Raw genomic sequence first — 67,532 nt, 5'->3', positions numbered from 1 at the left:
AGGTGTGTGACCAGAACAGTGTTCTTGATCAATAACTAAATAAGGGAACAAAAAAGTATAAACAATTAAATGCTAAGTAAATAAACCATTTCTGTCCCATACACGGTTAATATCGAATTCCGATGCTATGCCCAGTAATCTACCAGCCTAGTTTAGGAGTTAGTACAAGTGGTCGGGTAGAAAAAATGCTAATGGTACCAGCTGTTAGCGGAGTCTATGGAGGTAATTTCCAGGATGGATGTAGCTTTGAAAGTGGTGCATTTTTTTACAGACGCGTTTCCATGGTTACCAACAAACATTACCACTAATTACTCATAACCTTTTTTTTATTTTAGAAGCTAGAATCACAATTCTGGTAGTGCATGAAAGGTCTGACCATCATCGAAATATTAATATCCGTTATTCTTAGTTTTGAGATAATATTATGACATCACAACAAAATTATATTTTCCCAAACGTATGTTTATATTTCATCATTCATCCATCAACTGGCTTTGTACCTATTTGTCATTATAGGCTCCTGCACAGGAGTTAAAATGTTTAGAAAATATGTTTAGAAATAATGTTAGTAGTACATAATGTTTGATGCAAGCACGATGGTTACATATCTAGTAGGATCTTCCTCTTCAAAATATATTGTTTATGGTTCATACATGGTCAATGTCAGAATTCGTATGTGGCATGTGTTAGCATCTAGGTGGGAAGGTGGATATAAAAGACCCCTTGCTGCTAATAAAAACATGTAACTGGTAAATGATTAATCATTCAATCATGCTTGGCTATGCATTCAGTATAATCATCTTTGACACAAGTCAAAAGACTATAACGAAATTGAATTTATCAAGCCATAACCTGATCTATTGTGGCATAAGCACTGCTAATTGTTATTTATATCTAAAACGAACTTGAAGGTTTTGCAGTCGCCTGTCGAAGATTACCTCGATAATCATTTTACTGTAAAACATAGTTGTTGTTCTGTGGCTTAAAACTTTGCCAAAAAGAAAAAAGAAGGAAAGGGGTCTTTAATCGAGATAGAAATCTTAAATTTGTAAAGTCCCTTGAGAGAATAGTCACAAAGAAAAAATAGTGGTAACTTCACTAAGCAGCTTGCATTAGACACAAGGTACAAAAGAGCTTGTCACTATAAATATACCAAGTCAACAAGGCAACTGTAAGCAATCGGTTCAGTATATGACAATACACACAGAGAACTTGTTTCTTACATAGAACCTGAACTTGCAAAGGGCAAAGCGTTTGATATGAACTGTTTGATCAATCGTTGTCATTAGCTGCCAAAACAATGATGAAGCTGACTTCATGCGCCAGTGCCCTAAGTATGTTAGTGACAAGGTAGATTGTCATCTTACCAATTCAAAATGTTGGGCACCAAACGAAACCAGACGTCCACCGAAATACAGGATCTAATCAATAAAATAGTAAAAATGAAAGAAATGTCAACTGTTACAAAGGTTGAATGAGATAACCAAGTCAATCGTGGAGACGACTTTACCTTTCGAAGAATGTGGATCCTCCATGATGCATTAATAATACGTATAGCTCTGAAGTCAAAGGGTGGAATATACCACCAGCCTCCTATTGCTGAGATGAAAACGCACAGAAGCTGTTAGATGATGAAGTGGATACATCTCTGTATATTGGATCCTTTCAGTATTCAGAGTTGGAAATCACAATGACATGGTAAACTATTGTCAGTTTCTATCGATCGCAGCTCCGCATAATTTTAAAGGCATTTGTCGCAACAGGATAAAACACCGAGAGAGAGAAATGAATACACTTTCTTTCATTTCTGCCAATTTATTGATTTGAACCTGTATTTCGATGGACTTTACTAACATCTGGTTTCTTTTGGTGCTCAATATTTTCAATGTATAAGATGTCGTTGCATCTTGTCTCTTAATATAAATGCTTAAGACCCAGGCGCATTTACAGTCCAGCTTCTTCCTGTGGCGTTCATACTTTAGGCAGTTCATGATTGAGAAAGATTGTGCAAATATTTTGTAGCAAGTTCACATTCTCTGTAAGAAACAATGTCATCGAATGCATCATCATTTGCTGAACTGATTGCTAAAGGCTGCCGTGCTACTTTGAGAACCTTTATGGAATCACGCCTATAATGCATTTAGGCTTAGTGAAGTTACCATCAATCGTTTTAATTAGGTATCATTTCTCTCTTTTGTATTTTTCTCATGGGTCTTTCTAAATTAGAAAATTCATACCTTCCTATTTTTCTAGTCAATTTTTAAGCACAAAATAAGCACACTATTTTAAAGTCAAATGAATATCGAGGTAATCTTTGGCATGTCAATGCCAGTGTTGCTTCAACAGGTGATTGCCAAATAATTATTATTTAAAAATAATTAGTTTATTAATATGGTCGTGTCAGGGTTCGGAATCCAGATATCATTACTTTACAATCGTGCTATAAGCTAATAAAACATACTATGAATACATATGGTACATTACAACAGAAATAATCATGGATACATAAAAAATCATTATTTAATACATTAATTATTTACTAGAATTATTAATTTAAATAATATTTGACCCTTATATAGGAGTTTATATTTCCACAGTCAGTTGTTCGAAGTTAAAACATTTGTTTTGTTTAACAACACCACTGAAACACATTGATTAATTAATCATCGGCTATTGGATGTCAAACATTTGGTAATTCTCCTAGTCATCAGTGGAAACCCGCTACATTTTTTCTAATGCAGCGAGAGATCTTTTATATGCACTTTCCCACAGACAAGAAAACACATACCGCGGCCTTTATCCAGTTGGTTGGAACGAGAAAAAACAATCAGATGAATGGATCCACCGAGGTGGTTCGATCCTGCGACCCAAGCACCTCAAGCGAGCACTCAACCCATTGACCTAAATCCTACCTGTTGTGATGTCCTAATGATATGCAAATTAGCCAAATGACAATTAGGACTTATAATTGTTTAATCACAAAACTCTTGTTGAATGCAATACTTGTGGTCATAGCATATTAACAATAGTTATATAAATTTGAACAATGGAAGGCACATGTAACTGCTCTGCTACCAAACTAGATATTAACATTACCATGAAAACTAAGGCTTAATCCACATTTTCCAGACTCTACATCCCATAAAATATACATTTTGTTTTTGTCAACAGATATATATGCCACTAAATGGCAGTACTGTGAGCTGGAACGTGCACAAGAAATGCAGGGACAATGTATAAAACGAGAACACGTTTGTTCTTGTTTGTGATGTAATAATTATGCAAATTAGCTCCACTGTCACGGGGATCCTATAATACCCGTAACTGAATGAAACACGATTATCCAAATATCTCTCCTAACTGTATATCTATTAGATCTCTCTGTATCGGGCAGTATATACCCGCGTGGCTCGTCTCTAGGTATGAACAGAGATAAGATCTTATATAAAGTATATATAATATAGCACGTTTAGTTCACTAGAAAACACAACAAAAACACGATACACTTTGGAATCTGTATTAATCTACGCTGAAAAATGTACTGCCGCAGTAGTTAATTAACAACAACAAATAGTAACAACCCAGAACTGATCACTTAATTAGTTAATCACTAGGTGTCTAGTTTATACAATATTCTAATCACTTCACCATGAAACAACACCCACACGTGTGATAATTGAGAAACGCTTCCAGGGGAACTTAATTAATTAAGGAATTACAACTCTATTCCTAACTGGTTACTTTTTAATTAACCCTTATCTACTCATTCAGTAACCTTGTAATACAGAATTAATACTGGTACCTATCACAATAAAGACAATAACCTACAGTTTACCTAGGTCCTCTAGGATGACTGGTTAAGCTTTATATATATTAGAACAGTGAGCCTACAGTTTACTGCGTCAGATTACCGGCAGCACCGTCTAAATAATATTGGTATAATACAGTATTAAAATATTTAAAGTCACATCAATCACATCAAGGTTATACAACAGAGAAGAAATAATATATTTACCAGTCCGGACGGACAACGTTTCCCCTGCAAGCCTTCCTATGTTTCTCCCTGATCTCTCTAAAACCCTAGCTATTTATTATAAAAGCCCAGTATCGCCTGGGGGTACATCGCGGCACCGAATACCTACAAGTGATATTTCCACAGCGACCAAGACGACAATTTTCCTTAGATGGCCAGACTTGCTGACGCCTAGTCGCCAAAATCACGTTCGTAAAAACCGCACTCGCGGAGGTATTACGTAACTACTGGCCACATGGCCTCCGCATCTGGTCTGGGTGTGTATTGGAAAGAGCACGACCACCGTCGCGCAGAGGTATTACGTACCAAAGTGCCCACCTGGGCTTAAGTGCATATTGGAACTGCACACGGCCCTCTAAAACAATTAATATCGCCACAGGCGAAAACAAAATTAAGAGCATGTTCCGGCACATCCACAATAACAATAATGAATATTAATATTTAGAGAATGATCAAACCTATCATTCATCACCAGCATTGTGTGCTGAATTTGTTAACCTGAATTCAGAAGTTAGAGAGCTCTCACCCTATAAACAAAAAGTAAATGCAGCTTGTCTTGGGTGATCCCATTCCCGTTTAAAAGCAGAATTCGCAAGATGGTTTTTCAATCTGTATTTCTTGTTCTTTTTTCTGACTTTTATGGTTTGCTTTTTGGTTTTATTATTGGATGGTTCTAAAAGTAATCGGCTGGTTTTCAGTTCATTTGTTTTTTTTGCAAAACTAACTTCAGACATTAGAAACAGTGTTCCTAGGAATACAAAACATTTTATTTCGTCGAAATATTTCTACTTTGACTACAAAAGCCCTGTTAAGTATAACGCACGTACAACCACCACACCACACAGTACAACACACAATACAACACAACACAATATAATTCAATACAATAAAAAGAAATACTATCTTTATTAGGTAAATGTTGGCAGGAAAAACAAAAACATACAGAAACTAGTTATACCTACAACAGATAAAATATACAATGTAAATGCATTATATTCAATTTGACAAAGTACACTCAGACACCACACATACGTGTGTATGTATATATATATATATATATATAATATATATATATATATATATATATATATATACACATGTATAATATATATATATATATATAGAGAGAGAGAGAGAGAGAGAGAGAGAGAGAGAGAGAGAGAGAGAGAGAGAGAGAGAGAGAGAGAGAGAGAGAGATGATTCGTCACGAGTGTTTTTAAATCTGTAAAATATCAACCGAGTCTGTGTTAATCGGTATTTGTCGAGGCTCTGCCAAGAAAAATACCGATTAACTAGACGAGATTGCAATTTTACATAGTAAAAACACAAGTAACGAATTCTATTTATCCTGTAACACTTCTAAGATAACATTTCAATCCATTTTTTAAGTAAATCACAGTACTGAAGTCGCCGCCATCGGTAATATGACGTCATCACGATTAATACAAATAAGTTTGACGTCACGCATTTTAACTAAACCTTTAAAAACGTAGAAAAGAGGTACTCAGGTCTTGTTGGCTTGTAAGCAAATGACCCATCCACAGCAACACACTGCCTAGAGACCTTACAAGTTTGCATACAATTATTAACTGGGTTAATACACTAAATTTTATTTATTTATTTATTTATTTATTTATATTTATATTTATGCAACAATAATTATATAGTGAATAATATTAGTAGATAAACTCCAGCTGTTTAGATGATCTGTTGGTGGCTGGGTTTTTTATCTATATATTATTCATTCATATGATGCATTTTGATAAGGGCAAGTATATTAACATTAGGTAATTTTGACATATAGTCATAGAGAGAAAATCTGCTACATTTTTCTATTAGTAGCAAGTATTTTTTATATGTACCATCCCACAGATAGGATAGCACATACCATGGCCTTTGGTATACCAGTTGTGGTGCACTATTTAATCTTCGATTTTGTCAGTAATAAATAATTGATTAATATTAAATATTTACTTCGTTAAAAAATTAAATACACATTTAAAAAAAATCCGAAATACCTCTTTATTAGTTTGTGTAGACTGCCTCAGAGAATCAAAGTACTAAGTTTCAGAACTATCCGATCAAAACTTTAGGTAAAGATAGACTTTTCACAAATTAAAAATCAACATTATAAAAGCTCCACTGATGAACGACATATCAAAGCTAACATTACTGTTTGTTTTATATGCATGCAATAAGATAAGCTACAGTAGTTTTTTCTACCCTTCTGTGGGTCCATTTGGTTATTTCTCGTTCCAGCTAGTGCACCACGGCTGGTATATCAAAAGCCGTGGTATATTATATCCTGTCTATGGGATAATGCATATAAACGATCCCTTGCTACTAATAAAAATGTAGCGGGTTTCCTCTCTAAGGCTATATGTCAAAATTACCAAATGTTTGACATCCAATAGCTGATGATTAATAAATCAATGTGCTCTAGTGGTGTCGTTGAACAAAAAAGTTTATTTCTACTCATCTAATAACTAAGAACATTATTTCACTTAGACTGCCATGACACTGTGTCAGGGTATCAACTTGCATATTCTTTGCAGAAGGGAACTGGCTTGAATATTGTTTATATTAAGTGACCAGCAGTGGTGAACTCCCTGAACATTTTAAGTGTCTTTAAAGTTACATTATCTGGTTACCATGTTATAACATCATGTACAAATGTGAAATACAAGCTCAAATGCATTTTAAAAAAAAGTCGTTTGTGTTCGCTATGAACGGATATCGTCAAATGTATACGCTTGATTCGTCGCCTGTGCCGCCATAGCTCAGCAAAGCACAAACGACAGCCTGTTGTCAGTTTCAGTTAACACGTGCGTTTGCCGATTTCAAATTGTAGGGTTCGTCTCAAAAAATTAAAAGAGAAATCTTGCGCTGTACGAAGAACGTTCGGTTGAGCATACGGTACTAGAGTCTTTTGTTAAAACCGGTTTGATCTTGACAACGTATTATCGACAGTCGTACCTTCCTATTTCAGAATTGATATTTTATAAAGTGTAAGTAGAATTTTCAAAGTTTAGTTTGTATACCAGTAACACATTAATCATGTATATATTTTTTAAATAAAATATACTAAAGTAGACAATGAACTTCTTAATTTTACGTGTTAAAATCGACAAATTCAAATACATATTATTTCGTTTGGAAGGGGTAAAGTTAGGGGGGGGGGGGGGGGGGGGGGGGTTAACGACATCAAAGATAAGCATATTGATTTAATAATCATCCGACCCCATACAACCGTAAATAAAATGTGTTAAGTGCGTCGTTAAATAAAACATATCCTATCCTTCCTTCCATCTGCTGTTGGATGTCTAACATTTGGTAATTTTGAGATATAATCTTAGAGAGGAATCGAGTGCATGTGCAGTGGGAGGGGGGGGGGGGGGGGGGGTATTGGAGGTCGAAACCCTTACTTGCCCAAGCTTAAAACAAATTGAAATGTATTTTGTGGGGGAGCATGGCCCCATATAAACTTCGCTCAACACGGTCTATAACCCCAACCCCGCTGAAATCCCTGCACACGCGCCTTGGAAACCCGCTACATTTGTTTTAGCAAGGGATCGTTTATATGTACCATCCCACAGACAGGATATCACATACCATGGTCTTTTATATACCCGCCGATGGGGATCGATCCTAGACTGACCGCGCATTAAAAAAAAATACCTTTTTTGGTCTAAGTAATGAATAAAAATAACATATAGTCTTGAAAAATGTTACGTAAATTGAAAACAGTACTCTCTTCTTCTACCCCTAGAGCGTTACGTAATTAGTAACACCCCCTTACATGTAACGCGTATGCCAACATCTGGCCACTGTCAAAATTTCAAGGCAAATCCCCCACCCACCGACCCCTGTAAAGGCGTTGTACTATACCTCTATGGATACAAATATGTTTTGGAGATATGAGACGACCTCTCAATCAAGACAGTTAAATTCGTTCAAAAATTGGGAAATCTCACGTGATCTCTTGTTGGTGAATTCTATACTTGTGATAAGCCAATGAAAACCGAGATCGGTAGGAGCCCGTCAAAAGTATCTCACTTTCAAAATACTGGCTTTGTTTTTCACCTGGATAAGCCAGCGTAGTGAAACCAATGCGGAGTGCGGCGTCATAAATGCACCAAACGTAATTGGATTTTCTGTTCTATATGCTTAAATAATAAAAATATTCCGGATACTGCCGCTTTAAGTCTTTAAGAACCCTTTTGCTCGAAAACCCCCAACATAGTTTAAAATGTGCTGACGTCTCGCTAAACGTATTTATCCAGGCAATATATAGCGAAACTCCAGCTGTATTCAACTCTGTATGTAAAAACGTTCAAAAATGTAGAACAATATAATCAGTGGTTCTATTTTAAATTCATCGTTGGAAATATGCTAGTCAAAATAAATTAGAGAGAACACTAACATGTTAATTTAATGTCTCTGTATTCAGTTGCTAACTTAATTAAACAAGATCTCGAACAGCTGTCCGACATTTCAGAAGTTCCAATATTAATGTGGATATAAAATGTTTGGACAAAGAGCCACACAATAACACGTATCATCCCCGACAACCAGTGTTACATCTTTATGATGTATAACATTGAAGTTTGTAGGTAAAAATATATACTTAACCAAAAACCTTTAGCAAATTTAGGTTTATGATTAGAACATCACAATTACTTGCCAGTATGTTGGTTGCATACTACCGATCGCTGTGTGTAATGAAAAGAACGTAATTTGTCATATTGCACACCTCAGCGCGTACTGCACGTGCAACGCTTTGTGTTCGTGATAGCGCAGATGCGTGCGCATTACCGATGGATTGAAACCTCATTTCCATGCAGTGGACTAACAGTATCCAAAAACTATACAAAGAATTTCTCATTTTAACACGGGTCGCAGTTCAGACAACGCATACACGAAGTTGCACTACGTTCATGTTCATGTCGTCATTACAGACTTGCTGACCAAGAGGAATCAAGTCCCGAACCTGACTTTAAAACTTTGGGTTGTCGTTCAAAATGTTATGTTTATTTTTATTGTAAACAGTCCGACACACTTTACTTTGGTAGCCCGCCCAAATTGCTCAGATCAAGTTAAAACCATTTCGGCCGAGCATTCTAATTTATGTTTGGAATTTTTGTTTTAATGTTTTTTGGCCAGACATAAGGAGAATCGAGTCAGCTTATTTTGGTCTTAGGTCTCAGATGTGACTTCTAAATTTGTATTGCCAATTCCGCCGACCTCAAACTTATGCCTGGACTTAGTCACTGGCGATGTCAGAGGCTAAGTCCGTGACAGGCTTGTGCGAAACCTTCGTGGTACATGCGCACGTTAAACATTATTCGCTCCGCTCCATTTTGTAATAAGTACCCATTTTGTAATAAAAAACCGTCCCATTTTGTAATAAAAAAAATAGGTGTCCATTTTTTATAAAAAAATTACCTACTCTGTAATAAATACTTTAAAACGTTGGAATATGACCCATGTATTAAATATATATTTACAAATTTAAATAAATTTAAACATTCGGTGACAAAATGTCTACCTAAATAGATCTTACGTAGACCAATTGACATTCTCTGTTTCATCCAGAGCTCCACTACTGATATGTCAAACACTAGGCATGTACCGTGGTTACGGCTAATGCGGATGTGGCAAATATCTTCAGTAGTCTTTATATGAAAAGTATCGAAGCATCTGATTAAAAATATGTAACCTTTATAATTCGGCAATTATCGTAAATACAACGTTTTCGTTCTAATTACTTAATCTTCTTCTGATTCCATGCACGATGCCAGTTCGGCTGTTTCAGTGTTTCTGAAGGCTGTGGAAAACGTATGTATGTATGTGTGTGTGTGTGTGTGTGTGTAGTATGTATGTATGTATGTATGTATATATCCTGGGATTTCCTGTATTTTTAAATACGTTGCCAGTTCGGCTAACAACTTTAATTTTTGACAAGGCTATGGAGACATTGTTTTTAATTTTAAAATGAATAAATAAGTCCGTTGTGATTTAAAGCTTCTTTCTTTAAATTATTAATCAAGGTTTAAGACACCATTATGTAATGGTTGAAATAGCTCGTACCATTCGTATAAAAAATAACGAATGGTTCACAAGTAATTAACACGATATACCCTCCACACTTGGCGAAACTCTATGATATGTCGTCAACATTATAAAAACAAAATAGACCTATTTTTAGAGGGACTTCCTCCTGTATAAATTTAGTGCAATATTTTTGTCAAATACGTCTGTGTGTTTAACATATTTTCGTGATTATATTCAAATAAGGTTCAAGCACGCTGTTTTGGGCACACACCTCAGCTAACTAGAGTGCCTGCCCAGGACAGTGGTTAGTTGTTAGTAAGAATGTTAGTGAGAGAAAATAGGGTGTAGTGGCCTTACACCTACCCACTGAGCCCTTAAAAATTCACTCTGCGTTGGAGCCGGTACAGAGATGTACCTACCAGCCTTATGCCCGGTGACTTAGCCACTGCGCCACCGAGGCTGGTGTCAAATATAGGGTGCATTACATCAAATAAATCCCATAGACGACACTAAAGTAGTGTCGGAAATAGAATAAAACAGATTTTCGTCGATGATTTCTTTCATATTAAACTGACAAGTAAATATTTTGTAAATATCCATTTAACGATACTTTACCTAATTTAGCATGTACTTATATATATTTGCAATAGCTGTCATTACGCAACTTGGAGATAGCACCTTTAATATCGGTATAATAGATGACACATTCAGAATGGCTTTTTGACAGTTTTGCTCAAAAGTTACTTAGAAATGTCTACAAATATTTTGTTTTGTTTCAGAGACGGTCCCTCACATATTGCAACATGTCGATCAAAATTTGTTATAGTCTGTTCCAGTAAAGTACAAAAATCACCTGTTTACTGACATATTTATTTTAATTTCAAGAGTAAACACCACCTTGTACATCAGTGAGCGCCCAAACAAGTAAATGCTAAATTAGGTAGAGTATCATTAAAGGCATAATGTCACGGAGTTAAGGACCTTATTTCTCTAAAAATGGATAATAAATAAAAATTGCATTAATTGGTGCAAACCAAATCTAACTATCGCATCACCTTAACCATGATGGAGTGAAATCCATGTCAACGCTCTCAGCAATTTTAGTTTTTTAATTATGGACCATTGCCATAATTCAGTTATTTTTTACAAAATATCATTAATAAATGGAGTATGGTAGTTATGAAGATTGTTGAATAAAGTACATTTATTGACAAATCAAATTTTTTTTTTTGTTCAGGTAATACTTTGTTAGACCATTAAATAGGTCAGTGGTCTGTGACAATATGTCTTTAAATAGATACCTACAAAATATTTACCTGTTAGTTTAATATGAAAGACATAATCGACGAAAATTATTTTTATTCTATTTCCGACACTACTTTAGTAACTTATATCGCTAAAGATGCTATAAGCTACCTTTCAATCAACATATACACCATGTATATGAATACTTGAAATATAACTGCAAGCAACTAGTTTTGGCTATAACAGTCGCCAGCTTTGACCACCCTAGTTGCGCACCAACATTTCCATCCTAATTTTAGCGGCACCCTGGACATATTTTAAGCATAATTGTACCCAGTACACTGATATTAGTTAAACCAAAAAAAAATTACATGAAGTTACTGGTCATATAAAACAACACCATGTGACACCAAGTCCTGTCATGTATAGTACCAATGGCAGGCGTGGCAGTATTTAGTGCTCTACTAAAAAAAACTTGCGTGCACTTCGAACTTTGACCCGGTGAAATGCCATTTGTTGGATTGCTACCTATAGTTCCTTATTTGAGATATTAGTATGTGCACATCCATGTTCGCATTTAGACGTCCAATTACTTAAGGTAGCTGTAGAAAAAGGTAAAAGCTATTGTAAGTGACATTTCTCCTATATGCTGTGGAAATAATAGATCACGATGAAGTCCAGCACTGCTATTGCTATATACAATGCACTGTATAATGATTCATTGTTGTAAACCGTCTAAACTCTATCGTAACTTCTTTTTAACTCTGTTGTGCAGAGATATGACATTGAATAGCTTGTCACATAATACAGAGAATATCACACAACCTTAATTTTTTATATATTGCCTAGGTATTTTAATTTTCTGAGAAAAAGACCTAAGTCGGAAGTCCCTTTCAGCAGATATTGAAATAAAGACGTAGTAATTACGACCGGCCTTGGTGGCGTCGTGGTTAGACCATCGGTCTACAGATTGGTAGGTACTGGATTCGGATCCCAGTCGAGGCATGGGCTTTTTAATCCAGATACCGAACCCTGTGTGAGTGCTCTGCAAGGCTCAGTGGGTAGGTGCAAACCACTTGCATCGACCAGTGATCCATAACTGGTTTAACAAAGGCCATGGTTTGTGCTATCCTGCCTGTGTGAAACGCAAGTAAAAGATCCCTTGGTTCCTGTCGTAAAAGAGTAGCCTATGTGGCGACAGCGGGTTTCCTCTAAAAAAACAGTGTCAGAATGACCATATGTTTGACGTCCAATAGCCGATGATTAAGATAAAAAAAAATCAATGTGCTCTAGTGGCGTCGTTAAATAAAACAAACTTACGATAATTGCCGAAATATAAAAGTCACATATTTTTAGTCAGATGCTTCGATAATTTTCATACAAAGACTACAGAAGATATTTGCCATATCCACATTGGCCAAATGCATACTTAGTTTTTGATTTATCAGTAGTGGAGCACTGGATGAAACAGAGAATGTCAATTGGTCTACGTAAGATCTACTTAGTGGGACCAACCTTAGACGTCTCGCTCCACAGGAAGACGCACTCTCACCGAATGTTTAACATTATTTAAATGTGTAAAAATATATTTAATACCTAGGTCATATCCCAACGTTTTAAAGTATTTATTACAGAATAGGTAGTTTTTTATTTCAAAATGGGCACCTATTTTGTATTACAGATTGGGTCGTTTTTATTACAAAATGGGTTGTTATTACAAAATGGGTCGTTTGTCATTACAAAATAGGTACATATTACAAACTGGTTTGTTTATTACAAAATGGGCCCGACGTAGTCAAGTTCGCTATACCATTTTTCTGATTACTTTTAAAGGCAAATCGTTGTATTATGATGTGTACGTTGACTTAAACGTTTACCATTACCGTCTATGGAATTTGATTTCTTTACACATTCTCTATTTCTCAATAAACCAGTGCATTTCTCTGTCACAATATTGGTAAAATGAAGGTGTTCTCATTCAGAAAATGATGACTTGTAATATAATTTACCGCATATGAAAAGTGTAAATCTATTGGGTTTTAACATCATCAAAATACGCTTCACTGGATACTTTGTTGAACATTACTATCCTCCCGTGTGTTTTAATACATATGAAATATCCGTTACTCATACAAAATTATGTAATAAACTGGCAAAATAATAGTACATTTGTTATAAAACCTGTTAAGAAGTCGGAGTGAATATACTAGAACACAGTTCTAATGTATAGAATGAATGTGTGTGAGATGTCCTCTGTGGCTGTTGCTTTCTAGTGAAGATGAAGGTACAGGACATGTTGTAAAAGTTGATCATTAAAGAAATACCATTACATTCTAATTTGTGAAACAAAAATAATCAGTAATATGGAATACTACTTCTAATCTCTGGACAACATGATTATAACTGAACGCAATTTCAATAGTGTTGGTGATGTATAGACATGTTTTCAATTTACTTAGAAATTCAACGTCTAAGTAAATTCATTTAAACTACTATATAAATATATTATAGATTATAAAATATAGACAGGGGTGTGTGATTTGAACTATTGATCCAGATTTGATGTACTTATTTTTGCTTTTCCGTGATTAAGCTACAAATTAATTTAAAATATGTTACCAAGAAAAATACATCTTGAGTAAAAAAAATTGCGTTGCAATGCAGGTCAGTACCGTGTGTGTGTGTGCGTGTCAGGTGCACAAACCCCCACCGCACCAAAACAACAACAACAAAAAAGACAAAAAAGACCCAAAACAAAGCAACAACCAAAACAACAACAACGATAACCGTATTGAATATAAAGTTATTTAAAACTTTGATGTTCCACAGCCAATACTACACAGGCAAATATGGAGATTTGCCACATTTAGTGAAAATTGTAGGTTACATATTGTTAAAATAGCAACATATTCAAAATTGTGAGTAAAATAAAGCGACACAAAAAGCCAGGTGCAATTTTATCTACTTTTGTTTACTTGAAAAGGTGGTGAAAGTGTCCACCGTCTAGCTCGTAGACTGCCAAAAACTGCGGGGTGGGGGGGGGGGGGGGGGGGGGGGGGGGGGGGGGGGGGGGGGGGGGGGGGGGGGGGGGGGTGTCCATGAAGAAATCAGTTTCCCATTTCTCTCTTATACTGTCCTTTAGTTCATTCTCCGAGAATACTGCACCACATGAATGTGTACAGAATTGCATTTATTTGAAATCTGGTCATGAACATTTCACGAAAATGATTGTGTAACCATTCCCTTTGATATGCCAGTTTTGTCAATTATTGCACGTGCTACTCACGCTTTAATATCTTTCCTTTTTTGCATGTCCGATCACATACTCTTGTTTGACGTAATGTTCCTTATCATTGGATCGCAAAACGATTGTATGGCTTATCATCACTTTTGTTGGTATCTGATTGTCGACAACGTGATGTAACACATGTCGGAAAATGGACGTCGTCGAGTGATTGGTATGCTTGCAGTTGGAATGGCACAAAACATTGTTGCTACGCCAATAAAGACAACATCAATATTTTTTAGATAAACTTTTTATCGGAACAAGAGATACTATAAAAACAGGATTGTAATGGAAAACGAAAACATGTAAAAACTGGACTCGCATGTAAAACGAAATAATATTAATAAACAAGTTTCAATTAATATACTGGCGTGATTGTTCTTTCTTTTTTCTCCTGAAAAGATAAATGTGTATCATGTAAAATGTTCTTTAAAAAGTTGTATCTTATAAACACACAGCTTACATGCATGTGTCATGACTTTCTGTGTCAGGATATGAGATAACACAATCTAACATAGCAAACAAAAATAAAGATGTTAGCTTAATTGCCCTTCCTTGTTTCTCTCTGAAAGTATAACGGTAACTAGAACACAATCGCACAAAATGAATAATCTTGTAAGAAACAATAGAAACTTAAGCCATCTCCCATTCTCCAGATTTTTGCCATGCTGGAACAACTTTTATGCGAGTAGATTTTCGAGTTGGGATGGAATCCGCCACGACTTCACGAGTACTTTGTGCGTCTACTTCACGAAACTCAGTACTGTTATCTGAATGACTGTTAAGGCATGATTCATCCGCAAACTTACCAAGCAGATCAGGACATTTGAGTCAGTGACGTTGTCTCGCTTACTAACACCCCTGGTAGGTCCTGTGAGTGAGGTAGTTAGAGTAGTTGGTACAACTGCGTAGCAGTTGGACTGGTGTATACCATAAGTCTTAGAACAGAATTGATAACAATCTGACTTTTGGCAGGACGAGTGAAATGGGTTACCAGCAAGAACGTCTACATCAAGTTGTCTGGCCATTAAGGCATCAAGTTGGAATGTATTATCCTCTCTGGTGAGTTGACAGTGAACTTCTCCTGAGACATCCAGTGGTGTGACATCACAGCTTGGCATGCCATTTGAGATGCAGGACGTATTGGCAGTTTTATGCCTTGAGCAAAAGAAGCGCGTATCATATTAATAGTAGCACCGGTGTCCAAAGCCAAACGCACAGGATGATGTGTATACAAAGTGTTCAAGAATGGATATTGTACGACATTCACCCGACGAACAGTTGGCTGATCAATGAGGGGATCATTGTCATTTTCATACCGAAATTCATTCTCATCTGGTAGGCATTTCTCATCATCTGTAACTAAACGAGAACGACCACACAGCAAACGCCTATCAGATTCAGGAAGGTGTTTACAACTGATTAAGTAATGGATATTGTATGTGGGCCAGCATTTTTAGCAGCTGTTTTTCATTGAGCCTCGATATACAGACGCGTTGTCGTCCTGAAGTCTAGTTTTGCCATGTGGTCCCTTTTTGTTATGAACGGTGCGAAGTTATTGTCGAACGGAAAAATACACATTACGTTTTATTGCCAGTTTTCAAATGAATTAATGGTCTCATTTTTGTGAGCTGCCATTGTTTGGGGCTTTACTATTAGCCATGATTAATATGAAATGTTGGGGAGTTGGTCAGATTTAACAGTTTGGCACCAATAACCGTAGCGGAAGTTACGAGATCGTGTTTACACCGAGAACTCGGATGCTACCGTTAATACATGTGCTTGAAGTTTAGACAATATTCTGCTGAATACTGTATGTAATGTTAATAGGTCAAAGACGCTGATTTCTTTGTGTTGAAATCTTCAAAGGCGTAGATTACAAACGCTGCCACCACGCCAATAAGGACAACATCAATATTTTTCAAACGACGTTTTTATCAGAACAAGGGATACTATAAAAACAGGATTGTAATGGAAAACGTAAACATGCAAAAACTGGACTCGCATGTAAAACTAAATAATATTAATAAACAAGTTTAATTAATATACTGGCGCTAGACATGATGATGTTGATTAGTGTACATCTGAACACCATACATTGTCCGTGAATATGTTATCACTGAGCTAAGTTCTCCCTCTCCATCAATTGTCGTCATACCTGTATTGTTAAATAAGATTTAACCTATACCGTTTGGTAATATTTTGTAAAGAAACGTTTTTTATTTACACTGAATTATTTTTCAAAAAATGTTAATTGAGTTGGTATGGGTTTAAACTTAACATTATCTTGTTAAATGCATATTAACATTAAATGCCAATTCATTTTTTCCCTTTTGACTATAAGCACTAGACCACTGTACTTACACAGTTTAAATAATACATATATGACAAACAAAAGGTTTTGAGCTTTATAAATTCGGCCCTATATGTTTACTTTTACAAATAGTCTCCCGCAAAGTTTCACATGTCTTCTATGTATTATTGTGCTGTTGTGTTGTTGTTGTTGTTTTGTTTGTTGCTGTAGCTGTTTATGTAGTCGTTGGTGCTACTTTATGGAATTTCGTTTTGCTTTGTTTTGTGAACAGTTTTGCGATGTCATGATCCAAAACAAAACGAGAAAGTATATCTATCCTGTAAGTCTATCAGCCAAATCTGGATTCAGCATGTTTGCACAAGTGGTCGGGTACACAAATGCCAATAGTACCAGCTGTTAGGGGAGTGTTGAAGCCCAAAATGTCCCAACTGCCCAAGATGTCGCAGTTGGGACATCTTGGGCGGACACCGGCCCAAGATATTCCAATTGCAACATCTTGGGCAGTTGGGACATTTTGGGCTTCAACAACCATCCAACAGACAGGATAGCACATGCCAAGGCATTTGATATATCAGTCGTGACGTGCGTGTATGTGTGTGTGTGGGGGGGGGGGGATACTTAATTTGTTAAACTGAATTCAGATGTTAGAAGGCGCTCACCCTATAAACAAAACGTAAATGCAGTTTGTTCTGTCTGATCCCATTTCCTTTTAAAAGCAGAATCCGCATAATTGTTTTTTAATATGTATTTCTTGTTCTTTTTTCTAATTTGCTATGGTTTGCTTTTTGATTTTATTATTGGAGGGTTGGAAGGGTAATCTGCTGGTTTTCAGTTCATTTGTTTTACTTTGCAAAACTAACTTCAGAATTAGAAACAGTGTTTCTAGAAATAAACAACAACATTTTATTTCGTAGAAATATATCTTGTTTAACTACAAAAGCCCTGTTAATTATAACGCTCGTACAATCACCACACGACACAATACAACACACGACACAACACAACACAACATAATACAATTCAATACAATAAAAATACAATACTATCTTTATTGGGTAAATGTTGCCAGGAAAAAATAAAAAGTTACAGAAACTAGTTATACCTACAACAGAGATGAAACAGGATGATAACATTATTGCAGCTGAAACGTCTAGCCACCAGTTAAAGATACAATGTAAATGCATTATATTCAATTTTACAAAGTACACCCACACACCAGACATATCTACATTTGATTCGTAATAAAATAGTATGTATGTACTGATGTATGAATATCTATATATTGTATGTATGTCGAAGTTGACTGTTACACGCATAGATATTAACGCACTGGCGCAGGGGATAATTAAATCCTTTCTGGCCTCACAAATTGTCCCATGCCGTTGCTGGGATTCGAACCTGTGGCACCGATTCGCCCGCAAATTGCAAGACTAACCACGATACGCTCTGAGCTATCGAAGCTTCCATAAAAAGGAAGTTCTTTAACTTAACCATATGCATGGGGCCTACAATCTACGCGGTCTATCCCGCTTACGTGCATGAAACAGTGGATGCATGTATGCATGTATGCATGTATGTATGTATGTATACACACAGTGAAACTCCTCTACATCAGATGCCCTCGGGACGAAGTAAAAATGTACGGTTTTGAGGGAATACCGGTTTACCGAGGGTCCGGGTTTTTTATATGTATGCATGTATATATGTATGTATGTATGTGTGTATGTGTGTATGTATGTATATGTATGTAAGTATGCATGTATATGAGAGAGAGAGAGAGAGAGAGAGAGAGGGGATGAGGGAGAGGCAGCGAGAGAGAGAGAGAGAGAGAGAGAGAGAGAGGGGGGACAAGGTATGTATGTATGTATATATATGTGCGTGCGTGCGTGCGTGCGTGCGTGCGTGCGTGCGTGCGTGTGCAACATTAATTATACAACGGATAATATTAGTAGATAGACTCCAGCTGTTTAAACTCTGGCAGAAGATCTGTTGGTGGCTGTTTTGTTTATCTGTGTATTATTAATTCAATTGATGCATTTTGATATGGGTATGCATATTAACACTAAAGTGTATTAATATCAAACTGTTAATCGGTGGCCGAGTGGTTAACGTTGCGGGCAGTCAATTGTCATGCGAATCGGTACAGTAAGTTCGAAGCCTGCATATTGCCTCTTTTTAAATATTTAGTTTAGATTCAAGACGTTGAGTTGTTTGGGTTGATTCATTTCTATGTATGTAAAACGTGTATTTTGTGTATTTGACAGATGGAAAAAGCAAGGCATTAATACAAAGATTCACGCAGACAAACACATACATCAAAACACAGACGGGAACATGTGATATTGCTAAAATATCTTCGAGACAAAATACATCACTGTAAATAGTCAAACTACAAAACAGGACAAATTATGTCAGGAAGCCCTTTTTGTCGTGGCCATCTGTGATAGAAATTCTGGATACATTACATGAACAGTGTGTGATATCATATTTAAGCATTATGACATTAAATGTCTCGTAAACGAACTTGGGGTTGATAATTCGCGTAGTGCTACATATAAGACCACTATGTTATCTGAAGAAGAAATATGCTAAACACACGAATCTGTCCTTCGGACATTTGGCTTGAGCTTAAATTCCTCGTATATATTAGATTCCAATACGTCATAAGAATTCATACAAGGAGAGATACATCGCGGTGTCCAGCAAATACACCACCAAATACTTGTCTCAAAGACTGACCATTATCCTGACCACTATCAAGGATGGCCTTTTTAGATATTGCCAAAACGTCTTCCAGACAAGTAGTATTAATGAATTCTAAAGAGTTCCAAAGATTTACTTGAAATCATTCACTCTCAATCATGTTCACTAATATTAAATCATTTGATTTGTTTTTACATTATACACAACAATATCCCATGACAAACTGAAGGGAAAACTTCATTCCTTAATCAGCGAAACATTTGTTACAAAGAACGGCGAACGCAGATACATGTCCATTCTAATCTTCAATGGATTTGGACAATTCGTTAAGACCGAGAGTGAATCCAGACAACAGTATACTCAGGCAGACATATAACGTATAACTTTACTCTTCGCTATATTGACGAAAATGTGCCTATTCTATACCCAGATTAATTTGTGTCTATCCAGAGCAGTGCTGTTTGACTAGTTATATTGTCTGTATTTATCCAAAAGTTACATGTATAACATCAATATTTTATCCTTACTTTTTGATTACAAATCTTGTTAAAAGTTTGGTAGCATATTACACACAAACAAATGTAATCTATCGAAAATGTGGTTAGTTATTGGTCAATGACCTGCATTAGACGTAAATTAGTCACATATTTGTGATCAGTGATCATGTTTGTGAGAGATCTTGCCTCCAAAGACATTTCAAAGGATTTTGGCAGCCATATTGGATTTATGCAAAGTTGTCGGAATGGACTGGATGTGCCATCCTCTCCAGTTGATCTCGCACGATGAGGTTGTGTTTTGAGAACGTGGCGATTTCTCTCCCCCCCACCCTAGGGGCTGTGCTTTGTTCGCTTGGGCGTCTGTCCAAGTACCGAATTGAACACAACGGGGACTCGGCTACCGTGACGTTGTACTACGGAAACGAGAAGAAAAAACGCGCAACTAGTAGAAGAAGGAGGAGGCGCCCTAAGTCTACACAGGGTGAGCCTAACTTGGCGGCTCAACCGCCAGGGGCGGCTCCACCTGTTCCGAAGAGGAGGACGAGACGCGGAACGGTGCAGGGTGATCCAAACCCGGTGGCTCAACCACCGGGGGCGGTTCATTCTGCTTCACCGGATACACCCACTCGACCGAAGCACTCGCCAGGAACCATCCAGGGGGGGCCAAAGCTGTCAGCTCAACTGACAGTGGAGGCTCCTCCTGTTGAGGGAACCATACTGATGGACACGGGACACGTGGTCGTTCTCGACCCACCGGATAGTCCACCACCACCTCCGGTTGCTGTTGTTGGAGTGGAGATCCAGAGAGAGTCCAAAAGGAGGAAGATGTCTTCGGTCACCTCACCGAAGAAGTCCGACCAAACCGACTGGACTCTCGTCTGTGACAAGCTCCCAGCGAAGTACAGAGAAGCGGTCATCGGGGACTTCACCGACCCTCAACAACTTAAGGGACCCTGGTCAAACAAGCAATGGCGCCAACTTCCGTCTGGACAAGGGAAGTACCAGATCCGGGGGTCCCCTCGCTCCAAACAACTTTATGTGACAGCGCAGCAGGACGGGCTGTACAGACAAGGACTCCTGAAGGCTGAGATGCCCAACGCGACCATTCATCGAATTTTAAAGCTGGTATTGCGGGACATCTACACAGGAGTCCTTGAACGAAACATCGAGTATTTGATGGAAGGACTCCCCCAATCTCTCACCTGATCAGCCCATCACCTCACCATGAGTCCTGCTGCGCCAACCTTAACTAGGACAGGTATCCTCCTTTTTGGGCTTAGTTGGACTTTAAACTTTTTCGATCGAGCTTCAAAATTTCTATGTTTATTTTTTTATAAATAGTCCAACGCAATTTACTTTGGCGCCCGTTCAATTGCTCAAATCACCTTAAAACCTTTTCGGCCGAGCAGTCTAACTTAATTTTGGGTTTAAATTCTTAGTCCGGACATGATGTTAGGAGCAGGTATTCTCCGTAGACTTTAGCTTTTTCTAGTTAGACCCGAAGGAATCGAAATTTAGCCTGTTAGAACACGGCCCATTTTCGGTGTCTACTAGTCGGTCCGCGCAGTCGCTGGACACTACTAAATTCTTATTCCAAAATCTGCCCACTTCAAACTTATCCCCCACCCTTTTCTGTCCTGGACTTAGTCACTGGCAAAGGCCAGAGATTATGCCCAGGACAGACATGCTTGAAACCTTCGTGGTATATGAGCATGTAAATAAATATTGGATTGGATTGGATGTGCCATAATTATTTAGTAGACCTACGTTTTGACATTATTAAATGTTATGGCACAAATTAATCCTATTTAATTAGCTTGCTAGTATTTTATTTTATTTATTTATTATCACACTAACAATGGAATTTTCCATTTCTACAGGGATTATTCCAAAAATCAATTAATTAACTATAAAATTAATATAAAAACATATTAATTTATTAAATTGCAAACCCATACCATCTGAAATAACTTTTTTGGAAGTTGAGTGTAAATTTAATATATATATATATATATATATATACAACTACATAGGTTATATCTTTTCTGATACAGGTTTTGAGGCAATTGATGATGAACATCGAAGGTAATCTGAACGACAAAACCGTAATACGAGATCGAGGCCGTATCTTTCTACACAATGCTGAGTCAAATGGGTATTTGGCAAAAGAGTGGATGATTACATCAATCTTTATCTAGTGCCTTATTTATAGGAAGACGGCCATTCCCGATGAAATCCTTTACTGGAGAGTTCATCCCTCTTGCATCGCCATAAAGAGGACTGCCACTCTCAGACTAATTTACTCAAATGCGCAGTTCCACCGTTTAATTTAGTTTTAGTCTATCTGTACTGCATTATCGATCACTTCTGAGACAATGCAAGTGAAGCTGCATAAATTGACTGTTCTAGCATTTTTCTTTACACCTGTATTAAAAATCATATTTAATCTGTATCATTTAATGGTAATTGTAAAGAACCATTTTTAGTTATAATGTATTTCTTTTTCAATTTTTTTTTATTTGAGTTGGTATGGGTTTAAAACTTTATAATATGTTTTTAAAAAAGAATTTTAACTTTATTAATTATGAAGTTACATGCCAATTCATCGTTTTCCTTTTGACGCAAACGGACTATATTAGTATATATGGTTATTATTGAACAACGAAAATTCTAGTTTTGATTTTCGTTGTGCAGTTAAATTGGAGGGTTAGTTGAATTAGAGAAGGGTCAGTAAACATTTTCTTCAACTGGCCTTGCTGGCGACCATGGTTTTCGTGTTAATTTTCAACCCTGAAATACCTTGCTTAGTATGGTCATAAAGGTTGTCTTCGGGAAGTTTGGCAGCCATATTGAATTTAGGCAAATTAGGCAAATTAGGCATATTTCCCCAAGGTATATTCGGGTGCATTGTGAGATGTATTGTGAATGTTTTGTGAAAAAAAAAATGTTGTTGCAATTTGTGGTGGGTCTGGCACTAAATTGATTAGACTGACGTTTTGCTCGTTTCTGGTAGATATAATATATGGCATTTCGATTATAATGGACAAAATAACATATGTCATGGTCTTTGATGTATCGGTATTGGGATACTGACAGGATCGTTGATCTAAATTTCATCAAATGAAACGAATGAGACAAAACAGTTATATAATTTATATTACATGTGTATTAACAATCCCTTTAGACATATATACCTGGGAATTAAATGGCAATTGAATTGTATTGTAGCCAAAAGGCGTCTAGAAGTAGTTGTCCGCACTGACGAGGTTTAAGCCAGATATCGAGATCTGTATCTACTGGGTATTTACCGAGATGGCAGGAAGAAACTACTAATGAGAAGCACATGCGATTCCCGTACCAAAATTAATTACTATACATATTCATTAAGTTTTACCGTTTCTGTCTTTTTCCCTAGAATAGATTAAATATTTAAGTAATTATAGTCAATTACTTGCGAAGTTACAGTCGCATGGTGAAAATTAGATGACGAGTAATTAATTTCAAGGTGTATATTATTTACAATTTACAATATATGTATTATTTATTTTAATATTTATTCATTATGCATTCATTGGTTCCTTCCTTTATTCGTGTATTCGTTCATATATTTACTTTTTATTAATTAACTATTGTTGAAGATTTTTGTTATAATTGCAGTTATTGTTGTTGATATTACTTTTATTATTAATATGATGATTATTATTATTTTAGTGGTACGCATGTGCAAAGTTGAAAATATCAGCGATGTTCAAGGACTATATCTTGAGGGATTCGTACCTGCCGGCACATCAATTACTTGCAACTGTTCACTGCATGCAACAAAATCCATTACGATTGGCATAAGTATGGTGCAGTTTCCAGAAACAATCTGTAAATCAACATTACATGTATATGCACAGAATGAGCTGCAGTATAATTGCAGACCTATGGGTAATACTAATTCAAACATGTCTGCAAATACACGTGAATTACGTATTAACCAATCTGAGTTGTCCCTTAAGCTGGAAGTAAAGAAAGCAGTCATCAAAACCACTTATTGTCTAAATTTCTACAATAAAGGAGACACATCAGGTACATACATTTAAGTTCGAATGCGTGTGTAGTGTGTGTGTGCTCTCTCTTTCTCTCTCTCTCTCTCTCTCTCTCTCTCTCTCTCTCTCTCTCTCTCTCTCTCTCTCTCTCGTCACTAGCGTATGTCTGTTTTAGTACAAGCAAATTTATACAGTTCCCTGACAAGTGGTAAAATCCAAGATGGCAGCCACAATGGTCAAAACACATGTTTTCAGAAGATATATATTTTGGCGGGGTCAAAGAATTAATGTTTACACAATAGAACAGTGTTAGATAACAATGATTTGGATACAATAATAATTGAGCAGCAGATACAGTTAATGTGAAAGTTTTGATCTGTTGTTGACTTCCTCTTCATCCTTCTCCCTATACGTTTCATTACTCACTGATGTGTTTCTCTATGCATATAAATCAGATGTTTTAACTAATCAGGTAAATCAAAACTAAATAATCTGACTAAAAAGTTAAATTTCAATACAGTTTCGCTATTATGACTATTTAATATTATTCAATAAAACATTATTCAATAAAACATTATAATAGCTAGCAGGATAAAATACTAACTCCTAATAATTTACCCACAATGGGTAGAGAAATATACGACATTAACTACTAAAAATACAATGTCATGCCATTCTGGAACATATGATTTATTGGAATTAAAACTTTCATGGACCCCTGAAGCTTTCTTAAAGTATTATTTTTGATATTTAGATGCTATTTCTCGGTATAGTACATCACTGATTACACAGAGAATAACTAGTTAATGACGTTGGATGTCTGCTTTATCCTCTGAAGGTAAGAATGGGAAATTTCTCATTCGGCCTGAACAGAATAAAGCGGACATCCGACATCATTAACTAGTTGTTATCTTTACTCTGCAGACCATAAAATTAAGGAAAAAGGTATTATTTCTGTTATTTCAGCCTAGAGGTGACATGCGCGATTTTGTAATGTAGGCTATGCGTGTGACGTCACATGCGTGACGTCAAAAGTCTTATCACTCCCAAATATGGTACACACCACGTAATTTCAGTAGCCGCACCTGGTCACCTCGCCGTACCTTCCACCCGTCCTGTTACGTAGAGTATCAGTTTCACCTCCACTCAATGTACAGGCCCGTAGCCAGCATGTTTAGCGTTGGGGGACCGAAATTTCATGTAGACGGAACTCATCAAACGCGAGCGACGAAGGCGCAGAGCAGTAGACGGGGGAGGAGGGGGGGGGGGATCCCCAGATTCACAAAACCACGACAAGAGACAGTTTGTTTTCAGTCGTACCAAAGTATTTATAATAAATGAGACATGGCAAAACTTGTAACAAATGTAAGCCTACTGGAACACATTGACTACTAATCAGCGGATATTGGATGGCAAACGCACAGTTGTACGCACAGATGAAATCCGCTGTTGATTCATGGCTACTCGTTCCAAATAATAGCAAGGTATCTTTATGTGCACTTCCTACATCCTACAAACAGGATAGCACACATCCATGTCTTCATCCATATTATTTCTTCGCATCCTAAAATAATCCTTAACTTCGTGAGCTTTGAAAATGTCGTTTGATTCTGCCTCCATTATCCAAGTACATAGTATATAGAGTGATAAGGTGAAAAATGCTTAGCTGTAATCAGAATTTGCAAGTGAACAATGACAAAAAGAAAGGCAACATTAGGCATTTAAATAAACCAGGACACTCGGAACATTAACTCGGAATTAATAAGCCATCAAGTGTGCTTTCCGCTCAGTTGTGTTAAACTACATATTCCAGCTTCCTCAGTTGTGGCATTAAAAGTACTTCGACTTCAAATTAATTTGAGCAATATTTCTGAAAAATGCTTACAGTTCTACTCCTGAAATATTAGTCAGTGCACATCCCCATGCTCATCCAGACGTGTCTGTTTAAAGAAGTTGTAGAAAGGTTTTTGGCCCAACCATACATCATGGTCATGATCAGTTCTCCTTATTTGACAAAGCACATGGCATGAAGTCATTGCTGCATACCTTTGCGGCTCTATCACACCTTCTTCTGGAATCAGTTTTGGGTAGTGTACTAGAGAAGCTAATGGAAAATGAATTATAAACGTTATATATGTTACAGTTTCCATATCACACATTTAATTGTTTTCTTCAATGCATTACTGGTGCATAGATTAAATTGACTATCCTGAGTTTGCAACAATTGTAACATAATGTTTCATAATTTAAAAAATACTTTTTACCAACTGAAGTTACATCTTGAATACTAGTATATATATATATATATATAGATAGATAGATAGATAGATAGATAGATAGATAGATAGATAGATAGATAGATAGATAGATATATATATATATATATATATCGGACGCGTTTCTGGTCGTTTCTAGTAGCTCAAATTTGATTTTACTTCGTAATTATGTACGAAATTATTGGAGGCAAAATATAGTGTGGGCTTCCTACAAACATTAGGATAACAAGAAACACATTGTATATACAACCACTGTCATTTTACGCAAGAAAATATATCTAATATGTCATTTTATTTGTTAAAAATTCTCTGTTAGTCGAAAATATGTTACAATGGCAGCAATCTCGGAACAGGGTGTATACTACCAAATCAAATCCCATAGACGACAATAGTAACATATGTGGCTAAAACTCCTACCTGCAACGTATCAACCGACATAAACGCCACGGATATAAATACTACCACCCCTTACACTTAAAGTGAATCAGAAAAAAATGGGGGTCAAGCTGCTCGTTTCTGAGATAACGGGTAGCGTCTATGACTACCCTAGTTTCGCACAAAATTCGAGTACTTTTTTTTACAGGTACCCCATACATGTTTCAAGCACAAGGCTACTTGACACATTGGTACTAGATGAAATAAAATTGCAATTTTTTTTTACCCAGATGAAACTATTATTTTTTACAACCAACACACTCACATTTATAACCAATCACAGGACTTGTGGTGTTCACTTCTCTATCAAAAGTTCGGTGCACCTCGCACTTTGACCCAGCCGGAAGTTATTTGGTTTAGTACTACCAACAGTCGCTTTGAGACAAAACCTTCCAGAGGTAGAGGAAACAGAATAAGAAAGCTAGGCAAATTCACCAACTGATTGAGAACCTGAATAGGATAGAGCTATCATGACTTGTTTGACTATTGGTGTGTATAGGTTTCGTTCAATTTCCTTGTATCCAAATCAGGTAGAATGCAAATACAAATAAGTCATAAACTGTATATGCAAATGTTTCCAAGATCAGTTGTATTAAAATGACACAGAAAGTTAATTATGGCAACTGTTTTGGATTATGATGTGAAATAATTTAATTTATTATATCACACCGTTCTATTGTGACAGCTTAAATTCGTTGACCTATATATATATATACCATCATATATTTGGACATCAAAAGCATCTTAATGCGATAAACAGAATCTGAAAGACACGCATTTGGATGGCCATCTTGGATTGCACCACCTGGCGGAGTTTGCCAACACTTTTGATAGGGTCACCCCCGCTAAATTTATTTAGAAGGCTTTGAAGATTTGAAAAATACCTTCAAACCTTTGTCACTGTACATTGCCCACCGATCTGTATGTGTGTATGCATGTATCCATATATCGATTCGCCATCTTTAAGAAAACGAACCATTTTAGTACTACTACTGACAGACACGTAACGTATACATACATACATACATATATATATATATATATATATATATATATATATATATATATATATATATATATATATATATATATATATATATATATATGTCATTTATATTGGCGAGATATGATGACCAGATAAATTTCTATAGTTTCAGCCACTGACCCAAAATAGAGCTTTTTGGGAAGGAACTATGCTACAGTAGTTATAATCAACAACGGAATGTTGTATTGTTTTAAAATATTTATTATTTTAACAGTTTTAAAAATAAGAAATAAATTGTTATTCTACAGCTATTTAGTTTTGGTGTATAGATATTGTAGGCGACAGGGTATTCAACACGTGTAGACTTATTAACCTGAAAAACTGTAAAGTTTTGGTATAAAATCATTACTTTTATTAATGTTTCTAACTATATAGGATTGCAAGAGTCTCGCGTATTCCACATTCTAACCATCGAAGGATAAAGCCAGTAAAGACAGTAGCCAGCCATTCCCTATATATTGTATGCATGTGGCAATGATGGCGTGGACACCTGACCTTCTGCACGTGCGTTTTTATTATGCACAAACTGACCATACACGTGCGCCATCCCGGAGGACTGAGCATCTTTGTAATAAAGTCCAGTTTCTTTTCTGTTTTAGTATAATATGTACAGGAATAAAATTCAGAGCGGTACATCATCCTACAAAATCATTTCCATCTCACCCAAGTTAAAATATTTTTTTACTAATAAAAGAAATCGAATACATGTATACCGTTATACTGAATACCGATATATACATACATATAGGTTTGTGTATTTTACGTTTATTCAATTCACAACACTGACACAAACTAACTATAAATACATGACAAATAGTTTTGTTTCCATTACATCTTCTTCTCTTTGTTTTTCGCGTCTAGGTTCCTTGACTCTACGGTGTTATTCGCCGTATGGTAGCTTTATCGACAAAACCACTTTACCGAGATCCACAACACCAGTTTCACCACATTCAGAGCCGACTAAATCAGAGACAACCAATATGCAATCAAGCGAAGCAGCTTTTCCAGGTACTAAATAGCCTAATAGTCTACAATACAACAAAGTGAAAGAACACAGACGTCATTTTGGATATCCTTACATAAAAACTAAACAAATAAACTATATGTATGTATGTGTGTGTGTGTGTGTGTGTGTGTGTGTGTGTGTGTGTGTGTGTGTGTGTGTGTGTGTGTGTGATAAAACTAACAAAAAGTTGGTTATCATTTGATTGATCAGTGATCTGTGACCCATGTATTGTATACAAAAGGACACCGGGCAAAATAAGTTAATCAAATTAAGGGTTTTAAACAAAGAATGGTACTTTCACCACTTGGTAAGTAATTTCTTAATACTGTTTTCTCCTAATATATATATATATATATATATATATATATATATATATATATATATATATATATATATATATATATATTATATTTTTAAAAAAGAAAAAAGAAGTGGGACCTGAAATATTACTGTTGTACGTTTTGACCACAGACGTCCTAGTAAAGAACGTTCAGGTCTGTTTATCAACACACCGAAACACATTCCATAGTTTTGCACATGCATCATGCAGTTTGCCCCGTACACGTGCGTGGGGTGCCATTCTCGATTTTCACAATTTCCAGGAAGGTCGATTAATCACCGTGGAACATTGTTTCTGTCAATCTTTTTTCATTCTGTTGATCATACAGTTTTGTTATTGTTTTGTTTTTAGTAATTATTATTGTTTGAATTTGCGATTTACTGACTAAAACGACCCGTCAACTTTCAAATGTATCTATCTATCTATCTATCTATCTATATCTATATATATATATATATATATATATAGATATATATATATATATATATATATATATATATAATATATATATATATATATAGAATACTGGTGGTTATCGTTAAAGGCTTGGAAGTTGCTCAATACTTTAAAAGAGAGTAGAGCATGTAATAAATATATATATATCATCAGTGTCAGCTATCTGAAGATCGTCGAAGGGCGTGAAACTCTGAGTAATAGCGTAGGACCAAAGTGCAATATATATATATAATATATATATATATATATATATATATATATATATATATATATATATATATATATATATATATATATATATAAAACAACTCCACTTGTATAGATTTATTATTTATATATGTTTTAGCTTCGTTTTTAAAATGTATAATATTTAACTGCATATTTTGCACCTGAGATTTATATACATATATAATGTTTGGTTAAAACCTATAATAGATCAAAAATAGTATCTGTTTTAGTATTTTCGTAACAACCAAACAGGTTCTGGCGAGAGTCTTACATTAGTATGCATCCATGAACGTCTAAATAATGTCACATTATCAAAATAGATGTTCTATTGATTCTCTACTTTCATTGCAAAAAGTTCAGTTCTCACTATCAATAGTGTTTAACTTGTAAGCAAAGGTAATACCTTACATTGTAACTAGGGTTTTAAAAAACCACAAAACAACAACAAAACACGCAACAATAAAGAAAAACAAACAAACAACAACAACAACAAAGTTTGGCATGTGACATGTGAAAGATATAAGCGGCTAGGGAGTGGAGACAAATAAACATACACTGATGAGTTTTACGAAAGTGACAATGAAAAGAGACCTTTCACAGATCTCCCTGTATGATGCATTATCTCGGGTGAACGAAAGGGAGATAATACCACCACTCTAGAGCAGTCTGTTTTCAAACTACATGTATAAACTAAGTACTTGTGTGCTATTATAATAATAATGCAAAATGCACCATTTTAACACCATGTTGAAAAAAGTCTCGTATACATCGATTCAGACTGATCATTTCGGTTAATCTTGTAATTATTTTTCCTGTTTTATAAGATGTTAAGTTATCGTCAAATAATCCCAGTATATCCAACTATATCTTGTACCACATTCCAGAAATATTGCATACGACGCTGTTGTTATAATAACAAGAAAGGAAATTGTTTATTTAACGACGCACTCAACACTTTTTATTTACGGTTATATGGCGTCAGACATATGGTTAAGGGCCACACAGATATTGAGGGAGGAAACCCGCTGTCGCCACTTCATGGGCTACTCTTTTCGATTAGCAGCAAAAGATATTTTATATGCACCATCCCATAGACAGAATAGCACATAACACGGCCTTTGGTGTACCAGTCGTGGTGCACTGGCTGGAGTGAGAAATAACCCAATGGGCCCACTGACGGGGAGCGATCCGAAATCGACCGCGCATCAAGCGCGCGCTTTACCACTGGGCTGCGTCCCGCCCCTTTATAATTACAAAGGTACTGAGTGGTTAGATACTGAACTAGTGACACATATTATGTTAAATCGTTTACGTTTGTTTTAGGGATGTAGAGAAGTGTATTCGAAACAACGAAAAAGAACAAGATATAAAACTGGGAGTGGAAAGCGCCCTAGAATCATCCGACTCACCAAATTTCTCCACTCTGTTATCATTGTCCCCAACTACCGTCTACTATATGCAAATTGTAACATTCTAGTCTTGTGTGAAACATGGTTAGGCCACAGATTTAGTGAATGTCCCTTGTAAAACGTATCTTGTGATTGTGTCTGGATATTTTAAGAACCACTCTCGAGTTGTTCTAACATTCACTCTCCAATGATTTTATCGATAAATGACTATTAATTGTGATATTGAACTATTAATACATATTTGAATATTTAGTTCCAGCTGTAGCAGGCGGTGCCGGTGCTGTTGTGTTGATTGCGGTGGTAGTCATCGTCGTTGTTGTTGTTGCTAAACGGTAAGCAAAATATAGACAGACAGAGAGACAGACAGAAGGGCAGACACATTATTATGTCATTATACTTGTTATTAAACGTGTCTTTCGTATGATTATTATTAACTCGGTTATGTTAAACCATATGGATAATATATATATATACTCTTCAAAAGAAGAAACGCAAAACCACATTGTCGTAACATTTGGAGAATTGATTTAATTATTGAATGGTGAGTCCGATAATTACCAAATGTTGCAGGATTGTTCACAATTCACTCTAGTCCATTGTGAGTAAGTGATAGGACACACCACCAAGGTCAAGGTCATCTGGAGTCAATACCGGGTGTGGCCTCCGCGTGTGTTGACAACTGCCTGGCACCGCCTGCCCATTGAAGCAACCAGAGTACGGATGACGTCCCGGGGGATGGTGGCCCACTCGGCCTGCAAGGCTGCTGCCAGCTCGGGCAGGGTCTGGGGCTGTGGTTGTCGCTGTCGGAGGCGTCGGTCCAACTCGTCCCATAGATGCTCAATTGGGTTCAAATCCGGTGATATCGATGGCCAAGGAAGGACATTAATGTTGTTGTTCTGTAGGAAAGCCGTTGTGAGACGTGCTGTGTGAGGCCTGGCGTTGTCATGTTGGAACACTGCGTTGGCGTTGGCCATAACTGGAACGATGTGTGGCCGGAGGATCTGGTCAATGTAGCCCTGTGCATTCAGGTTGCCCTGCACGTGGACCAGGTCAGTTCTGCCAGTGTGTGAGATGGCTGCCCACACCATGACACTACCCCCGCCGAATCTGTCCACTTCCTGCACGCAGTTTGCCGTATAACGTTCACCACGACGCCTATACACGCGACATCTTCCATCATGACGTCGGAGCAGAATCGGGACTCGTCACTGAACCACACCTGTCTCCATCGCAGTTGAGGCCATTGTCGATGAATCTGGCACCACTGCAGTCAGAGTCGACGGTGTTGTGGTGTTAAGATGACACCTCGAACTGGACGTCTGGCACGAATTCCTACCTCACGTAGGCGGTTCCGTACGGTCTGGTCGGATATCCTGCGCAAACATGGTATTGCTGCGGCTGTGGAGGTGGCAGTAGTCAATCGTTCCCGAAGGTGGCGTACCCGGATGTAGCGGTCCTGCCCGGGGGTAGTGACCCCGTGGTCAACCGGATCTAGGGAGGTCACGTGTTGATCCATGTTGCTGGTAACGGTCCCACAGTCTGGAGATGGTGCTTGGGGACACATGGAATGCCCTGGCAACGGCCGTTCTGGATTCGCCTGCGTCTAGTCGGCCGATGGCATTGTTTCTCTGCGGTTCACTGAGACGTGGCATGTCCTGGATTGTCAACTGTCGGCCAGATACAGAGGCCAGGCAAGCGAACACCCTGCACTTTTATACTGTCGGTGTTCATGTTGCACGTGCAGACAACGCACGTGCAGTGGTGACATGGTTTGCACGTGGCTGCGTTTTTTGCGAATATTCACATTTTGGAACTTTATTGTATAGTAGCTGCGTTTTATCGAATGTAACCGTGGGAATGTGTTTGGGACATGCAATGACCTTATATTCACAAAGCATGAACCGGTAGGAAACATAAAATCGGAGTTATAACCCATTTGTACCCTTTTGTGTTTCTTTTTTTGAAGAGTATATATCAGAGATGGGGCGATTACTTGACAAAAATAAAGTTATGAAATACGCTATTACTAATGGTTCCAAGTTTATCCACACCCTCACACACATACTTCATTTAGTTTCTCTCTTCCACACCTTTTGCACGCACCATTCGTCTCTTTTGTTTTCTGGTGACCACAGTATTCGTAATTGTCTCATGATAAGCTGCGATCGACCCCTTAAATTTCGCTGTTGTAAGCTGACAGTGTCTGTTGCCATGGTATCCGCGTCCTTCTTGTCACAATTAACGATCCATTTCACTCCCTTGTGTTCACCTTTTTCAGTCACTGGGACACTTGTTTTCATGTACGGCTTGTCCGAATTCAATTCTGATGTTACTGCTTTACTAACACTTTTCTCCTCAGCATGGTTTTCCTGGGTGGCCAATCCTACTGTGACTGCTTCTTTCATCCCGTCACTATCACTGTCACTATCATCAAAACACTCGCTATCATCTTCATACTCTCTACACACACTCTCATCCTCATTATTCCAACATCTTTCTCAAAGAAAAATCATATTGCAGTTTCTCGCGTAATGTCCTTTTCCTTTGCAAAAATGACACTCAGTATCGAGGCAGTCTTTAATCACATGACTGTCCGACATGCAGTTATAACACACTTTGAGTTGATTGTTATGCAGCACTCTGAAATACTCCACCCCCTCCACAGTATTACACTTCATTGAATACGGCAAACTCTTTACATTGGGTGGAAATTTCATACGCACATACCTTGTTCCGTCTGCAATGTGTGTACCCTTATAAAATCTTCTGTAAATTGACGTAATCAATTCAATATTCAAAGATTTTAATTGTTTTTCAATTTCGTCATCAGAAATATATGCAGGCAAATGCAAAAACGATACCACAACACTATCCGAATGTAGCAGTCTCGCTCTCATCTTGCAACCGTTTAATTCTAACGAGTCATTTTCCGAGATTATCCTAGCCTGAACAACGTCATCAAGTGTCACCTCATACCGACCAGGCACCTTTGGACACAGGCGTGAATCGCATCCCCTATTTGCTCTGTCAAAAAGTCAATCAATTCACCAGCCGCCATTTTCTTATTATCGCCAACATTATTTACAACTGAGCATTCCTTCTTTTCTTTTCTTCTCTCTCCATATCTACTCCTCCACTCATATTTTCACTCTTACCGCAAAATCTCTACTCAAAAAGACTAACAATATAGAAAACGACAAATCAAAACTTTCAATACGGAGCCGAGGTCACTTCCGAACTGATTCACGATGAGAACAGACGTGTCGCCTTGTACTCTCGAGTTGTCCAAATCCCCCCCCCCCCCCCCCCATCCCCCCACCCCCACATGGGGGGACTCTTATGCAGTTATGGAAAACTGGAGTATCGCGTCTCGTACACTGGGTCACGGGCTTCCGTGACTTTGGTGTACGGTGATGCGATCGTACCGACGAAGAAGAGGAGATGGAGGAAGAGGAAAAGCGCGCCAGGAACGGCACGGGTGGGGGGACCAAAGCTGGCGGCGGTCACTTCTGCGACGCCGCCCCCAGCCCAGCCTGAGTTGACGAGACCAGCCCTGCGGGAACCGTCGACCACCGAGAGGGAACGACTCAACACCGCGGTGTGTGAGACATCCCACGACGACCCTCCATCGCCGACCGTCACGTGGCCCAGGCAGAACTGGCCGGTATCGCTGGTACAGCCAATCGCCACGCCACAGGCCCGATCAGCCGCCGTTGGCAAGAGGAAGGCAACATCACCGACCAACCAGCCAGCCAAGACCGAGAGACCAGCGCCGGTAGTCCCCCCCCCCCCCCCCCCCCCCCCCGAAGAGTCCGAGTGGACCGTCGCAGTGAGCGGACTGAAGAAACACATTCATCAGTACATGCAGGGAGACACGACAGACCCGACCAAGCTCCGTGGCAGTTACCTCAACGCGGACTGGAGACCCCTGGAGGACGGCAGCGTGTACGAACTTCACAGCAAGATGTTCGGTACTCACCACACCGTAGTCGTGACGCACCGGAGGGAGCAGACCTATAGACAGGCCATACTTTCGAACAAGTTGGACAACCGGAATCTACATAAGATGATCCGAGCGGTCTGCAGCCCCGACTACGGTACGGTAGTCAATACCATGTGACGACGCCAACATCTGCTGCCGAACTTCCGGACACTCCAGCCTCGCCGACGTAACAACCTAACGGCCTTAACGAGGCCACTCACGTGGACGTATAGATCGGACTTAAAAACTTTTAGACCTTCGTTCAAAAGTTCATGTCGAAATTACTTTTTTTTTTTTTTTTTTCTTCTTTTTTTTAATATTATTAAATATTCCGATCCTCTTTTCTTTCTCTTATTTATTTTTGGACTATCCTTCCAAAATGCTCCAAATTATATAAATATTCGACCGAGCAGTCACTTCTTTTTATTTTTGGCTTGTAACTTTTTTCTTTCTAATTTTAATCCTACTAATTTCTTTTACTAATTGCTATTTTCAAAATTCTGTCCATTTTCACCCCCATCCCCCACCTCCTCCCCATCCCAAATCAGGCGTGTTATCTATCTAATTCATATTGACCGCCCAATCTAATCTAGCGACCAAATTTAATGAGTAGAATTTTCTTTATTAATTATATTAATTAGAGATGCGCATCAAAATTTTAAAGGTCCACTATTTAATTTTTGGATGTAAATTTCAAAATTGTCCCCTTAATTTTGTTCTGTCCCGGAGCAAGTCACTGGCTATCCAGAGACAGGCCCCGGGACGGACATGCTCGAAACTCTAGTGGTATATGAGCATGTTAAAATTATTCGCACTCGCACGGAGCCGAGGTGAAACACGTCCACCATCGACAAAACTATAACCGGAAGTCTCCGCTATCTGGGCTGTCTGTCCAGGACAGTGGGTTAGTTGTTAATTGGTTAGTAGTTAGTGAAAGAGAAGAGGGTGTAGTCGCCTTACACCTACCCATTGAGCCCTTAAGAACTCGATTCGGTTGGAGCCGGTACTGGGCTGCGAACCCTGTACCTACCAGCATGTAGTCCAATGGCTTAACCACTGCGCCACCGAGGCCGGTAAAATAGTTCAAACATAGTATAGTATAATATAGTATAAGATGAAGTTCTGTCAGATAAATGAATTGAACATGTAATGCAAAGTAAATTGGGTACACAGAACTGACTTTAAATGGTAACAAAATTAATGAAATGAGCATTAGGCTACGATCAATCTAATTAAAATTAGCTCTACTGGCCTACCAGTAGATCTAACAGCATTGCGTGGACTCCCATGTCCATATGACATTTCATCTATAAATAACAATTTAAATATCGACTAATTACACTTCGCCTTTTTATAGCGTTATTCGGGAGCATACAAATTCTAAAAATATCGGGCGAGACTATTTATGCACTAGGCAAACTTGTTGGTTTTTTCCAACATTAAAAAACGGGGCAGGGGGGGGGGGGGGGAGGAGTGCAGTAATAAACTATGGATTGTATACTAGTATAAACAGATTTTATGGCTATACCATCACGGTTTGTTTTTTTCATCTTGGAGCGAATTTTATATAAAATTTTATATTGAAATTAGTTTCCGGCATACGTCGTAATTCACCCGAATCATTTCGTATACCCTCAGCATAATCCCGAATGTTTTCAAATTCTTTTCAAATCACTGGCATGATTTTGCAAGTAAGGTTTTGATTGGTCAAATGAAAGATGAACTGGACATGAGCTCCAACGGGGTGCTGTTAGATCCACAGGTAACTAACCACTGGAGCTAATTTTAATTTAATTTACGATTTGTTACACGTTGATTCATAATGATACTTGTCATTGTGTCCCCTCTAAATTGTTGTTTAAATCGTTAACTTTAAGAACATGCCACACCTTTCAACGGAAGATGTTGTATAGTTCCCATATTTAAAGGAAAATGCTAAAATATTTACTACCTCTTAATAAATGTTGATGAGTATAGTATAGGCACAAATTCTTAACCATATTTGACTAATGCTGCCTCCATATGTTAAATACAGTGCATTTTTTTTTTTTTTATAATAGGTTCAGGCAGTCCAAAGTATGTATAAATACAAACAATAATGTATTTCCAGCATTGTTTAAAGTTACAGTGTCTGGTTACCATATAATAATACCATGTACAAATATGAAATACAAGTTCAACTGCACTTTTTAAAAATGCGTGTGTTTTCGCTATGAACGGAGAACGTCAAAAGTATACGCTCGATTCGTCGCCTGTGCGGCCATTGCTCGGCAAACCACAAACGACAGCCTGTTGTCAATTTTAGTTAACAGGTGCGTTTGCGGATTTGAAATTGTAGGGTTCGTCTCAAAAAATGAAATGAGAATTCTTGCGCTGTACAAAGGTTGAGGATTCGTACTATTCTTTCGTTAAAACCGGTTTTGATCTTGACAACGTACTATCGACAATGCTATTTAAGAATTAATATTTTATAAAGTGTTAGTAGAACTTTCAAAGTTTAGTTTGTATAACACATTGATCATGTATATATTTTTAATAAAATATACTAAATTAGAAAATGACCGTTTTCACTTTTTAATTTTACGTGTGGTAAACTCGACAAATTCAAATAAATATTATTTCGTTTGGAAAGGGTAAAGTTAGTTTGTTTTGTTTAACGACATCAGTGTTAGAGCATATTTATTTAATAATCATCTGCTTTTGGATGTCAAACATTTGGTAATGTTGACATATAATCTAAGAGAGGAAACGTGCTCATGTGCGGGGGGGGGGGGGGGGGAGGGTATTGGGGGTCGAAACCCTTCCCTGACCAAGATAAAAAAATTTGAAATATATTTCCTGGGGGAACATGGCCCCATATAATGTTCGCTCAACGCAGTCTATAACCCCCTGCACACGCGCCTTGGAAACCTGCTACATTTTAAAAATATGTTTTTATTAAAAAAAAAGTAGCAAGGGATCATTTATATGTACCATCCCACAGACAGGATATCACATACCATGGCCTTTTATATACCAGTCATTGCGCACTGGCTGGAACAATCCCGCCGATGGGGATCGATCCTAGACCGACCGCGCATTAAAAAAAAACACCACATTTTTAGGTCTAAGTAATGAATAGAAATAACATATAGTCTTCATAAATGTTACGTATATCGAACATACCGCCCTCTTCCTCTACCCCTAGAGCGTTACGTAATTATTAACACCCACTTACATGTAACGTGTATGCCAACCGCTGGTCATTGTCAAACTTTCAAGGCAAATCCCCAACTGACCCCTGGAAAGGTATTGTACCATACCTCTATGGATATAAATATATTTTGGAGGTATGAGACGACCCCTCAATCAAGACAGTTAAATTTGTTCAAAATCACGTGAGAAGCTCGGCGCCTGCGCAAATCGCCAAAATTCCCAATTCTACTGAAGAAAAACAAAGCTGGTCATTGCGTTTGTAGTTAACCTAGATAATGTAGATAAGCGAGCATTGCGAAACTATAGCAATGTGGTGGGCCTTTTATGTACAAAACAGAACTGGATCATTTATTCTAAATGCTTAAATAATAAAAATATTCCAGACACTGCAGCTTTAAATGTTGCTGACGAGTATATCATTATCCATACGACATAGTGTATTGTTATTTAGTTTAGAATGAATATCATCGATTTTGGCCTTATTTAATGTTTTCATATATATTTTTGGGAACGAAAATGTGCAAGTGTACCCCTATTCAAATTACGATATTTTCTTTTTATTCAACCAACATTCTTTTTGCTGACAAGCAGATATTAAATTTAAAAAATATAGATGTTATTACCAGTGTTTTTCGGGATACTCGATATATTGGGAATACAAATTGTATTATGCGAGCCTCTGGCGATACCGAAACACACGATGGTAATAATCTCCTTATTATATCAGTTCAAGCTTAATACAACATGTTTTTGTAAACTGTACACGCAACTTTAATTCCAGTCAGCCGTTACCCAATATTCAAATGGCGTAAGAATATGTGAGGTCTTTTTAATGGAAATGACGTCAAACTCAAATGACGTCATTTTGGATATCCTTACATAAAAATGAACTAAAGTAGTCATCAACATTATAACCAGGTGATTTTCCAGTGTTATATATTAGTTATGGAAATCCCTGGAATAAAAACCATAAAAATGTGTCAGTATTATCATGACCTGTTACCGTATTCAAACAACCGGTACAAAAATGACAATAAATGACCTGTTATAGATAGAAATATGAGATGTATTTACAATCTTACTGCAAAACATATGTAATTTGAAACAGACTATAACACACAGGTTGATATTGATTACACCTGACAGATGAAATCACAAGTGCTAAGTGTAAGAATACATAGCAGCCCAGCATATTTAATCAAATAACTAAAATACTATATAAATTTGCTAACAACAAAATTACTTCTGTTGTATTTATATAATCAATGTGCTAATATATATATATATATATATATATATATATATATATTATTTATTTATTTATTTATTTAAATGTTAATCTGACAAAGCAGTTTATTGAATTTCATTGTATTGGAAAGGACAGGTGTATTATTTCTGGTGTCAATATGGTACGAGGACCTGCAGTCTCAGTTACAGTTAGTAAACTTGTGAAAGCTGTTTATTCCTTTTTCCATCTGGAGAATAAGAGAGGGAAATTGCTTATAAGTTTAAATAGAGTTGTTGAGAGAACAGCTAGGACAGTTGGGATGTCAGCGGCACAGATTTGTTATATTGTAAAGAAAGGTAAGAAACTCAAGGGCTATCTCAAAATTAAAACTTTCCAAAGGTCGCAAACATATTGTTGATGAATTCGACAAACAGGTTATCCAACGTGCTGTGCTGTTTACAAGTTATATGAACATAGGCTACCACCCACTGTAAAACGAATACAGAAAGAAATCGGTGACAGTATACATATCTCAAATGCTACTTTGACAAGAATATTATATGATATGGGATTTATTTATACAAAAAGGGGCGAGAATCGACATTTGCTTAGAGAAGAACGGTTCATTATTCAACAGCGCTGTGATTACCTAAGACAAATTAGTACATACAGACAATTAGGGTTTGACGTGGTATACTTAGATGAAACACGGGAGAACAAACATCATTCCACAGACAGAATGTGGTTGCCAAAACATTTATCACATGCACCTAACGTTTCATCTCGTAAAGGTTGAACACTGATCATCTTGCATGCAGGCACTCGTAATGTTGGCCTCATCCCTGGATGTGAACTTGTTTTCGAAGCGAAAAATGACATGGGAGATTATCATCAGGAAATGAATGGAAGTGTATTTACTGACTGGATAGAACATCAGCTTCTCCCACAGCTAAACAGCTCCTCAGTTATTGTGATGAACAATGCATCCTTTCACAATGTCAAAGTGTCAGAAACTGTTGCTCCTACAATTTAAAAAAAGTGAATTACAGAAATGGCTTACAGATCATAAAGTACAGTATACCCAGATGGACCCTAAGTAAAACTGATGGAAACAAATTAAACTGAACACAATCAAAACTGTTTACGGAGTGGACCAAATGGCTGAGTTACATGGACATGTTGTTTTAAGGACCCCATTTCGTCAATTTGGGCAAATTGTAAACATTTTATTGCTAATAATAACACCACTTTCAAACTGTCCGATGTAAAGGTTTTAGTTCATGCATCATTTGGGCGAATCACCAAAGACTTTTGGCAGAAAGCTGAAGATCATGTAATAGCCATAGAAAACTAGTATCGTGAATGTGAATGTTAGCACAATTGCCCCAGTTATAATTAACCTTGACAGCCAAACTGATGACAGCAGTGCAGAGGACCAATACATTTTGAGACCACCCTTCTGCTTAGCTTAGTACTTGTGATTTTACCTGTCAGGTGTAATCAATATCAACCTGGGTGTTAAATTTTGTTTCAAATTACATATGTTTTGCAGTAAAATTGTAAATACTTCTATCTATAACAGGTCATTTATTGTCATTTTTTGTACCGGTTGTTTGAATACCGTAACATGTCATGATAATACTGACACATTTTTATGCTTTTTATTCCAAGGATTTTCATAACTAATATATAAGACTGGAAAATCACCTGGGTATAATTTTGATTAGTACTTTAGTGCTTAGCGTTTTATATTTTCTGAATGCTGGACAGCTTTCGGTGAAATGTTTTTGTTTGATGACTATAAATGCATACGTCAGTTATGGAGTCAACGTAGTACGTTTGTTGATGTGTCAATAAACGTAGTGCCGTGACCTCGATTAATTTGCATCTAATTTGCAAAGTTATCAAATTCTGAAAGTCTCATCACAGTACCATAATCGTTTGTTATGTTTGATTTTTGTTTGTTTGTTTGGGGGATTTTTTTGTTTTGTTTTTGTTTTTGTTTTTGTTTACAAGCCAACAACACTTGTAGACATGAGTTAAAATGTGTGACATCAAAATACATTTAAGCGATTGTGATCACGCCATATTACCGATGGAGGCGACTTTAGTACTGTGATATCGAATTAAAATGTTATTTTAGAACCGTTATAGGATAAATAGAATTTGCTAGTCGTGGGTTTTTTTTAATATATATATAAAATATCAACCTCTCCTGGTTAGTTGGCAGAGCCTTGAAAAATACCGATTAATATAGACACGGTTGATATTTTTCAATTTAGAAAACACTCGTGGCGAATCCTCTATATCTTTATCTCAGGTGGATATTACTGATATGCAATCCATGTGGCATTCCTCACTACTACCAAAAGAAGCAAGGCCTGGTGTTTACAAAACTTTTAGAGTCTAGACTCGAGACTCTAGTAGAGTCTGATACGCCATAAAATTGTATGCGTGTGACGTCATCAGAGATGAAGACCGTTTTATAAGCACGGTCCCAGGCCCACCCTTCACACTGGTGAGGATCTCATGGCATCTATATTTGCAACGTACTATCAAAACCTGACGATACCACGGCTACTACCAACATTGAGTTGGATGTTTCGATTCTCATCACCCTACACCAACCAGTTGATCCATCCTGAACAATTACAAGCATACATTGTGATTGGTCATCAGCACATATGTTCAAATGGTCTGCAGTAAATCGAAGCCGTGTGATTGTTAGCAGCTAATTCAGTTAGCAGATAACTTTCAGAATCCCTAAACATGTAAGTACATTCGTGAAGTTCCCGAGTGAAACGGCGATTACATGAACAGACGTCATGTAATCACCAATTTCAGAGGTTTACTGTAAAATATAATATACTCAATATGATGTGTTAATACGTTAACACCACTATAATTTGAATGTTGTGATATTATTATCAATACTATTTAACATTACGCCCATTTCATTTTATTAAAACGTTGTGGGGGGTTTAATAATTTATCCAGGTAGGTAAACGTTTTCGAAATTGCGGTGTTTCATATCTTAGTTATTACCCTGGAATTTTTGTTTTCTGAATAATGAACGTGTATTATGTAAATAATATAAAGAAATCTAAACAAAATACATTTACCAACACCATTTAATAATTTTGGCGTCAACAAGATGTTATTTTGAACCAAATGGTAATGGATGTTATATTTCATAATACATATAATAGTCATTAAAATTAATATAATTTAGTTTCAATATATTATACGAGTGTGTATAAACCACACTCATCTTCTGAACCAATAAACATTATTATATTAAGTGAAATAAATTCATATTTTTATGAAATGATATTCATATTAAACAAAATCATATGCACAAATGACCTATTACTTTAACTTCCGGTTTGGCTTAATCTCGATAATTTAAAATATAGTTTATATAAAACTATACATATGAATAGACCATTTCATACACATTTGTTGTGAAATATGATAATTATTGTTAACTGATAATGTGGAAAATAGATTAATAGAATATTACCACGCATCGATTCCTGTAAATATTAGTTTGAGTCACCACATGTATATACGTATTAAGAAACATAGATTGGTATCTCTCTCTCTCTCTCTCTCGCATGGTGATGATGATGATAATGATGATAATAATAGTGATGACATATCGTCACAAACAGGACATATTGTTCCATAGGAGGAGACCAGTAGATATCCTGATGTAAACTGAAAACACAATCTCTTCCTGAAGCCAACCGAAGTTAAATAAATGTAACGATATCTCTCTCTCTCTCTCTCTCTCTCTCTCTCTCTCTCTCTCTCTCTCTCTCTCTCTCTCTCTCTCTCTCTCTCTCTCTCAAATAAAAACAAGATCCGATGAAATACTAGTATCTTTAAAATATTTGGTTCTTGCAGGAGACGCAACAAGAAAAATGGGCAAAATTCTGATAACAATGGAGATTACTGCAACATGGACGCAGATCTTTACAAATATCAGAACGCCAAGTCATCTGGAAAGCATCCAAGAGTTTTAACAGACCAAAAGCAGACTGGTAATCAGACGATTCGCTCTCCATCAGACGACTATGCATCTATTGACGACGAAGCTGGAGGCATTACTTGGAAACCGCAGGTCGCCCTAAAACCAAATCGGCCTAACACAAATGACCATGATGACTTACAACCACAGCCTGCTCACCACGACGTGTCAAACATGTACGCGAAGGTTAACAAAAACAAGAAACCAGCCAAATCCACGAATGAAGCTGACATGCCTGTTATGCACGTAAATGAGCTCTATGCTGTGGTTGACAAAACTAAAAAGGGGAAACAACCGTTGAAGGCTAAACCTTCTGGTGATGTGTACGCCGTGGTAAAGAAACCGAAGAAGTCCGGAGAGAAGAGTCCAGAATCTAAAGTTCAAGGTCCCGAGTCTGAGATAACCGGTGATGTCTACACTGAAGTTCGGAAACCGAAGAAGTCTGGGAATAATCCGAACATCCCTAAAGGTTCACCTGAACTCGTTTACACTGAGGTGGAGTTTGACGAAAACACAGACGAACCACAGGGAGCCACAGGAGGGGATGAAAAGACAGACTCAGTTGCAACAGAGGAGGATCGTGTTCTGTATTCTAAAGTTTGTTGAATAGTTCTGTATAGATCGTTGGGTGGGGAGATAGGTGGAAGAACAATGGGTACAGTTAGCCTATGTCAGTACTCTAAAACACATATTTTCTAAGCACTGTGTCTGACTCACCGATTCCACTATTTCTTGTTCATAATAGGCCTTCCGTAATATTATTTTCCACAGATCTATCTCACCACGTTCTCCCCACCCTTGTTTGTCAGTGGTTTGCTGCTGGTATATAACTTCTGTTCAGTGATCATCCAACAATCGCATCTTCCGAATTCCAACATTCCATTGTCAATGTTATACTAGTCACAACAAGTTAGGGGCCAATATCAAATTAAACCTTACTTTAAAAAAAAAAAAAAAAAAAAATTCAGGGACGGTGATTGGTGATGAAAAGTAGGTTACAGATGTGTATATAGCATTGTAGATTTCATCTACATCAGCCTTTTACTCATACCTCTTTGTTGCCGGCAGAAAGCGTGTGGCAAATGCAGACAAATATAAACTGATAGCCATGCTACCGAGACATGATCTGATAACCATGCTACCAAAATATCAACTGATAACCATGCTACCAAGACATAAACTGATAACCATGCCACCAAAACTATTCTGAACTGTGGCCAAACCCTGTATAGGTAATGGTTGAATGATAACGTATCCGTTAGACAAGTTGCCAAATGCCTGCAAGTGAGCTATTCCATAATCCATTAACGTGCAAGAACGTTCCTATACCTCTGACACAGATCATCCCCACCCAACCCCTTGTGGCCCTTAACTTCTTGTGACTAGTATAATATTAAGGCTAGCTTTCCAAGTTCTGTATGTAGCCTTCCTAAGGATCGGCGAGATCCGTGTACAGGTTTCTGTTTGGAACTGAGGCAGCCCAATGGTAAAGCACTCGCTTGATGCGCGGTCGGTCTAGGATGGATCCCCGTAGAGGACCTATTTGCTTATTTATCGTTCCAACCAGTGCACCACGACTGGTGTATCATTGGTCGTATTATGTGCTATCCTGTCTTCGATATGGTGCATATAAAAGATCCCGTGCTACAAACGGGAAAATATAGCGGGTTTCCTCTCTAAAACTATATGTCAAAATTACAAAATGTTTGACATCCAATAGCCGATGATTAATAAACCAATGTGCTCTAGTGGTGTCGTTAAATAAAACAAACTTTAACTGTATGGAACTCGTATTCACATAAACTGGTTTATCTAAAACATATTTTGCTTAATAACAAACGTAATGGTCCGTTGTTTCGTTCATTGTTTGTCCTAAAATTGTTTTATGTTTTTAATTGACTTATCTTTAATGACATGATAATGATAATAATAATAATAATAATAATAATAATATTACTTACCCATTTGTACATTTTTATAATTGTACCTGACCTGGTTAATATTAAAATGGTAAAAAGTGCTGAGGTTTTTAGTTATATTTGACCATAAAAACATAGTGTCCTTCTTGGTGTTTGTGTGTGTATGTGTGTGTGCGTTTTTAGCTGTGTGTGTGTATGTGTATGTCTGTGTGTTTATCTGTCTGTCTGTCTGTCTGTCTCTCTCTCTCTCTCTCTCTCTCTCTCTCTCTCTCTCTCTCTCTCTCTCTCTCTCCTCTCTCTCTCTCTCTCTCTCTCTCTCTGTGTGTGTGTGTCTGCATGTGTGTGTTTGTGGTTGTGTGTGTGTGTGTGTGTTTCTGTGTGTGTGTGTTTGTGTTTGTGTGTGTCTGTATGTGTGTGTGCGTGAGTGTGTGTGTGTGTGTGTGTGTGTGTGTGTGTGTATGAATGTGTGTGTGTGTGGTTGTGTGTGTTTGTGTGTGTGTGTGCGTGCGTTTGTGTGTATATGTGTGTGTGGGGGGGGGGGGGTTCTGTGTCTGTGTGTGTGTTTGTGTGTGTGTTTGTGTGTGTGTATGTGTGTGTGTATGTGTGTGTGTGTGTGTGTGTTTGTGTTTGTGTGTGTGTACATGTGTGCGTGTGCGTGTGTGTGTGTGTGTGTGTGTGTGTTGGTAAACTAAACTAAATTCGTGTTTCTTTATTTCTTGTTATTGTTGATGTTTTGCGGTTTTGTTCATATTTTGTAGTTGTTACCAAGTCTTGTGGTAGTGTGTGTGCGCGCACGCGTCTTTCTTTGTGATATATGTGCGTGTATGCAGGAGCGGATTCAGGTGGGGGCCCAAGGCGTATGGCCTCCCCTATTTTTTGTGAAACAATGTATATTACAGAATATACAAAAATGCAGTCATCCCGTCCACCTGTCAAGGACCTTTAAATTCTATTTTTAAAAACCTACAACGGGTTATGGGCCCCCTCTATTAAAATATCCTGGATCCGCGCCGGGTATGTATGTTCGTGTGTTGGCTTGTTTTATTTGTTTTTACTTTTAAGTAATTTTTATTCAGATTAGTTTTATTTCATTACATGTGTTTCATTTATAAATGCATAATTATTACTGCTTATACATTAAAAATAAAGTTTACAAAAGTCAACAAATTCTTAGAAATTCAGTTTTTAATATATTACTGAAAATCTGTCTATCCAAGTGATCGTGTGTTAAGGATGAACACAATGGTGCTCCAATAACGTTTGTTTGACTGGTTGAAATGGCAACCTATTAAAGAATTCCTTAGAACAGAGATGTGGGTTCCAGCAACGAGCTGCTTATTAGATCAAATGAAGCCAAAACCATTTTCATTTCATGTCAACTTATTTTCGTGCTAATATCCAATTAATGTTCAAACATGCTGTCCTGGGCACATACCTCAGCTATCTGGGCTGTCTGTCCAGGACAGTGGGTTAGTGGTTAGTGAGTTAGAAGAGGGTGTAGTGGTCTTACATCTACCCATTGAGTCGTTATTCATTTCAACTTATTTCCGTGCTTATATCCAACAAAGGTTCAAGCATGCTGTCCTGGGCACACACCTCAGCTAGTATGAGCTGTCTGTCCTCGGCAGTAGTTAGTTGTTAGTGGTTAGTGAGGGAGAAGAGGGTGTAGTGGTCTTACACCTACCCATTGAGTTGTTAAAACTAGCTTTGGGTGCGAACTCAGTACCTACTAGCCTTATGCCCGACGGCTTAACCACGACACCACCGAGGCCCGTGACAAAAACAAATTAGCTCAACTTTTTCTTTCGGCGAACCGCTCCAAATTGTCCCTCAGATCACCATAAGGAATTCACGCGTTGCCTTTTCAATTGGCTCCTAAATTCCTACAAAAACATGTTGCAAATCTCATAGTACCAAACACCACCACCCGCTACCAAAACTGGCCGGACTGCGTCTGCTCTCCTCTACCTGCCAGTGCGGGCGATCTCACTGTGTTGAGTGCATCGTTAAATAAAACATTTCCATCCTTCCTAAAAATGTTGCTATTGCTGTCCTTATTTATTGTTAAAGAATTACTATTTCAAGAAACGGCTCACGCACTGGTTTCTATGCCGCAGATTTGGGAACAGTTCCCAGACATTCAAACCTCATGGCAAAAATAGCAGGACGGCTTAACTTTTTTTCGGGTACATATTTTACTCCGCTTTGCCTTAATATAAAACTGCAATTAGAATTTATACTGTGCCTAATAAATAGCATAGCTGTGTCTCGTGTCAACAAACACTAGTATTATGATCACCTCTATACCTATACACCCTTCTCCCCAATGAGTAGCATAATTTCAGACACGACCATGTACCTGCATATCAATAAATTTAAAACCATAAAAAAAAACCCTGCCGAAACGGTTTCTAACATTGGCCGATACATACCCTCGACAATTTACCCGAAGAAGTTACATTTATGTACACGGGTGTACGTCCACGTTAGATATGTACTTCCTCGTTCAGGTTTCGATATTTGACGACATAATACACATATATACTAGCATGTTTACACTCGTCTATTTTCAGTGTGTTTGACTAGAACAAAATGTAGAATTACCGAGACATGGAAATTCTTGAGAACCGTGGTTTACAAATAGCCATTGATATGACGAAACATAACCGACGATAATAGTGTTTGTACTAAGACTAAAGAACAGAACTGTGTGTCAACGGTTAATCATGGAGCCTACTACGACTTGGCAGATCATTGTGCTTATCGTTATTCTAATGACACATTTCTCTCAAGGTCTGTATACTTATTTATTTATTAATTTATATCAAACGTGAGAGATCAGAGAACACACACACACACACACACACACACACACACACACACACACACAGTGAAAGATAATGTGTATGTGTGTGTGTGTGTGTGTGTGTGTGTTTGTGAGTGTGTGTGTGTGTGTGTGTGTGTGTGTGTGTGTGTGTGTGTTTGTGAGTGTGTACACGTGTGTGTGCGAGTGAAAGGTAGGGAGGGAGGGGAAGGAAAAGAGGGATAGAGATTGAGAGAGGGAGTGAAGAAAGGAGAGAGAGAGAGAGAGAGAGAGAGAGAGAGAGAGAGAGAGAGAGAGAGAGAGAGAGAGAGAGAGAGAGAGAGTAGGCACATACCTAGAAAGAAATGTTTTGTTTAACGACGCACTCAACACATTGTATTTACGGTTAAATGGCGTCAGACATATGGTTAAGGACCACACAGATATTGAGAGAAGAAACCCGCTGTCGTCACTTCATGGGCTACTCTTTTTCGATTTTTTATATGCACTATCCCACAGACAGGGTAGTACATACCACGGCCTATGATACACCAGTCATGGTTCACTGGCTGGAGCACAAACCTAGCGACAGAGACCGGAAGACAGCTACTAAGAGTCTTCCATAAACCTAGTTGTTTATTTTCAAAATGAACAACTGCTTTATATCAAAAGGCATGTGTCTGTTTAAAATGCATGCTAAAACAGTTAAACAAGTTAAAATTAGTTTTGTTTATCGACAGCACTAGAGCACATTGATTAATTAACCATCGGCTGTTGTATATCAAATATTTGGTAATTTCGACACAGTCTTTAGAGGAAGCCAGTTACATGGTTTGTTTTCATTAGCGGCAAAGGGTCTGGACAGGATAACACATACCACAGCCTTTAATATACTTCTACTTTGTGTGTGTGTGTGTGTGTGTGTGTGTGTGTGTGTGTGTGTGTGTGTGTGTGTGTGTGTGTGTGTGTGTGTGTGTGTGTTTGTTTGTGTCTGTATGTATGAATATGTTTACTCATATATATTGAAAAAAACGTGGATACACACTCATTTCGGATCTTGAATTTCTGAAATTATGGTGGGATCCTAATTGGGGTAAAAAGTACTGGTTGGAATATTTGTACTAAATATCAGTACAGACAACTGTTCATGGTACAGGTAGTTGCCAAAGAACGCACAGACAGCTGACAGATCAGCCTGCCCCTTCCGACATTCTATACCATATCTCCATAACTGTACACCAACCTCAAACATAAGATCCTAGAAAGCGAAGTTACTTTCGTTGTGCACTAGTTAGCAGCATACACAGATTACAGATAAAGATAATATATTCTGTTTTCAATACTGGAGTACATGATAATACGTGCATTGGGAGTTAGTTTATGCATGGCGTTCAAATGTTTGGTTTAGCGAGCAGATTCAGTTCAGCTATAGTAATAGTGCCTGTCCCATTGTCAAGAAATAAGTGGCATACTAGTATTATGCTTATGACACGGTAGCTAAGGGGCTATTGTGTCTGACAACGCCACTTAAATAGAGAAGTGTTGGAGCAAAATGTCTGCATGGTGTTTACCTCTGTCTGTCTGTCTGTCTGTCTGTCTCTCTCTCTCTCTCTCTCTCTCTCTCTCTCTCTCTCTCTCTCTCTCTCTCTCTCTCTCTCTCTCTCTCCATCCTTAACACTAAGAGTTATTAACGTTTAACGTTTTTATTATGAGAAACAAGTTCAATGCATATCTTCTAAGTGTCATGATTATCTATTGTATAACCTTACATGGCAACCCTGCCTACCATGATACTGTTTCCTACAATATTGTCAGCTTTATGTGTTAGTTTGCGACAGTATACCAGTATATGTGTGAAGTGTAATAATATGGCTTCTACAAGACTTAGTTCTCTCAACCACTCTGTGCATAGTTATGAAAAGGGGATGTTTTAATAGTAACTTCATTACACTAAGATGACCGATATGTTTCTACGTTAAAAACTTTATACAATAAACTTTACATTGTTTAGCATTTTCTTTATTTTATTTTAGGGGCGGGGTTTAGATTAGTGCAAACAACATTGTGATACGTGTCGTGGCATAGTATACCCGTCTAGCGATATATGTTGATAAACAACTGCTTATAATACCCATCGCCAATTACTTTATCTCTGAAAGGCGACTGATTGTCAGATAAATAAAGTAATCACACTCATCACTTCTAAAACTGGTATATGTTATAGGAGACACGCACACAGTACAAAATGTTAAAAAAAAGAAAAATACTACCAAAACAAACACATTTATTTATTTTTTTAATTCCCGACTTTTATAGCTTATATGTTTATCTTATAAATGCTAATTAATAATACATACACACAATATATTTCCTATTTCATGTTAAGATAACCACACATTATATTATGGTTAATTCTGTCATTTCAGCTAACAAGGCTTGTCCAACAGAATCAACACGAAACAGTAACTTTCCAGGTATGTCATATAATGAATTAAACAGAACACCTGGGATTCAATGCACCATATTAAAATAAATGTATTCTATATCCTAGCTACTGAATGTGTTGGAAAATGATGACCAATACATGTAAGCTTGTGACCTGTACAATTTGGCTATTCTCATCAAGATGTGTAGCCCGAATACTCTGCCGTTCGAGAGCTAGGCGAACATTTGATCGCCCGTTCTCTGCCGCCAGAGATAACTGTATAGTGAAAACATAGAATTGCTGCCTACCACTGGGTAGGCAAATATCCCCGCTCTAATACAACAATAACCCTATGTTTAACATTAAATACCATTAACACATATTGCACATTAACCAATAATATACACACTATAGGAAGAAACCCGACAGCAACCCCTTTCAATAATGTTCCGGTTAAATACGTAGCTGCTGACGGGTTTCTTCCTACTTTTTGTGTATTAGTGATTAATATGTCAAGTATTTGTTATTAGCGAACTTAAATATTAGCAATGTAATGGTATTTAACGTCAAACATAGCGTTGTTGTTCGAAACTACCGGTTCAACCGGAAGAGACTAGGTTTCATCTCCGTCCTTCTGTCTGTCTGTCCGTCCATCTGTCCCACATATAATTTTCAGGATGTATTTTTTAGAACGCCTTGAGATATTGAGCTGAATGTTTTTGTACAGTTATAGCATACACTGTTACAGATCAAGTTTGACATACATGGCGATTTACCCAATTTTGTCAGGGTTAGGGACTTTGATTTTAGGAGATACGAAAATTAGGTTGTTTTCTTAAGCAATGCCTTAATGTATTCAGCTAAATTTGTTTGCATAGCTCCATCATGTTCTGTTACAGATCAAGTTTGACTTTCATAGTAATTTATCAATATTTCAAGCAGTTATGACCCTTGAACTTAAAAAACATTATGTGCAATGCTTGAAGATAGCTTTATCATGTACAGATCCAGTTTAAGTTTCATTTCGATTTAATAATTTTTCATTGAATTATTGTTCTTGAATTTAGGAGATACATGTAATGTACGAAAATATGTTGATCCCTGTAGGGGACATGTATTGCTTTAGCAGTACTCTCAGTATAGCAGTATAGTTATTAATATGATTATTATATTTTTGTGTACGGTTTATATAAGCTGCTAATAAATATATTAATTTAAGTGATTTCATTTTATAATTAACACATACACCAAAACAAGCATACATACATAGGCAAAGATACACGGACATACACACATTCATACACACACATACATACATACATACACACACATACAGACAGACAGACAGACATACACAGACAGACAGACAGACAGAGAGACAGACACACACACACACACACACACACACACACATACATAGATATTCATTTATTTATTATTATTATTCATTTTAGTGATACACTTGTGTACAAATGAAGCTGCCAGTGATGTTCAAGGAGTATTTCTTGACGCGTTCGTATCTGCCAACAACCCAGTCAGTTGCAGCTGTACACTTGAGACAAGACAGTCCCTTCAGATTGGTATAAACCCTGTTATACTTCCAGACAGAAACTGTACATCAACATTACATATATCATCATCACAAGGGCCAGTTATTTATAACTGTAAGAAGATTAATATAACTATTCCAATGTATCGGCGGAATCTTCAAAATGAAGGAGTGTTCATTAAACTGACGACGAGAGCTGGGAACGAGAATACTACGTACTGCATCAGTTTAATCATCACGGATGGTCAAGGTAAATACGTTTTGTTTTAATTCACTGACGCATTTCATGTTCCTTCAATTACTGTTGCAGTCCTTTCATAGTGGTCTAACAGAGCTAGCCAGCAATATATTTATTATGCGACACCATGGATATCATCAAACACAAAATATACCCACGCACACATACATACATTCACACCCAGGCAATCTGCTAGAAATCAGCTCATCATCTATCTCTCTCTCTCTCTCTCTCTCTCTCTCTCTCTCTCTCTCTCTCTCTCTCTCTCTCTCTCTCTCTCTCTCTCTCTCTCTCTCTCTCTCTCTATACTATTAAGAGTTCTACAGATTTCCTAAATAAGATCACACCTGTGAAATCGTGTGCAAATATAAATAAATACATGTACATGTATGATTCACATTGTTTTATTTTGTGTTTGTTTTTCTTTTGTATTCTTGTAGTTATTTTTATTTATTTAGTTTTTGTCTTAGCAACCGGTGTGAACGAAATGACTAAAGGTTTACTATACGTTTGAGTTTTTTGGCAAATATTCAGTTCACAAACACAAGCCTGACAGCATTCTTGAATATCGAAGATCTCCTTTATATACAGTATAATATTTTAACTTTATTATACACCAGTGTAAGATATTACTCAATAATTAACTAGTGTAATATTGGCACGCGCAGACTGGCGCGGTAGTTTTTTAAAATTTGAATGACGTCAGTATTCGAATGACGTCACTTTGCATCTCCCTGCAATATAATAAACTGGGTGCATGACGCGTCCTTTTTATGACCGCTAGAAAACATTGAGTGGAAAATTGCTGCTGAAAATGTTTTGCTCAGTGATTATGAACGTGTCTAACCGCGTTTGCACAAAATTGTGTAATATAAAAGTGTACCATTACGAAATATGGTCATGAATTGAAATTGCTGTTGTATTTGTGCCTATTGTGTACGAAGCCAAAAAGATGTTGTGTCAAGTGTTTGTCATCAAACTGCTACACTTTTTACCGCCCTATGTACAAATTGTCAACGTCACATCTAGCCAATCCCTTTCACTCAGCTCAATCTTTGCTGGTCCGATCAACAATACAGTCATTATTGTGAAATTAAACACATCATTAACTGACAATTAATGCTAGTTTCGCACCACAATCTAAACAGTACATTGCTGATGTCTCGTTGCTCATTGTGACGTCGTTTAAATTTACGTGTGACGTAGGTCACTGACCCAATTCGTAAAAAAATAACCTGTAGACTACATTGTAGTACGTCTCGACATCTGCTTACTTCTGCGTTGCGGCTTGTTCGCAGTTGGTTTGTAATAAATAAAATACTAAACTAGCTTGCCTGTCATACCATTTTTATGAAACGAGTGAGCAGTTTTGGTATCTGACGAAAGAAAGCTCGTTTAGTAATTTGAAATTTGAAAGTTGAAGGGATTTTTTTTATCAGTAAATCGCAAACTCAAACAATTTGTTTTTACTAAAAACAAAACAATAACAACTGTATGATCGACAGAATGAAAAAGAATGACAGAAATAACGTTCCGCAGTTATTAATGGACCTTCCTGGAAATTGTCAAAATCGAGAGTTACACCCCACGCACGTGTACGGGGCAACTGCATGATGCATGTGCAAACTAGGATGTCTGTGGTTCCCCTACGTTTTTGAAGAAATATATATATATATATATATATATATATATATATATATATATATATATATATATATATATATATATATATATTAACTGAACTATATTGGGTTGTCTTCTTGGTTTGTCTTTTAGATACTTTTTGCGAACAGTGCCTCATAACTCAGTATAGAGTGGGCCATAACAATTTTATTATTTATATGGAATGAATGAATGAATGAATGAATGAATGAATGAATTAATTAATTAATTAATTAATTAATGTTTAACGACACCCCAGCACGAAACATATATCGGCTACTGGGTGTCAAACTATTTATATGGCTTGTATTTATATTGTGAGTTTAATCTTGTAATGAACTATATGTATGTCCGTCTGATAAAGTTTCGTCACGGCTTACTAAACATTGTTAGGACCAAATTAACGAAGCCCGTGTTTCTTATACGCATGTGTTTAAGCATTGTAAATGTATATAGGTACACGCGTGTGAGACATAGACAGGTGTTTAAGCATTGTAAATGTGTATAGGTACACGCGTGTGAGACATAGGTGTTTAAGCATTGTAAATGTATATAGGTGCACGAGTGTGAGACATAGACAGGTGTTTAAGCAATGTAAATGTACACGCGTGTGAGACATAGACAGGTGTTTAAGCATTGTAAATATATGTAGGTACACGCGTGTGAGACATAGACAGGTGTTTAAGCATTGTAAATGTATGTAGTTACACGCGTGTGAGACATAAACAGGTGTTTAAGCATTGTAAATGTATGTAGTTACACGCGTGTGAGACATAAACAGGTGTTTAAGCATTGTAAATGTGTGTAGTTACACGCGTGTGAGACATAAACAGGTGTTTAAGCATTGTAAATGTGTGTATTTACACGCGTGTGAGACATAAACAGGCGTTTAAGCATTTTAAATGTATATAGGTACACGCGTGTGAGACATAAACAGGCGTTTAAGCATTGTAAATGTATATAGGTACACGCGTGTCAGACATAAACAGGCGTTTAAGCATTGTAAATGTATATAGGTACACGCGTGTCAGACATAAACAGGCGTTTAAGCATTGTAAATGTATATAGGTACACGCGCGTAAGACATAACAGGCGTTTAAGCATTGTAAATGTATATAGGTACACGCGCGTAAGACATAAACAGGCGTTTAAGCATTGTAAATGTATATAGGTACAGGCGTGTAAGTCATAAACAGGTGTTTAAGCATTGTAAATGTATATAGGTACACGCGTGTAAGACATAAACAGGTGTTTAAGCATTGTAAATGTATATAGGTACAGGCGTGTAAGTCATAAACAGGTGTTTAAGCATTGTAAATGTATATAGGTACAGGCGTGTAAGTCATAAACAGGCGTTTAAGCATTGTAAATGTATATAGGTACACGCGTGTAAGACATAAACAGGTGTTTAAGCATTGTAAATGTATATAGGTACAGGCGTGTAAGTCATAAACAGGCGTTTAAGCATTGTAAATGTATATAGGTACACGCGTGTAAGACATAAACTTTGTAAATTCGGCCCGATCATGTCTTGATATTTGTTGGCGTATCATTATTTTATTTCTCGCGTCTGTAGGTTCGTTGACACTTCAGTGTCATTCGCCAGACGGTAGGTCGATGTCGAGCTCAACCCAGCCCTATGATAAAACCACATCACTGAGATCCACAACACTGAGTTCATCACGAACAGAATCAACCAAGTCAGAGAAAGCAGATACAAGTTCTCCATTAACAGGGCCGGTTAAGTCGGAGATATCAGATACGACAGTTCCTGTAGAGAAGACGAACATACACACAGAACCGAAAGCTTTCCCAGGTACTAAATAGTCTTCTACTCCACCTAAACAACAAGATTCGAAGGTAAATCATCACAAAAACCCAAATCCAACAACAACAATATCAATAATAATAATAATAATAATAATAATATAGTTGTTGTTTTTGTTGTTAAAATGCTCTTTATTATTATTATTATTATTTATTAAATAATATGTACTTTTAAATATACTCTTCAAAAAAGTAGGGGAACTCTAATAAGAATTTACAATGGCCAAAATTGTAAGGTATATTAGCTGTGGGGAATGGTTATATGATAATAATGAATTAATTGGGCAAACATTAAAACCGGTAGCTAATTATTACAGTAGGTTTTATGACCACCAAAGATCTTGAAAGACGATTGGGGTCAGAAGTGCAATTTGAAAGTTGACGTTTTGTTATCAGTAAATTGCAAATGCAAACAATAAAAATGACTAAAAACAACACAATAACAACTGTATGATCAACAGAATGAAAACGATTAACAGAAATAATGTTCCACAGTGATTAATCGACCTTCCTGGAAATGGTTAAAATCGAGAAAGAAAGAAATGTTTTTATTTAACGACGCACTTAACACATTTCATTTATGGTTATGTTGCGTAAGACATATGGTTAAGGACCACACAGATATTGAGAGAGGAAAACCGCTATCGCCACTTCATGGGCTCTTTTCGATTAGCAGCAAGGGATCTTTTATATGCACCATCCCACAGACAGGCTAGTACATACCACGGCCTTTGATATACCGACGGCGATCGATCCCAGACCGACCGCGCATCGAGCGAGCGCTTTACCACTGAGCTACGTCCCGCCCCTTAAAATCGAGAATGACATCCCACGTTCGTGTACGGGGCAACTGCGTGATCCACGTGCAAACTATGGAATGTGTTTCGGTGTGTTGATAAACAGACCTGAACGTTCTTTACTAGGATGTTTGTGGTCAAAACGTATGTTCGGTCTAATAGTTGATATTAACATTAATATTTCAGTTCCCCCTACTTTTTTTGAAGAGTATACAATATATTATTTTGTGGCAACCTCTAATGTCGCTCTATATTTGGATACGTATATTCTTTTCTAATAATGAAACATATGAGACTTGAGACGGTTAATAAATCAATTTTGTTTTCTTGCAGTTGCGGCTACTGTAGGTGGTGCCGTTGGTGCATTTCTGATAGTCGCCGTAGTGGTTATTGTGATTATCATTTATATAAGGTAACTGACACTTCCAGTTTAGATGTGGTGCAAATACGTTACATGAAATATTCCGCTGTGAATTATTGACTGTGTATTGTCTTAGAGGTCATCGGCTTACGGGGTTCGAATCACGGTACCGGCACCCATCCAGAGTGATACTTAGCGGTCTTTTCTCTTACTAACCACTAACAATTTACCCACTGTCCTTGACACACCATCCACATAGTTGAGGTGTGTGCCCAGGAGAACGTGCATGGACATAACCAGAGAAATAACTTGAAATGATATGTATATCTTATTTTAAAATATGTTGATGTGTTTCATTGGTTATCATCGGTAATGTGTCCTTGACATTTGTTTTGAGAGTTTGGACTCCTTGATACACGGTTATACTGCGTTTGGTATCATATACAATTGCTTATTGTTGGTGATGACGTTAATGCTGCTGGTGCTGCTGATGATGGTAATAATGAGTTTAATAATGAGATGATGTAACTGCTTAACGTAATGACAGTGATAATAACAATGCTGATGATGGTAATAATGAGTTTAATAATGAGATGATGTAACTGCTTCTGGGAATGACAGTGACGATGACAATGCTGATGATAATGAGTTTAATAATGACGATGGTGTAACTGCTTCTGGAAATGGCAGTGATGATCACAATGCTGATGATAATGAGTTTAATAATGGAGATGATGTAACTGCTTCTGGTAATGACAGTGATGATGGCAATGCTGATGATAATGAGTTTAATAATGGTGATGATGTAACTGCTTCTGGAAATGACAGTGAAGATGACGATGCTGATGATAATGAGTTTAATAATGATGATGATGTAATAGCTTTGACGATGACAATGATGATGATAATGAGTTTAATAATGACGATGATGTATCTGCGTCTAGAAATGACAGTGATGATAACAATGCTGATGATAATGAGTTTATTAATGACGATTACGTAACAGCTTCTGGAAATGACAGTGATGATGACAATGCTGATGATAATGAGTTTAATAATGACGACGATGTGACTGCTTCTGGAAATGACAGTGATGATGACAATGCTGATGATAATGAGTTTAATAATGACGATGATGTAACTGCTTCTAGTAATGACAGTGATGATGACGATGCTGATGATAATGAGTTTAATAATGGTGATGATGTAACTGCTTCTTGTAATGGCAGTGATGATCACAATGCTGATGATAATAATAGTACTGATGCTGATTATGATGATGTAACTTTAATGTTTTGTATTTTGCAGGAAGAAACGAACAAAAGGCAAACACAACACCAGTGATGATGACGATGTGGACTACGTCATTAGGGATGTTAATCCTAATAACGTTGATACGAATCTTAACCCTTCCGTCGCTAATAACAATGTTACCCGTTTTAATACTGACGACAATACTGGCAACACGTATGAACATCTACAACACAATACTGGCAACACGTATGAACATCTACAACACAATACTATACAGTATGTTAACACGCCGTCGAGTGTTGATGGAGACCACGTGTACCTCCACGTCAATGAACCAACACAGTCACAGATCTCAGATCAAGATTATTATAACACTGCCAACATGACTGGATCAAACAGTTTAGATTCACACGAGTAGAACATGACTGGATCAAACAGTTTAGATTCACACGTGTAGAACATGACAGGATCAAACAGTTTAGATTCACACGAGTAGAACATGACTGGATCAAACAGTTTAGGACGGGACGTAGCTCAGTGATAAAACGCGATCGATCTAGGATCGATCCCTGTCGTTAGACTCATTGGGCTATTTCTCGTTGTAACAAAAGCCGTGGTATGTACTATCCTGTCTGGGATCATACATATAAAAGATCCTGCTTTGTTAATCAAAAAGAGTAACCAATGGCATCGCGGCAGCGGGATTCCTGCCATCCGTATGACTCTTAACCATATGGCTGACGTAATGTAATAAATGTGAATGATTTACTAACAAAAATAAACTTTTAATTTATTGTTTGTTGTTTTATTATTTTTTAGAAGTGGTTTCCTTAAAGGCGCATACCCTAGTTTTAGTTCGTGAAAAGGGACACTAAGCTTAGTTAATCTACAAAACTGTAACACAAATTTTAATAAGGATATAACAGAGAGAAGCTTAAAGTCTGTGACGTTTAAACAGAGAAATACCATCATTAAATAGCTAGAGCTTGTCTCAATAACCATTACTTTTCAGACGAATGAGTGTTTTAGAATTATGAAAAATGCATTTTAGGGGTATTGCGAAAACTTAGATGAAACAAGAATTTCTGTTTATTAACATAAAACACAAGTTACAAAAGGAGACGAAATTATGACACGTCACATAGTTTTACCTTTATAATGAATTGATTAACAGCGTTCTTTCGAAACGACTACTATTATGATAATTATTAAGTGCCATCTGAATTGTTTTCCACAAGAGTCCATCCGCTTATGAGGGTAAAGAAATTAAAATGTTAGGAACAATAAACAATTATCGAATATAACATACATGTATATAAAGGTACATTGTTATGTTTAAAAAGTGTTGGTAAGTAAGATATAACACAGATATGACTACTTAAAACGTCTTGCTCCGATTTCCCAAAATGAGGGTTTGTACATTGCACGCGAACGCACACACACACACACACACACACACACACACACACACACACACATAGACGTATATATATATATATATATATATATATATATATATATATATATATATATATATATATATATATATCGATAGTCGAGATAACACGTTCGTTCTGCTCTGCAAGTAAGTACATTCCTATTTCTCCTGCAAAAAGGTGGCTAGATTCTATAAAATGTAAGAGATCACAATAATAAACTTAACACGGTGTGTAGAGAACGAGAGTTGAGAAGTGGACAAGTGACTCGCTTGCTTCAGATACACGGTGGGCGATCTATGTGTCGACAAAGGGAAGTATTGAAGTTTGTATGTATGGATATTAATACTCACACCAAAAAGATCAGCCCCCCAAATTAAACAACAGAATACACACCAAACACAGGGGACAATTTCGCCACTACGAACTAACGATGTGTTGCTCATTCGAATATATCATAGTATAGACAGTAATTACCTACAGATCGCACTGAGCGTATCGCGACACTGAATAACGTGTCATGGTACGTTTATGGCCACGGTATCGTCTAGCCTTATCTGTGTGTGTGAGGCCATGTCTAGAGTGCACTCTATGTTAACAGTTTGTCAATGTTGTTCACTGTGTCTCGAGTACAAACACTTTCCGAAATGTGATGCCATAGTCCTTTAGTCTAAAGCTTAGTTAGGTTTAATCATGGCACTAAACTTGTATGTTAGTGTCTAGCACATGCGTCATACGAAGCAACCCGACGCCGCTACTGGAAAGCGACTGACACCGTGTTTCGGTTGTCGGTTTCTTCTTGCTGTATCTGTACTTGTCGGAAACGTATAAATTTAATGTCGGCAGTGACCTTCGAAATAATAATTTAAGAAGCTATATCCATATTAGTAGAGTACTTATGGATCCTGTCACGGGGATCCTATAATACCCGTAACTGAATGAAACACGATTATCCAAATATCTCTCCTAACTGTATATCTATTAGATATCTCTGTAACGGGCAGTTCAACCCGCATGGCTCGTCTCTAGGTATGATCAGAGATACGATCTTATATAAAGTATGTATAATATAGCACGTTTAGTTCACTAGAAAACACAACAAAAACACAATACAGTTTGGAATCTGTATGAACCTACGCTGACAAATGTACTGCCGCAGTAGTTAATTAACAACAACAAATAATAACAAAGCAGAACTGATCACTTAATCAGTTAATCTCTAGGTGTCTAGTTTACACAATATTCTAATCACTTCACCGTGACACAACACCCACACGTGTGATAATTGAGAAACGCTTCCAGGGGAACTTAATTAATAAAGGAATTACAACTCTATTCCTAACTGGTTAATTTTTAATTAACCCTTAACTACTCATTCAGTAACCTTGTAACACAGAATTAATACTGGTACCTATCACAATAAAGACAATAATCTACAGTTTACCTAGGTCCTCTAGGATGACTGGCTAAGCTTTAATAATTATTTAGACAGTGAGCCTACATATTACTGCGTCAGATGACCGGCAGCACCGTCTAAATAATATTGGTATAATACAGTATTAAATATTTAAAGTCACATCAATCACATCAAGGTTATACACAGAGCAGAAATAATATATAATTACCACGTCCGGACTGAACTTATATATTTCGTTCAGTGGACGATGTCCGTTTCCCCTGCAGCCTTCCTATGTTTCTTCCTAAGAGCATGTTCCGTCACACACACCCACCTCAAAAAGGATATTTCCTCTACTCTAGGAATGGGGAAATATACTACATTAAAACAAAAGGTGCGTTAACCGACGCATCCGGGCATTTATAACACATAGTAATAAGGTGACTACCAGTAATCACACTGAGTCTCTGAGTCCCTGGTATACAAATAAAATATATAAAAACAAAACAGAAATCAAGAATGTCAACACATTATCATAACGTTCAACTTCGGGACAGGGCATCAGCGATTACATTAGAAGTGCCCTTGATATGTTCAGTGGTAATTGGGAATTCCTACAGAAGAAGACTCCACCTCAAAACTCTCTGGTTGGTGGCTTTCATTCTGTGAATGAAAGTGAGCGGATTATGGTCCGTAAAGACCACCACTTTATGCACTGCCGATTTCACGTAGATCTGAAAATGCTTCAGAGCTTGTACCATGGCCAAAGCTTCCTTGTCTATAGTGGAATAGTTCACCTGGTGTTTGTCAAACTTTTTGGAGAAGAAACTTACAGGATGGTCCAGTCCATTTTCGTCTTCTTGGAACAGCACAGCTCCCGCTCCCACGTCACTGGCATCCACAGCCAGCTTGAACAGCATTCGGTAGTCTGGTGCTGCCATCATGGGAGACGAGGAGAGCATCTGCTTAAGACGGTTGAATGACTTCTCGCATTCATCTGATCACTGTAACTTCGTTTCCTTCTTTAGCAGCGATGTGATGGGGGCCGTTACCGTCGCAAATTTAGCACAGAAACGACGATAATAACCGGCCATACCAAGGAACCGACGAACTTCACGACGGTTGGTCGGTGCAGGATACTGGCTGATGCTTAGTGTCTTGGCCTGCAGTGGGACGACGCAACCATGTCCGACAGTATGACCTAAGTAGGTCACTGAAGCTTTCACGAATTCACATTTGCCCAGGTTCACAGTCAAGTTAGCTTTCTGTAGGCGACTGAATATTTGTTGTTACCCGGTTAAATTTTCATCACAAGTGTCGGTGGCTAACAACACATCGTCCAGATACACACTGACGTTTTCTAGGTCTGATAACACCTGGTTCATCATCCTTTGAAAGGCAGCAGGGGCAGTCTTCAAACCAAACGGCATCACTCGGAATTGGAAGAGGCCGTCAGGTGTGATGATCGCCAGAATGTCCTTAGCTTCCTCCATTAACGGAATGGCATAAAAACCCTTCAGTAGGTCCAATTTGGTGATCTATTGCGCGTGTCCAACTCGGTCGATGCAATCGTCAAGGCGGGGTAGAGGGTAGGCATCTACCTTGATGAGTTGATTCACGCGACGTAGGTCAGCACACACCCGGAAACTGTTATCTCCCTTTTGAATCAGAATAACAGGTGATGCCCACTGACTGTTTGATGGTTCCAGAATGTCGTGTTCCAACATGTAATGTAATCTATCTCCTTTTTCAGTGCCGCACGTTTTACAGGATTTATCCGATAGGCATGCTGTGGAATCGGTGTAGCGTTGGGTTCCAAGCGCACATCCTGGATTAAGGTATTGGTAACCGTTGGAAAGTCCTGACAAATGGAAACATTGTCTTGTATCAACGTAGTCAACTTTGCTCGCTGGGTGCTGTCAAGGTGCTGTCAAGGTGCTGTAGATAAGAACTCAAGTCTGCTAGAATCTGGCTGTTGGTTAACTTGATCTCTGCAGTCTTGACGTCATCACAGGAAGTTGAGTGACTCTCAATTTGGACAGGCAACACTGGAACTATCGGCAGTCTGTCAAAATAACCTTTTAGCAAATTGATGGACAATACTTTTCCTAACCCTATCAGGAGTGTTTATCACATACCCTGTCTCATTAACCCGTTTGTGCACAACATAGGGACCGAAATACCGGTTCTGTAATGAACCCTGTTTAATGGGAAGGTACAGCAACACTTTATCCCCTGGTTTAAATTCCCGACTCTTAGCCTTCCTATCAAACACTGATTTTATTTTGCTCTGAGCATAGCTCAGATGCTTCCTAGCCAGTTCGGTCGCCTGCCACAACCTATCTCTAACTCTCCCTACATAAATCAGCAGGTTTTCGGCATTATCCTTGTCTAACCAACTATCTTTTACCAATTTGAGAGGGACTCGGGCTGAATGCCCATAGACCAACTCAAATGGGGTGAATCCTAGGGATTCTTGCTTAGCATCCCGTGCTGCGAACAACACGAAAGGGATTGACTGGTCCCAGTCAGTACCATTGTCGAAACAATGGCAGCGGAGCATACTTTTCATGCTCTGGTGGAAACGTTCTATTGCGCCCTGGCTCTCAGGGTGGAATGCAGCAGAACGAATCTGTCGTATATCTAACATAGACAGTACTTGCTGGATTAACTTGCTCATAAAGTTCGTACCCCGGTCGCTTTGAATTTCACCTGGTAAACCCGTATACGTGAAGTACTTAAGCAGCGCACTAGCTACAACAGACGCAGTAACCTTCCTTAAGGGAATCGCCTGTGGAAAACGCGTAGTTAAGCACATAATTGTTAACAAGAATTGGTTGCCTGAACGCGTTTTCGGTAATGGTCCCACGACATCTGTCAACACTTTTGAAAAGGCTTCCCCAACTATGGGAACCTTCTGCAGGGGATAGGGAGGAATTAGCTGATTTGGTTTGCCCACAACCTGACACACATGACATGACATACAATGCTTACTGACATCTGCAAACATTCCCTTCCAATAAAACTCTGAGGCAAGTTTACTATGAGTTTTATTCCGCCCTAAGTGGCCCGCAAACACGTCCTCATGTGCTAACAATAACAATGACGGACGGTACTTAGAGGGCACCACAATTCTACATCTTGTCACGCATTCCTCACTATCAGGCACAACCTTTTCCACACTCTTATTCATTAATACTCCCTTGTCCGTATAATACCCTGATATCTGATCCTCCATCTCACCCTCAGTTAACAATGTAGTGCGAGCTGCCAACAAACTTGGATCAGCCCCCTGCTCTAGGATTAAGTCTTGTCTATTACAAGGTAAGTCCCCTCTATCAAACACAACTGGTTCATTTCCCATCTGCGGGAGATCAACAGGTTCCACCACATTTAATTCCTCAGTTGACTTATCTACCTTCTGATCATCAAATACAGACACTGATCTATAAGCCTCCGACATGTTAAACCCATTTCCGGCTTCCCGTCTAACTTCTTCAGTATTCAACTTTAACTCATGTTCCACTTTTAATTTTTCTAACTGGAATTCTCTATCCCTATCTCTCTCTTCTCTCTCTCTCTCTCTCGCTCTCTTCTCTCTCCCTCTCTCTATCTTCCCTATCTCTATCTTCTCTATTTCTATCTTCTTTTTCTATATCCCTCTCTTCTATTTCTCTCTCTCCCTCTCTTCTCTTTCTCTATCTCTCTATCTATCTTCTCTATTTCTATCCTCTTTTTCTCTATCCCTCTTCTCTCTCTCTCTCTCTCTCTCTCTCTCTCTCTCTCTCTCTCTCTCTCTCTCTCTCTCTCTCTCTCTCTCTCTCTCTCTCTCTCTCTCTATCTATTGCACGTTCTTCTCTTTCGTACTCAAGCTTTTTAAAAGCTAACTGTTGTTCAATACTTAAGTCATTTATCTCTATCTCTGGAACAATCTCAATTTCTTCCATAACAGGACTATCACCAAAAACTTCCTGGATAATAATTGTCTTTATATCACCTAAGGTTTTAGCTGATGTTAAATCAATTTCCCGCTCACTTGCGATTTCAACTAACTCGGCCTTACGTGCTCGCTTAATCTCCACTACACTGAGCGTAGGCCTATCCAGCAAATTCTTATCCATGTTTAGATATGACGCACTTATTATTAATTAATTTTCTAGTGAACAACGTTGCTACTTCTAGTAAATTTGTAAAAATAATTTATAAAGCCCCCATTTACAAACAATACTTTTTTAAATATGCATGTCCCGTTTCAGATCCCGGACGAGCGCCCCAATTTTCACTCCTGTTAACTTGTTAATCATGTTTCATGTTGGAAAGTAAAATAAGAAAGTACATCACCAACTTGTGACTTCTGTTCATTCATTTAACATTCGTCATACAGAAATAAGAAAATAAAACAAAACTACTCTGTGCTATTTGTTTAAACTTATTTTCGTGTTTTTATCAACTTATGGTTCAAGCACGCTGTCTTGGACACACACCTCAGTTATCTGGGCTGTCTATTCAGGACAGAAGTTAGTGAGAAGCGTGTAGTGGCCTTACAACGAGTCGTTAAACTCTCTCTCTCTCTCTCTCTCGTCTCTCTCTCTCTCTCTCTCTCTCTCTCTCCCTCTCTCTCTCTCTCTCTCTCTCTCTCTCTCTCTCTCTCTCTCTCTCTCTCTCTCTCTCTCTCTCTCTCTCTCTCTCTCTCTCTCTCTCCCTCCCTCCCTCCCTATCTTCTCTTTCTCTATCTCTATCTCTATCTTCTCTATCTCTATCTTCTTTCTCTCTATCCCTGTCTTCTCTCTCTCTCTCTCTCTCTCTCTCTCTCTCTCTCTCTCTCTCTCTCTCTCTCTCTCTCTCTCTCTCTCTCTCTCTCTCTCTCTGTATCTAATGCACGTTCTTCTCTTTCGTACTCAAGTTTTTTAAAAGCTAATTGTTGTTCCACACTTAACTCATGTATCTCTATCTCTGGAACAATATCACTGTCTTCCATTAAAGGCCTATCACCAAAAACTTCCTGGATAATAATTGTCCTTATATCTCCTAAGGTTTTAGCTGATGTTAAATCAATTTCTCGCTCACCCGCGATTTCAACTAACTCGGCCTTACGTGCTCGCTTAATCCCCACTACACTGAGCGTATGCCTATCCAGAAAATTCTTATCAATGTTTAGATATGACGCACTTATTATTAATTAATTTTCTAGTGAACAACGTTGCTACTTCTAGTTAATTTGTAAAAATAATTTATAAAGCCCCCATTTACAAACAATACTTTTTAAAATATGCATGTCCAGTTTATGATTCGGGACGAGCGCCCCAATTTTCACTCCTGTCACGGGGATCCTATAATACCCGTAACTGAATGAAAAACGATTATCCAGATATCTCTCCTAACTGTATATCTATTAGATCTCTCTGTAACGGGCAGTTCAACCCGCGGGGCTCGTCTAGGTATGATCAGAGATAAGATCTTATATAAAGTATATATTATTATAGCACGTTTAGTTCACTAGAAAACACAACAAAAACACAATACACTTTGGAATCTGTATTAACCTACGCTGACAAATGTACTGCCGCAGTAGTTAATTAACAACAACAAATAATAACAACCCAGAACTGATCACTTAATTAGTTAATCTCTAGGTGTGTAGTTTACACAATATTCTAAACGCTTCACCGTGACACAATACCCACACGTGTGATAATTGAGAAACGCTTCCAGGGGAAACTTAAGTAATAAAGGAATTACAACTCTATTCCTAACTGGTTAATTTTTAATTAACCCTTAACTACTCATTCAATAACCTTGTAATACAGAATTAATACTGGTACCTATCTGTCACGGGGATTCTATAATACCCGTAACTGAATAAAACACGAGTATCCAAATATCTCTCCTAACTGTATATCTATTAGATCTCTCTGTAACAGGCGGTATAAAACCGCTTTGGCTCGTCTAGGTATGATCAGAGATACGATCTTATATAAGTATATATTATTATAGCACGTTTAGTTCACTAGAAAACAAAACAAAAACACAATGCACTTTGGAATCTGTATTAACCTACGCTGACAAACG

At 37.6% G+C, this 67,532-nt stretch overlaps 2 protein-coding genes across 3 annotated transcripts; both read left to right on the top strand.

The window, feature by feature from the left end:
• Positions 1–22,204: 22,204 nt before the first annotated feature.
• On the top strand, positions 22,205–45,782 carry LOC121389719. Its single transcript, XM_041521370.1, has 4 exons — positions 22,205–22,217; positions 28,781–28,927; positions 31,612–31,690; positions 43,673–45,782. The coding sequence occupies exons 1-4, from the start codon at positions 22,205–22,207 to the stop codon at positions 44,400–44,402; spliced, it is 969 nt and encodes a 322-aa protein (XP_041377304.1). The 3' UTR covers positions 44,403–45,782.
• A 2,412-nt stretch (positions 45,783–48,194) lies between these two features.
• On the top strand, positions 48,195–59,425 carry LOC121390012. Of its 2 annotated transcripts, XM_041521707.1 has the most exons (6): positions 48,195–48,508; positions 50,945–50,992; positions 52,398–52,742; positions 55,969–56,208; positions 57,350–57,428; positions 58,686–59,425. In XM_041521707.1, the coding sequence occupies exons 1-6, from the start codon at positions 48,442–48,444 to the stop codon at positions 59,047–59,049; spliced, it is 1,143 nt and encodes a 380-aa protein (XP_041377641.1). In that variant the 5' UTR covers positions 48,195–48,441; the 3' UTR covers positions 59,050–59,425. The 2 variants fall into 2 exon arrangements, with proteins under 2 accessions (XP_041377641.1, XP_041377642.1); XM_041521708.1 differs by lacking the exon at positions 57,350–57,428.
• Positions 59,426–67,532: the final 8,107 nt, after the last annotated feature.

The sequence above is a fragment of the Gigantopelta aegis genome, chromosome 15 (genome assembly GCF_016097555.1).
Source record: "Gigantopelta aegis isolate Gae_Host chromosome 15, Gae_host_genome, whole genome shotgun sequence".
NCBI lineage: Eukaryota > Metazoa > Mollusca > Gastropoda > Neomphalida > Peltospiridae > Gigantopelta > Gigantopelta aegis.
Note: the sequence above shows the minus strand (reverse complement) of the source record. Positions and strands in the feature narration are given on the sequence as shown.

Excerpts from the sequence above, each read along its gene's own strand:
- LOC121389719 (XM_041521370.1), top strand. Across the intron at positions 28,928-31,611 it reads AAGCGAAGCAGCTTTTCCAG|TTCCAGCTGTAGCAGGCGGT; the intron begins GTACTAAATAGC and ends TTGAATATTTAG. Across the intron at positions 31,691-43,672 it reads GTTGTTGTTGTTGCTAAACG|GAGACGCAACAAGAAAAATG; the intron begins GTAAGCAAAATA and ends TGGTTCTTGCAG.
- LOC121390012 (XM_041521707.1), top strand. The coding sequence starts at position 48,442 with ATGGAGCCTACTACGACTTGGCAGATCATTGTGCTTATCGTTATTCTA. Across the intron at positions 48,509-50,944 it reads AATGACACATTTCTCTCAAG|CTAACAAGGCTTGTCCAACA; the intron begins GTCTGTATACTT and ends CTGTCATTTCAG. Across the intron at positions 57,429-58,685 it reads GTGATTATCATTTATATAAG|GAAGAAACGAACAAAAGGCA; the intron begins GTAACTGACACT and ends TGTATTTTGCAG.